Below are 72,089 nucleotides of genomic sequence, written 5' to 3'. Positions count from 1 at the left end.
ATTAGTTATTCTACCATTGTGATTGCCCAGTGGGAGAAAGAACATGTCTTCAATGAATCCAACCCATGGGCCACCCACCTGATTTATTATGGTTGGTTTGTGGATGATATTCTTTTCATCTGGGAAGGGGATGACATTCAACTGAAATTATTCATAGAATTGTTGAACAGCATGGCCACCTTCCTGTTCTTTGAAGCACAGTACTCTAAGACAGCCATTGAGTTTCTTGATATAAAGTTATTTTTACATCCGGATGTGGGACTAGAGACCAGTATTCACAGGAAGGGAACTTGGAAGAATCATTACCTGCATCTGAGACATGTCTTCCTCAATATATTTGAAAATCAAGCCACTAGAATCTCTAGTCTATGCACAGCTGATGATGAATTTGAAAAAGAGTTTCAGCAACTTAAAAATACATTTGCAAAGAAGAGGTTATTCCAATAGGGATATAAATCATAAGAATTGTGATGTAGAGAACATCAGAAAGAGGAAGGGTCAACCCTATTTTTCCAGTCAATTTGCTCATGATGAATAAGTTACTAAGCACAATAACCATTTTCCACCATTAAGGTGCATCTTAACCTACTCTACAGATGTTCGACAAGTATGTGACATCATCAGGAAATATTGGCCAGTGCTGACGGAAGATCAGAGTCTAAGGAAAATAGTGGGAGATGTACCCAGATTTACCTTCAAAAATAAAAAGAACATCAAGCGACTCTTGTGTCATAAAGATGGAACTACTAGGAGATCTCAACGCACTCAAGGTATAAAAGAGACTATTAAATGTGGAAAATGCAAGGCTTGTCAGTACATCAATGTTTTCAATTTGTTTCGCCATCCAGTTTCTGGGCAGACTTTTTCCCTAAAGGTGCGAGCCAACTGCAACAGCAAGCATTTAATATATGTGGCCGACTGACAGGATTGCACTGCCTTCTATATAGGACAGATCGCCAAATTAAAGAAAGAATTCTTCGCCATGTACATGACATTGCCCATTCTGACAAGACCAATGCTTTAGCACAAGATGTTAAAATGCATCCTGCACACGCCTTTAAGTTTATGGTGTTACAGTTGATTCCTGAAAACATAAGGGGAGACGATGTTCAGAATCACACTGAAGTTGCTGAAAGTGATTGGATCATCAACTTATGAGCTGATCGTTGTTTCATTATAATTCATGCACTGTGAATAAAAGTCTTTTATGTGACAAGATTCATCTCATTGAAACAGAGTGTCAATTTACCACATCATGTTTTATTTTTAACTAAGGTGTTGCATTATTTTTTGAATCCATCTGAAGAAAGAGGACTGGTATCTGCTCTAGCAGAGCAGTGTTTAATTTGAAAACAAATGCACACCTAATGGAGTGATGTTTTAACTTACACTTGAAGTTTTTCCACTGACCGGATTCTAGGGAGGGTGTAACTTTACCATCATGTTCTGATAGGATGTTTTACCTCTAGCTTACACTGGAAATGTCAGTTTGTGTGAACTTCCTGATTGGTTAAACCTTTCTTAAATGTAACATTTTTTTCAGTTGCAACAGGATCTGAGGAAGGGAAATCTCGAAAGCTCTTATCCATCCTGAATGGTGCACCTTTTTGTGTTTTTATATATTTTTCTACAAGGAAAAGGATTTTTATTGAGGGTTCATTTTAATAAAGGATTTCAAGAGTTTTTGGATGTCCATGGTGGTTCGTTCATGATTTATTCACAGCATAAATATCAATTTTGGTGGAGATATACAAAAATTTTCCTGTCAAGTAACTTGGAGATATATTGAGTCACTGAATATGAACAACTCAAGGAATTCTCATGCAGATGCTGCTTTGAAAAAAAACTGCAATTGATGACATCTACCTTACAGGAACTATCTTTGAAGATGGATGGGTTTAAAGATGACTTAGAAAACCTCAAATTAAATTCTCAAAAACAGATTGATACTCTTAAGGAACTATTACAGCAACACCATACAAAAATGATATAGAGACTTCTCTAAATGACATTGAAGGAAGACTCAAAGAGGAAGAATTCCAAAATGAATTTCTGCTTAAACAGCATACATGGCTGCTTAACAAAATAGGTGACTCTTCTTTCTCCTTATATTATAACTAAATTCCTAGGCTTTTTACTACGTGTGACTGATGATACTTTCTCTATATTTATTATTTTTTTTCTTTCATCAATTTTTGATACTGGTGCAATAATACTGATTAATTTATCTCCGTTTTTACCACTCTGAATTCATCTGGCAACTAACTAAATTCCTGCTTTTATGTATATATTCTCTATATGTTACTGTATTCCAACCAACTAAATTCCTGACTTATGTATATATTCTCTATATATTACTGTAACCACTATGTGTAACACTGTTTCTACTTCTGTACCAATTAATGTTTAATTTTTTTCTGCATCTATGTTCTTGTCGGAGATTTTTTCTCCCAGGGCCTCCACCGAAAATGGGCTCTTTTAGGCCCAGTGGACTTTCCCAGTAAACAAATTCAATAAATAAATAAACATAAAGATCTTTGGTCTAACTGAAAACACTGAAGGAGAAGACATTATTTCATTCTTAACAATCTGGATTCCTGAATTTTTAGACTTGAAAGAGGGACTTTCATTTGGAATTGAAAGGGCGCATAGAGCACTGAGGAAACCTGCTTCTAACTCAACAAATAATCCACCTAGATCCATAGTTATAAAATTTCTTTCATTTCTGGACAAGGAACTAATATTAAAATCTGCTTGGATAAAATCGCCATTAAAATACAATCAAACCCTGATAAGGTTTGGCAATGATTATTCTTCCAGAATACTAGAACAAAGGAAAAAAGTCTGGCCAATAATAAAACTGTTGAAACAAAACAACATTAAAGCACAGCTGGCCTTTCCAGCCAAGATAAAAATACTTTTTGCCAATGAGATGAGAACCTTTAATGACTTAGAAGAAGCTATTATATTAATCAAAAACAACAACATAGTGTCTATCCCAGAAGAAATGGAATGGATAGCCCCTACTCTTAAAAGAATAAAAGAAACAAATCCTTGGTCTGATGCTAGAAAGAACAAACAAAAAACTGATTCGAAGAAAGCTGTCCCAAAAAAATAACTCTTAAAACTACATCTCTCAAAGTATCAACTGATATGGTACATCACTTGTCATTTGTTTTTATTTAAAAAAAGGAAGGTTTCTTTAACAACTGAGAAACAGTAATTTATTCAGAATGTTCAAAGAGTCCAATAATTCTTCACAAACAAAGGTAGGTCAAGATGGGTTACTATTTACATTATATATAAGCAAAACAAAGCAACATATAATACAAACATAGAAGTTTCTATTCTCCTGCTTGAACTCAATGAATACTTATCTTGTTCATTTTTCATTGATTTTTACTTATAATAATTTAAGTAATTAATTAACTAATTCAACAAGGTGCCATTCATCAGAGTTCAGACTCAAAGTAACACATTAACATCATAAATAATAGCAGTAACAGTAGAGTGTTTTGAAAAAAAATGCTGTCATGGAGACTAATGCCTTCTTCAGTTAAAGTACGATTTAGAAATGTCATGTATATCCTGGTTAAATAATAGTAGCAAGCTCTTAGTACAAATGTCATTATTATTCTGTCTAAATATAGTTAATATCAATTATGGCAGGTATCACAGCTACGAGTGCTGTTTGATCAATCCTGATATGGTTTGCGTGGATGCAGCTGTGTCTGACAGCTAGTACAAATGTCATTATTATTCTATTTATAGTTAATATCAATTATGGCAGGTATCATAGCTTCGAGTGCTGTTTGATCAATCCTGATATGTTGAGCATGGATGCAGCCGTGTCTGGCAGCTAGTACAAATGTCATTATTATTCTGCCTAAACATAATTAATATCAATTATGGCAGGTATCATAGCTTTGAGTGGTGTTTGATTAAGCCTGACATGATGTATGTGGATGCAGCTGTGTCTGGTAGCTGTTGTATATTGTCATTTTTGCCTCCGGGAAGTTGTGGGTTGTGGCTTATGATTGAGGTTTACTCATGCTTGTGTATTAGGAAGAGACATTTGGTGTTTTGGCCTGGATCCAGGGGAAGGGGGCAGATAAAACTGTGATTTGGGATATTTTGGCAGAGAATAGTTTGTTTATACATCTGCTGAGTGAGAGGTGGGAAGGCTGGAAGAATGTATTATTTCTTGTTGTGGCAGCTTGTTGGGAGGGTTTTTTTTTTATCTGTTTGCTCTCCGTTCTTTTCCTGGCTGCTGCCTCACTGAAAGGGAGGGAATTTGGGCTTGAAGTTGCAGTGAAGTGAAGCTTTTCTTCAGGTGCATTGAGAGCCTCTGGTATGCAGTACACAGACACACTAACAGAAACAGACACTCCCAGGTTGCTATGGTAATGGAGACAGAGTGATGATAATGCTTAACAGCTCTGAGGAGCCTCTGAGATGATTCTCGACAATGAAGATTTTGGTTTTAAAAAAATATATAATAAAAGGGCTGTTTTAAACCACAAGTACACATATTGATGGTCTCCCAACACTTTGTTTAGCTCATTAAGTTGATTCTTGATAAAAAAAAAAAAAAAAATAAGCGCAATTTTATATTTAAAATGTATTTTGGTCCAAACACATTAAGGACTTACATAAGAGTGGAAGTCTGAGTTATTGTGAAAGACTAAGAGCACTTGGTCTTGTGGAGTACCCTTTGCAGTGGTCTGGGAGGTGAGCTTGCTCGGACGTGTTGGGCATATGGGGATAGCTGATTCTAGGGGTGTTTGGGGTTGCTGCAAAGTGCTAGAGAGTCAACAGATTTCCTTTGTGGAAATATCTGTGGGAATGGAAGGTGTGTTGAGTGGTTCACCGGTAGAGTGGCCACTGCATGGAACAGGCTGGTAAAATGGAACAGGACAAATATTGGTTTGGATATTTTAAGAACAGCCTGGAATCACACCACATGAACTAGTGAATGGCATTCTGACAAAACTGGATGGGCATTATTGCCCGTGCTTGAAGTACTGATATGTGTGTATGAAAGGATGGAAATATAACAAATAAGAAACTAGATGGGTCTCCTAATTTAAAGTCTATGGACTGTATAAACATAATAAGAAGGAGCTAATAATAAGAATAAGCATTACAGCGTGTGGTCTCTCAAATAACTAAGAAACAGCCAAAAAAAAAAACAAAAAAAAAAAAAAAACACACACACAATAGTTATGTAATGTATGATTTTAGTAAATTTAGACATAAAATATATAATCGTCATATAAGATGAAGCAGTCTGCTGAATTTAGATATTAAAGACAGGATTTAATAACATGGGCTTGTGCATAATAACTCTACTGTCGTAACTTGTCATAAATGACATACACTATATTGAACATCAAGGGGAAGCATGATGATTTTCTTATATAAGTAAATATGCATAACAAGTCATGTAATTGCTTTAACTTGAATTGCAGTTTTTGTAACCCATCTTGACCATATCTAATACTTAAGTGGTTACGAAGGTAGCTAATGTTTTATACATGACATCAAACTGACAAAGTTGTTCAAGAGAAACAATAGAAACCTGAACTTGAAATGTCACAGAATGTAGCAATCATATTCTGAACAAATAGTATTAAATTGACAATAGACACTCAGTTTAATAGCATGGGCTTGTGTATAATAACACTAATGTCTTAACTTGTCATAAATGACATACACTACATTGAACATCAAGGGGAAGCATGATGATTTTCGTATATAAGTAAATATGCATAACAAGTCATGTAATTGTTTTAACTTGAATTGTAGTTTTTGTAACCCATCTTGACCTTATATAATACTTAAGTGGTTACCAAGGTAATTAATGTTTTATACATGACATCAAACTGACAAAGTTGTTCAAGGGAAACAATAAAAGCCTGAACTAGGAATGTCACAGAATGTAACAATCACATTTTGAACAAATAGTATTAAATTAACAATAATCACTCAGTTTAACCTTTGCTGATTATACAAAATATAATTTTGCCATTTAAATCTAAAAACTTTCAGTATATGCCATAAAATAGCAATTTATGAATATGGAAAGGGAACTTGTAATCATTAATCACAATAAGTGAATTTGTTGTTTTAACCTATAATTTCACTCATTTTATAATAAGAACTGAGAGATATATGAAAATCCTTATGTGTAGGCAATGGGGGGAAGAGGGATGCACTGATAATTAAAATGTACTAACTTTCATCAATGTTCACATAAAACAAAACTTGATGCTTTAAGTAAGTTAGCAACAAACAAAGTGATTACTTGGTGGCAAACAATGAAATATAACTTCTGATCTATCCAGTAAAATACATTGTATTATAAACATTAGGTATAAATATTATTACCATCTATTTATATTAAATAATAAGTTTTGAAAGACTTCATCAATAAGGATGAATATGTTAAATAACTGTGTACTATAATATTTTACTGAAGTTTTATATATATGATACATCCTACTTTACTATGATTGAATTGCTTGTCATCTATCTTTCATGTAAATATTAATTGCTTATGCAATAAGTAGACATTTATATTGTATTAGAATTCTGTCTAATCTACAATAGTACTATATCTGTTCAAAATAATATAAATATTGCTTATTCCTATTACAAATATTTTCCATATGATAATTCAATTTATGGAGCTCAGATGTTCTGAATTGTCAAGGTATGAGTGATAATCTGATGGACTTGGGTTTATCCATCAGATTAGGAATGATTTTCATTCCATGGCATGCAGGTTTCTTAGTTTTAACATTTATTAATTTAAATGTGTTATTTCACAAAGACATTTTTAGTATGCCTGACCAAAACATTACCACTCAAAGCATAAAACTGATAATTTCCTTTAAAAGCTATAATATATACTTTATAGTTATCAGGAAAATGTTTAATAGTCACAATAAAACAAAAAATTCATAGTCTTAATAACCTAAGATGGATTTAACTTTCTTATCTTTAAATACCAGTGGCTTAAACAATCCTAGCAAGAGATCAAATCTACTGAAATATTTAAAACTGAACAAAGCACAAATTGTCTTCCTTCAAGAAACTCATTTCAAAACACATGACAATTACAAATGGAATCCTAAGGAATATATGATATTGGCGCAATCCACTTATAAGACAAAGACAAAAGGGGTAACAATTTTATGGAAAACAAATGTGATTAACTCAGAAATCATTTATAAGTATGAAGATAAAGAAGGCTTTATGGCATTAGTAATAGTTAAATATAATAACAGAATATGGACTCTAGCCAATCTATACTGGTTCCCAGGCATTGGAACAGGATCTGTTAAAAAAACACTTGGATTTAATTTCCAATAATTATAAAGGCAACTTAATATTAGGAGGATATTTTAACTGTATATTTTATATTTCTGAAACTGCAAAAAAAAAAAAAAAAAAAAAAAGACTGCTGCATACATCTGATGTATCAAAAGCTTTAAATAAGTGAGTAGAATCGTTTCATCTTGTAGATACTTTCAAATTTAAAGAAGATAAATCTTTGTTGTTTTCCCATCAAGATCACAGATTTGGTACCCAAAGTAGAATAGATAAAATATTTGCTGTCCATGACTTACACTGTAAAATAATTAATTTCTCAATCACTCCCTGTCCCTTTTCAGACCATAATTCATTTATACTAAAACTTCAAAATGGGTACAAACCATTAATCTTTAACTCCAGAATTCCAGCATATATAACTAAAACTAAATAGTTCAAACTTTGTTTATTATCTGAATTACAGTTCTTCTTAGATATTAATTACACCACGGAGATAAATAAAATAATGATGTGGGACTCACTAAAAGCTTACATATATAGTAAAACCCTAACTTGGTATAAAAAAATCAGAGAATGGGATTCTGAATTATTAGATCTACAATCCAAACTTTTGTCAGTAAAAGATGAAAAAATCAAAATCATCTGGAGATGAAAAAGAAAGTAGAAGTATTAAACAATAAATACAATGAAATTCTAACACATAAAACTAGTTTAGCTTTAGAAAAACTAAAAATTAATACCTTGGCAACTTCTCCCAAATATCCACATAATTTATCCACAAGAATCAAAATACAATCAAAAGCTAATAACATTAAAAGTATCTTCCATTAAAAGAAAGGGAAAAATGTCTCAGATATAGGTGACATTCTTGATGCCTATAGAAATCACTATATGGAATATTTCCCAAAAGAAAAAATACATATTGATCAATAAAATCTAGATGAAAATGTTCTAATATAAAAAAATACCAGAAAAATTAAAACTAGATCTGCAAGTACCCATATCCTACAAAGAAATCACAGATACAATAAAAGAGGGTAAAAATAACAAATTTCCAGGTATATATATATGGCATAATTATGGAAATATATAAACTTCTTCCTTCAGAGATACTATCCCTCTTCCATAAAACTCTATTAGAAATTCAATCACAAGCTTTAATACCACCCTCTTGTGTAGATATTCCTTAATCACACCAATCCTAAAGGAAAACAAATCTCCAAACCTCTGTACCTCATTATAGACCTATATCATTATTTAATAATGGATCTATATCATATGCTTGAAGTTTTATAACTTCAAACATTAAAATATCGAATTTAAATGTTTGAAGTTATAAAACTACAAACATATGTAAAAAAAACCCAAACCTAAAATTAATGGCTGTAGGCAGTGGGGCAAGCCCCCTGCACCCCCCACACCCACAGTGTGATCTTGGAGTTGGTATATTTAAACAGCAGGGATATGGAGGAGCAGCCCCCCATGTTGGGGGTGCAGGATGGCTTGCCCCCTGCCTACACTAGTCAGGCAACTTCTGTTTTTTTTTTTATTATATGTTCAATGTTTGAAACTTTGAACATTTAAATTTGATGGGTCTATATCAGAACATTGAAGTATTAAAACTTCGAATGTTCTGATATCAACCACTATTCAGCAAATGCTAAGAATAGCAAAGCTGCAGAACAGCAAATTCTTTCCTCGGGAAAGAAATCGGTTGGCCATTTCTGTGGCTTCGCTATTCTTAGCACTGTGGTGGAAAGTTACGGGTTGGGTTCAGGTAAGTGTGCGATTGTTTGTATGTTAGGGTTAGGGGTGGGTTAAGTGAGTTAGGGTTAGGGCGTGGGTTAGGCATGTGTGAGATAGTGACAGACTTTAGGGTAGGGGCGGTTTAAGTGAGTTAGGGTTAGGGCGCGGGTTAGGTGAGGGTGCGATAGTGATGGACCTTAGGGTTATGGTTTGGGTTAAGGTAAGTGGGTAGATAGTAGTGTGTGTTTAGTTTAGTGTAGCGTTAGATGTAGGAATTTAAGTGTATGTGTGTGGTTGCTGTTTGTTTGATGTGCTTGTGTTGTGTGTATGTGTTTCGGAGCAGCAAATTTTTTCCATGGGAAAAAATTCTCTGTTCTGAATGTTCGATATTTTCATGTTTAGATGTTTTGGGGCCGATGAAGTAGCATTCACTATTTTCATCTTTCGATAACGTGATATAAACACAATTCGATTATTTAACGTTTGAAGTTTTCAAACTTCGAAAATATAATATAAACCCTTAAATAATGACTATAAGATATTTATGACAATATTAATTAACAGAATGAAAATACCACTATCCAAAACAATAAATAATGATCAAACTGGATTTATATATCATAGATACACACATGACAATATTAAAAGAATAATTTCTCTTATAGATTATATAATAAAGAAAATAAAGAAACACTCATAATTGGCTTAGATATAGAGAAAGGCTTTGATTCTCTAAATCGGGACTATTTTATTCAAAATCCTAAAGCTATTTGAATTTCCTACATCCTTTGTTCATCTCCTAAAGAATATATGTACAAATAATTTAGCGTGTGTCAAGTTAGGTCCTTTTACCTCTGAATCTATACATGTAACAAAAGGCACTAAACAAGGATGCCCCATGTCACCGATTGTATTTGCTCTGGCTATTGAAATATTGGCAGATTCAGTTTGTAACAATATAAAAATCAAAGGAACAGATGTTTATGAACAATACAATTCTAAAGTAATGCTATTTGCTGATGACATATTACTAACATTATCTAATACAAAAGAGACATTAGAAGAATTAAATATATTAATTGACAAATTTCACATGACTTCAGAACTCCATTTCAATAAATCAAAATCATATTTTTTATTTTTAAATAATAAAAAAAAGAACTGCAGACTAAGGGGGATCACATTATAGTGAAACAAGAATCTACTTTAAAATATCTAGGAATTGAGTTATGCAAGGATAATAATGCATTAGTCTCAAAAAACTACAATAATATCATCAATACAATTAAAATCTCTGTGGAAAAATGGAACAAAATAATACTAACATTTGAAGATAGATTACAGTTAATAAAAATGGTTTTACTGCTCAAGATCCTATATATACCCTTGGCAATACAACTGTTACCAGAAAGGAATATACTTAAAGAAATAAATGCATGCCTAATAAAATTTTTATGGTTTCCCAAAAGAAACAGAATGGCTTTAATATATCATAACAGACCATGGAAACAGGGAGGATTAAACTTTTCTGATATAGAAAAATATATAAACGCATCAATATCTAAAACAATCTCAGATTGGATAAGTCTAAGTTGCTCTGCAAATTGGAAAGAATTACTAACTGTAATATCAATAAATGAATTTGATTTACAAAATAAATTTCAAATAACAGATAAAACAATTTGCCATGGCACATATGTATTAGTATGCAATATAACATAACTAAACCCACGAAAACTCGTATGATTATTACATTCACTCATTTAGGAAAATTATTAATGCAAATATAGATTTAAAAATCTGGTTTAATCTTTTAACACCATTTATAGTCACAAATAACTTTCCACATAAAATATAGAGAGAAATTATTAATTCCTGGGAACAGAAATGATTTGTTTGTTGGCTCCAATGTATCAAAGAACTAAAAGTTTTAGATATGCAAGTAATAAAAACAACATACAAAATTCTACAACAGGACTGGCTAACTTTACAGAGTATTCTGTCATATTTACAAGATTTAAGTAGAATAATTAACAATTTTATGCCTAAATTTACAAAATGCATATATGAAATCATATATAATGACTTTGACTTTGACATGGGAAACAGTATTTCAAAATTTTACAAAATATTGATAAACTATAAAACAACACCCAAAACCTCATATTGGAAATATATAACAAAAGGACACTCAATACAGTTAACTGGTGATATTAAAACAAATATCTTATTATCAATAAAATATACATCCTTTACACAATACTGGAAAGTTTTTAATTGGAAAAGCTTGTACAGAGCATTTTTAACCCCAGATAGAATTAGTAAATTTAGTTCTTCCATAAAAGGGATATGTTGGAGATGCGAGCAAGTACATATTGCATATTGGAGCCACATTTTCTTTGTGTTACTATTAAGCCATTTTGGAATAGTATTAATAACTTTCTACAAGCTTTATTTAATGAATCAATTTATTTAACTAAAGCTCTTGTATTATTAAATGTGAACAAAGGTCCCCATTTGAATAGGTTAAACATGTATCTAGTATGGGCTATACTTGCAATTTCATGGAAGTATATAACAAGAAGATGGAATACAAACACAATACCCACTTTGGAAGTCTTCTACAGCCTACTGAAGACCACAGCATTATTGGAAATTAAAAGTAAAGAAATAAGAATTTATCCAAATCCATTTATTAACAACTCTTGGGGAAAAGTCTTATTGTTTATTGAACCTATACAATAATTAATCAGACACCCTGATAATGGATTGGACATACTTATAAAGTAACTGTATACATTAAGATCTGTTATAGTGTCAGGCTAATGTAAATAGTGTACATAGTTATTTAAGATGTTATGTATAAATACTACGGAATTCATTCAAATGCATTTGAAAAGTAAAAAAAATGAGAAAAAAAGATACTGAGTCAAGAAACATTCAGAAACTTTTTAGAGAAGAAAAACTACTTTTATGAAAAAGAAAGGGAAATATAAAATGAATCAAATTAAAATTAACAACTTGTTATATAAACAAAAATATTGTTTACAATGAAAGAAAAAAGAGATAGCACCATATTTGAGTAAGATAATAAAAGAAGGAAAAATAATAAGATAATAAAAATAAGGAACGTAAGCAAATAAAACAGCAAGAAGGAATACATGAAATAATTAAATAATATGTAGTGGAATTATTTGTAAAATAAAAGAAAATGTAGAATAAATTTATAAAGGTGAAAAATTAAATAACTAAGATAATGAGTATTTAGAACAAAAAAAAACTATGAAAGAATTGAATGAAGTTCTAAAAGATATTAACATGAATTCTGCAACAACAGGACTGGACGGACTTAAATATGGTATGTATAAAGAAATGAAGGACTGGCAATAAATAATTTTTATAGAAGTTATGAATGAATGCTTAGAAACTAGAATTAAAACGAGCGATGTATGCACAGGAGTAATAGAGGAAATAAAAAAGGGTTAATGAACCAAAGATAAATTGTATGCAGAGACAGTTAGGAGTATGCAGGATCAGAATGAAAAAAAGAGATGATGGTCCAAGAAGAAAGTGAGAATACAAAGCAAAAAGAACATAGAGCTAAACAGAATGATGCATAGGACACCATAGCTTTACCTCTGGGTGTCAGTATAAGAAAGGTAAGAGCTTTTATTTTGATAAATAAATACATTTTCTGTTACATTATTGTGAGACTGTTCTGGGAATGTAGAACCTTTTATGTGAATATGAAAAGAAACAAAATGCTAACCCATGGAATTCAAATTGAAAATTATTTGATAAAAGTTTTTTTCATGAAACAAACAAAAAAAAAGAATATGTACACATTTTTGATACAGAAATAGAAAAGTAGACTTTAAAAATACATTTTTGGAAAGAATTGATGGACATTTCAAAAGTCTATGACAATAGAGGTTTATGGACTGAGGATGGGATTGTAATGTTATTTTGAGAATGGAAATTAAAAAGATTGTGCACATTCCAAGTGTTATAAATGTTGATGGTAACAGAGGAAAAGTAAACATTTGGGGACAATCAAAGACATGTTTTTTTGTGGAAAAGAAGGACAGTTTGTGAACAATTGTGAGAAAAATGTTATATATGTTGGAAAATGGTACATAATATAAAAAATGCAATTTAGAATGTTATAAATGCCAGCAAACTGGGCATTTATGGATGGACTATAAAAGAGATTAATGATAGCAAAAACAGGGTAGGATATAGAAAAACAGAAAAGGATTAGGAATTCAAATTGAAGATAAAATAGACGAAGAAGAAGAAAAATATTGAAGCAATGAACAAGGAGACAGAGAGGAGGTACAGAAAGAGTCAGAAATTAATGGTGAAGAATATATAAACTGGAAAAGAGTGAAAGGAAAAAGAGCTCTATCAGAAGAAGTTTAAAAGACATGAAAAGAAAGTTTAAAGGAATGAATTTAAAATAAAAAGAAAGGAATGAGTAATGAAAATTAAATAGATAAATGATTTCTCATAAATTAAGGAATAGGGAGAGTAACAATTTAAGAATTCTTTCAGTAAATGTAAATAATATAAAAATATAGTTAGAAGAATAGGAATTTTTCAATGGTGTAATAAATGTGACATAGGGCACTTAAATAATTATATAATTAAACTAGTAAGATCCTTGTGAAAGAACATTTTCCCTGTTTTAGAAAGGGTGCAAATTTGTACCCTCAAAATGTTTTGATTTTAATGACTTCTTATTGGAATTTAAGTTGTTCACTAGGAAATTAAACCTAGTGGTGTTTTTTCATGATAAAATAGGACAGAGTGTTCCTAGTGGTACATCGAGAAATGTTAGATGCATTGCTATAGGATCAGCATGTGCCCCAGTGTATGCTAATATGGTTTATTAACATGGGAAAACCAGTTTGTGTTTAACAGCAATTTTTCCAAAAACATACATTTGTATTTAAGGTTTTTAGATGACATTTTTGTTCTTTGGGAAAGAGATGCTTCAAGTATTCCAGATTTCATTGAATATTTGAATAACTTGACTACCTTTCCTGTGTTTTACATATTCTTACCATGGAAAGACTATTAATTATTTGGATACCACCATTACACACATGACAAGTGGATTTAAATCCAATATATATTGTAAGCCAACTTTTTGCAACTCTTGCTTACATTTTAATAGTTGTCATCCTCTATTGCATAAGATTAGCTTAGTGAGAGGACAATGTATTAGGGTTGCCAGAATGCCTTCACAAAAAGCAGATGTAGTGGACAAAATAAAGAAGCTAAAAGCCATGTTTTTAGCTAAAGGTTATCCAAAGAATTTAGTGCAGTCCATATATTTTGTATTTGGAATGGGGGGCCAGATATGTATTCCTGTTAGGTTTTGGTTTAACTACTAGTAATGAAACATGGGGGAAATTTGAGAGAGCACTTACTATACAGTATAATAGTTGTTCTAAAGGAATTAAAGAGATAATTAAGAAGAACTGTAATATTTTTAAAGTCAACTCACTCTTTTTAGAAATATTTGGGGGGTGAACTTACTTTTATTTACAAAACTGCCCCAGTTTTAAAAGCTTGTTTGAGAGGAATACATTTTTTGATCAAAATAAAAAGAATTCTGGTACAACTTGATGTGGATGTTGCAAACAATGCATTTATATTATAAAAGAACAGAGCATATTTTTAGATAATATAAGAAACTTGGAGGTGGTTTTTCAGAAGGGAAATTGTAATATCCAAGGAGTCATTCACCTGGCTAAATGTTCTGTATGTCTGGCTTTTTATGTCAGAAAAACAGAACAAGCTCTTAAAACTTGGGGTTCTGAGCATTTATATGATATTGTTAATAAAAATGAGAGGAACACCTTGTATAAACATACACTTGTGCGCAATTATTTAAAATTTTTTTTTGTTTTGGTATTTTAAAGCTTGTTGTGCAGAACCCTGGGGGAGGGGGCATAGGGGGTTGGGTGGGGGACATTTGAATTTTTTTTAAGTGTTAGAGAATTAATGTGGCAACTTAGATCAGGAGTGAATTTCCTACCCAGTCTAAATGAAAGTGCATCTATTTTACCAATGTTACAGTTTATATATATATATATATATATATATATATATATATATATATATATATATATATATATATATATATATATATATATATATATATATATTAACAAATGTGAAGAATACAACTTTAAGTCTAGTCTATGTTTTAATTATTTAAATTAATATATCTATATCTATCCATGTGTGTGTGTGTGTGTGTGTGTGTGTGTGTGTATTTTAAGTTGTGGTATTTATTCTGATGAAGTCTCTGTGGTGAGATGAAAGTGCTTAATAAAATTTATATATTTTTTATACTGTTGGTGGACCTCCATTTTTGGCATTTGGTTGGTTGTTTACTGTTTTTTTGTTCAAACACCACACCTGTTCATACCTCTCAACTTCTTAGCACAGTAAATCTGGACAAAGCCTAACAAATGGGGGGACAAAGGCACCAAAATATGGACAGATTCTAAATATTGCTCTTATAAACTTAAAACATTACTAGAATATCAGGATTTTTGTTGGCATGCATTTTCTGCAGGATATGAAGACTGAAACTCAAACTGTGTATCATTATTTATTGACTTCTGTCCTCAGCGATTTGCTAGAAATCCACAAATTTTATGAGGAACAAACCAAAATATGAGGAAAAAATCTGCACATTCTGCAAAAATCTGTACAGATGAGAGTTGTGCAACTTTGATTGCTGTTCTAACATATGAAAACAGGAAAATTAATAAAAAGAATAAATGAGAAAAAAAATGAATGAAAAGGGAAACAAAGAAATCATACAATAATGAAGAGATCATGTTGCAATGAAAACATTTTATATCAATCAGGTCAGAATGGTGGATCACATTTAAAAATAAATATGAGAAGTTTCTTAAATTGCAAACAGGAAGTAGAAAAATAGAAAAAGAAAGATATAAAACATATAGACATGCTTTTGAAAGGCTAGAGAGAAATGAAAAAGAAAGAGAGCTATGCAAAAGCAATTATGATAAGATCAAGAATTTGTTATATAAGATATTTAGTACAAGGAAGGAAGAAGTGTCAGCATATTTGGGTAAGATTGTAAATGAAGACAGCAGTATGATGAGACAGATAAAAAATAAAAAGGACAGATAGCACGAAATTAAAAACATATGATGTAAACTTTAGTGCATTATGTGGAAGAATTTTTTTTAAAGAAAGATTGTAATAAAATATAGAAAATTAAAAGTTTTTCAGATCAAGTAAGTAAGGAAATCAAGAAAGAGATTACTATGTATGAATAAAATAAAGTTCTTATAAAAATTAATATAGATTCTGTAACAGGTACAGATAGAATAGGGGATATAATTTATACAAATTTAATGGGATGGCAGAAAAACTATTTATTATAGTATTTGCAAGTGTGTATATGACTCCAAAAAGACATGAATAGCAAGCGTTAGAAATTATATTCACTTTTATATGGGGAGCTAGATTAAATTCAGTCAAGGCAGGAATGATACACATGGACAAAGATGAAGGGAGATTAGGATTACTAAATCAAATATTATTTGCAGTCACTAAATTTATATAAAGTGTTGAGATGGAAAATTGAAGAAAATGAGAAACTAGTATTAAGACTACTCAAATTTTTGGGAGACAATAAGAAAAAATAAGAGAGACAATGAATGTATCAATGAATAAATAAAACAAAAATAAGAAAAAATAAAATGTGGATGATAAAGATTGATCAGATAGAAGAAGATCAAAAATATGGTATAGGAATATAATGATAAACAATGTTATTAGAAGCATTTACCAGATGAAAAGATTATGGCTATGAAGGAAAGAAACAAGTAATGTAGTAATAAAGTAGAATGCAGGGATTCTCTATGGAGATTGAGAACAAAGAAGGTTTCCTTGTAGCATGGTGAAAAAGAAATACAGAATGTGTTTTTCTAAAATTTAAGAGTACAGAAATTATGGAAAAATTATATGAAGATTTTTTTTTCAGATTAAAAAAAACAGTAATGACATAAACATGGACATGATTGAATATGGATATTATACAATAGAAATAAAGAATATAAGATAAGACTAGACAAAAGGTTATTCTGTGTAATATGTTTTATTTGAATGAGAGATTAAATGACATTATGTTCAATAGAAAATGGATCTTATCAGTGAAATTAAGGAAAATCAGATTGTGGTTATGGAAGAAAGAGTGGGGGTGAAGTTTAAAGAAAAATACATCAAGATAAAAATCAGAATATATAAAGAAGAAATTGCACGAATGTTTGTGAGTAAAGTAAAGAATTATGTAAAATGTATCTGTGAAAATGTAAATATGTAAATATTATGTCATGTAAATAAAGAGCCCCTACTCTTTTCAATAGATGGCATGGGAGGTTTTACATCCACCAGATCTACCACCAACTCAATGGGACATCTGTTTAACATCTCATCCAAGGGATGACATACTCAGGTGTTCACTACTCCCCTTATACTGCACTGCAGTGTCAGCAATCGATCTGACTGGTGTGGGAATAGAACCTACAGTCTACTGCACCAAAGGAGAGTGTGTAGCTTGTGCCACTGATGCTGATTATCTTCCACATTCAGTAATTTTAACATGATCTGGCAAAGAGATTATCCTTCTCCCAATCTTTAATGAGCTGCAAGGGTGGAATTTTTAAGGCAGCTACCAAGTTTTCTTCTAAAACCTTGCACAAATTCCCTTTTTCTATACTTTCTACATTTTTCTGGCCTATTGCTATGCTAAAGGAAATATCTACCCATAAAACTACTAACATCTTAAACTCTGCTATCTTTTCACTAAGGTTGTCATATTTCTACTTTCCCTTTCACCTTAACATCCCCTTCCAAAACAAAATCTGCATTAACTAATTGTTATATAAATGTATCTCATATCAATGTATAATAAAGCTGTGCTTATTTTAAACTGTATGATAAGGCATACATTTCAATATGTTATTTTTACTCTTTTTCTTTTTTTTTTGTATTGTCTTTATGTTATACCTTGCGTTTATATGTGGAGCTTTTCTACTCAGTATCTGCCAAATAGGAGCAAATAGCTCAGAAAGATTATGTTGATAAACAAATGAAAATTAAAAAAACAAACAAACTAGATTTCAGGTTTAGAGTCAATAAAAGAACACCTAACTTCTGAAGTTGTGTATGGTGAGTCTAAGACTTTTAATACAATATCAAGTATGAGTTTTATTCACAAATGGAGTTCAAAATTGCCAGTGGGAGCTACAGTATGTCTAGAGTCTGTCACTATCATGTATGCAAATTAAACCTGCTCTGCAGTCATGACAATGGAGGGCTAACATTTCTGAATCTCTTTGTGATTAGGGAATTGAGACAATGGACTACAAATTGATGCCCTGTTGTCCCTACCCTTAATGACTAAATCAGCCAGCTGCACTGGCACAGAGGGATTAAGGCCTGCTTTTAAGTTAGAGAACTCAAGTTCAGTTAGTGGCTTAGATATGGGGTGGGTTAGGGGAGGAATGAGGAGACTTAAGCCTGCTTGCCTGACTTTGGGTGGCAGTGATGGTAAACATCTGCTTGGGGACACTTTCTGTGGTGGAATTCTCAGTGAAGACTTGAAATCACACAAAGATGCTATCATCAGTAGGGAGGGATTGGACAACATTGCATCACATGTGTTAGTAACTCACAAAATCCATTGCATGTAAGTCCCTGCATACCACATGCATGCACAAGGAAACCAAGGGGCACAACCAGTCAAAGCCATCACCTATGAAGAGCAACAATGGCTATCAAGCTTATTCTCCTTCTGAGGCACTCATTGTTGCCATTTTTGGCAGGTGCTATGGTGTCCAAACAACAGTTATATATATTTATTCTGTGAAAAATAATTTGCCCAATCTTTAATAAGATAATTAGAATTACTTGTTACTATTGAATTATTGTTAAACTTTAAAGCATGCAGAATTCCTTCATATTCAGTTATTAATAGCCAGAGGGTAGAGAAGGGCAGAATACATGTCAACATTTCAAGGAAATGCTTTTTATTAAAGAGGTGCTGCAAAGTTATCTGACTTCACTCAGATCTATTTTCTTCATATATAATTTCTTTAGAGACTTCAGCAACCCCTTAGGTAAAAACTATTAATGTTGCATTCAAACGCTTTGTAGCACACCACTACCATCCACTGCAGCAAATATCTATCAGCTAACCCATCCTTGTGTTATTGGAGATTACTTTCATGTCAGTTATTATACTAAAGAGTTCTAACAACTCACAGGCTAGCAGTGATGATCGTAAGTCCTCCAGCACTTGAGAGAGAAAAAACACATCTGCAGAAGGCACATGGGAGAACAGGATTACATATGTCTCTCACTGCATATCCTCTAAGAACAAACAGAATAAACCTGCGAGTAAACATGAGATGCTTTTTTGACTTAACAAGTATTTTCATGCAATGAACATTCCATTGATTAGGAAAGCTGCTACAATAAAATAGCCAAATTTGCTACTCACCTCAACTTTAGAGAACACCATTGCTCACCACTCAGACACTTGAATTGGCTCGAACTACCCAACCTACGTACTTATAATCAACTTGTTACCCTGCACACTCTAATACACCAACCTGAAAAAGTCCCTACTCTACAGACTCTAGTGCAGCTCTGTAGTAGCACTCGCCCTCTTTGCTCATCTAATAAAGCTCTGTTAACAGTTTCCAAAATGAATAACATAGCTGGCCAGTCTCTTTGTTCAGCAAGTGCAACTAGGTATTGGAACTCCCTTCCCCCCCGACATACAATTGATTACTTATAAACACCACTTTAAAAAAGAACTGAAGTCTCTCTTGCTTAAATCTAAACTGTGTAACTATCCATTTCCCCCTTAGCAATTTACACCACACCTCCCTCCCTCACTACAGCTCTACATCTACTCAGAGTTACTCAGTCTACTCTTGCTGTAAATGCCTTAGCATTTCTTTTCAACACCTCAGAGATAACATGTAGAAATCTATGTATTCTCAATGTACTCAACTGTTATGGTATAGCCTTCAATGATGTACAGTAATTTTAATTTTTATTGTTTATGACTGATGTGATACAATCTTTAAGTCTAGTAATTTTCTCTATTACTGTTTATGACTGATATGATGTAATCTGATGTAATAATATTATATACTCTGAATGTATTATGTAATGCTTGCTTAGTAAATGTTTATCATTCTTGTGCAGCTTTTCTCCCCGGGCTTCCACTGAAAAAGGACTTGTGTCCAGCCGAACTTTCCCGGTAAACAAATGTTAAATAAAATAAATTAAAATAAATAAATTTATGGGATAACTGTGAACTTTACTGATGTAACTCAAGTTTATTTGGGACTCTTTTATTCTGGTGATAAAGACAAGAACAACTTGTATTTTAATGTAAATATGTGTACTTTCTAATTGTTTGCAAATTGTTCAGTATCTGGCATAGTTCATTGAAGTGCATCTCTCTTTAACAGCATTGTGGCTTTCCCATTACCCATTCTAATTCCTCCATTCTCCTCTCCTTTTTTACCTTTTTGTGTATTGTCCGTCATTATAATATGTGTGTATGTGCTTTTGTTTTTGTATTTTGTAAAACATTAAATAAACATATTTTATTTAAAAATGCTAAAGGTAATTCATGAAAATTTCAAGTGCAAACACATCATATGGTTGGTGGTCACATGTTTGTACCATCCTTTAAGAAGAGCTGCAGACTTTTAGTGAATGAGAGGGCAGTTATCAAAGGCAATTATGTTTGCCCCCTCTAAAAATGTTATAGGTAATACTGCAAAACACAGCCTGGGTCTGTTATGCCATGATGAATCCTAACACTATCTAGTACAGCATAAACTCTGACATAGTATAAAAAGCTATTCCCGCTGTTTTAAATACAGCAGAATATGGTCAGTGACTGTCAGTTGTTATTTTTATAGTCCATGATTCTTAATTTGTCTTCTTCAATATCTAAGTCCCTTGTTCCACAGTGAGATTAAGTGCTGCATTGTACAACAGGAACCCTCTTAAATTTTTAATCAGTCTGTGCTGCACACTGTAGCACAAAGTGTTGCAAAAACCTCTGTGAGTCAGCTGTGTCAATGTTTGCGTCACTTACTCCACAAGTTGGCTGAGTAGAGTCTAAGATAAGTGGACCTGGCTGCCACACACAGGACAGTAAAATTCTACAAGCCTGCAAGTTGCTGCTTTCATAATTTGTGTTTTGCTTCCCATGTCACAATCAAGCAGTGGGTAGTGTGACAGGAGCTCTGAGTATGACATGATCCTACTAGAACTTATGCTTATTTTTATTCTGATAAACAAACAAAACCATCCTTAACATATTTATAATTCAACAGGTGACAAGGTGTGCTGCCAACTCAATTGATTTGCATAGTGTTCTACAGTATATAAATGGAAGTTGTGGAACCACTCTATCAGATGAAGAATTCATTATCTTTATTACTTTGCTATACCGCCTACACCTAGCTATTAAACGATTTATATTTTTCTCCATCTCATATGTAAAGTAAAGGCAAAACTTAATTTGCTTAATAGTTTACATGTTCTCTAACTTAGTTTAGTTAGCAGTCTCTCCACAAATGGTCCCAAAAATTCTGGTAAACATCTTCCCATTCAATTCACTTATTTACTCCATTACCTACCAATTATGAGTAAAAGGTTTTGCCGAGATGAACATATATGGAGAATCCATCTAGCTATGTAGTTTAATGGAATGAGATGATGAGATGTAATCAGGTGATACTACACTAATCAAGGATTCATTACTACAATCGCCAATTGTATAGCTTCTGACTATACTATATAATTTGACCAGCTGAACTTGACTGCTTTATTTCATCATTCCCACTTACTTCCTATTGCTTTGATAGTAAAAGCTAACTTAAAAATAAATCCTAATATGCACACTGAGTGTGACATGTTGTCCTCATCTAACATTATGATTTATTACTGGGTCTATATTATAACCTCAAAGGTTTAATACTTCGAATGCATAAAGATCGAACTTTATGCATCGAAGTATTAAACCGTCGAACCCTAATAAAAAAATTATTAAAACAAAAAAAATAAAACTAAAGCATTTACGCAGTGGGGCAAGCCCCCCTGTACCCCCACACCCCCGCTACTTAAATATAACAACTCCGAGGTCTCACAACATTGAAGTAAATGGATATTACTAACTCATACAGTGTCCAAGCTTAACAGCTGCAACAACTACAAAAACAGTAGGAGTGTACACAAAGGGTTGTGTACAGTTGAGACTTGATCAGTGATAAATGTACTCAGCAATACCTGAGGGTGTTGTGCATGGACTGGGAAGAGGCTGACAAGATTGTGAGTTGTGGGTATTCCAATCCTTTTGTGTATGACTATAAGTCAGGACACACTAATGAGTTAGCAAATCCGGGGTGATACTAATGTTATTGTCTGCTGTGCAACATATGAAACTGGAAAAAAAAAAGAGCAGAAAAGCTGACTGATATATGCAAGACTATCATTAATAAAAATAATCAGAAGTAGTAAGCAGTAAAAAAACAAACTGAGCAGTGTTTCGTCTACCCTTTTTCTTTTCTTGTAGAGCCACTAACAGTATGAGCTGGTAAAACCGTTATATGAAATATACTTGCTTCAGAAATACAGTACTTATTTTTTTCCATATGGCTCGACATGCTTCAGTTTATCAAGGACTGCAGATGGTTTACCATGTCAAGCTTTCTGTGTAATGCTGTACTGTTCATTTGACAGTATGTTGCTGCCATCTTGTGTTGATAGCAGTACACTTATGTATTTGTTTAAGAACAAACGTATACTGCAACACATCCCTGAAATGAAAGCCGAACACAGCTTAAATATATAAACAACAAAACATATTGTTAATTTAGACAGCTTGGAAAGTTCACTGAAGGGCATTGTATGTTAAATTATGCAGGTATTGTGGTTCATTCCTTTGAAAGATAACTAAGCAGACAGGTGTGTTACAGATACTAGGCAGGATTTTTTTAAGTTTTTAAAAGGGACTGCACTGATAAAACTTACAGTGTGACACAGCTGACTCTCATGCTCAGATTAGAGAGGCATCTTAAATCTGGTTGCTCTATCTGATACAAAATGTAACAAAGACACTTTTTATCTAAAATTACTACTGCGTAAGCATGCACCAGAAAACACAATGGAACTTTATCACCACACTACAAGCAGAGCAATAAACCAGTTTGTAGTGCAGAAATATACCAATGCCATCCATATGTCTTGTACCTGGCAATGTTGGTGTAGGTTTTATAAATAGGCAAGACATTAAATATTGTACATAGTAGTGTGAACAAGATTTGTGTAATGCCGCAAGCAGTGTTGTACTGTCCAGCAATTTCTGGTAATGAAGACATATCTGGAAGAGGAGGAAGAGCTGCCAAGCTCATCCAGATGGTATGGATACACTGCACATGTGGACTTGTCTCCTCACCTGTCAAGTAAGAGCACCTTATTCCTCCTCTCAGTTACAATGTTCTTCATACTCCACCTTTACATGTTCTCACCATTTTGCATGTAATTCAAACTTCTATGACTACTGAGAGTTACAGATGTATTTTCACTTCAATACTATTAGCACATTTTATTACCCTGGTTATACCAAGTGCAAGTAACCTGACATTGGTACAGTCTGCATGGTTTAAATGTTTAACATATTTCATTTGATAAAAGCACCTCACTTTCAGCATGGCATGTGTTAAAAGGTTGTCTGCTAAGTACAACTCTCCAGCTCAACTGACTGTCATTTCTCTACCTGTCGGATAAGGAAGCCTCTTGTCTTTCAATTGCACTTAATATGGTTACTCAAAATCATAACAAAATTCGGCTAATTTAAATACCTAGCAGTCACCTGAAGTATCCAGCATTTACCTTTAACTCCCTTCTCTTTAGACTTTAATCCACCTAGATTCAGGTCATCATTTTATTTGTGTTAATCTTCCTTTTGTAAGTAGTGACTGCTTATAATGTTGAAAAATGCTCTTTTTTACATCTGTTTATTTTCTCTAGTTAGTATTTATTACACTGAACTGAACTTTAACTTTATACTGAAATATTTATTTTTCTCTAGGCAGGAGAATGTAACTGATCACACCACAAAGCAAGTCATGTTTAACCTTGTTCTGTACAGCTAGGAATAGCTTTAATGGGTCCTTTGTGGACTGGTATATTACTGCTGTCAGCAAAGCATAAAGAGAAATAACCATATGAGTAAAAAATAAATTATCAACAGCCTTTTCCTTGTCTACCATCCTTGCACTGCCTTATGTCTGTGCATGCAGTGGTGGACCCCTTGAAACACACATAGACATACATACGTGCTCATACAGGCACTCTCTATTTCTCTCACACTTGCATGCACATTGGGGTACTCTCCATTTATCACACTCATACATGTTCAAAGGGATGCCTTCCATTTGTAACACACTGACATGTGCATATGAGTTCTCTACGTCTCAAACATGCACATGTGGGTCTTTCTATATCTCACACACTTAAGCACACATAGGTACACCCATTCCTGGCACACATTTATGCACATTAGGTACACTCCATTTCTTGTTCCTCTTCTCCATCTTCTTGAAAACCCTACTTCCTCTAATGATAACTTATGTATCTGATTCTTTATTGTGAAGCATTTGTTGTAGGTTCATAGGTTTACAGGTAAGTACTAGGCTAGCTGCCCTTGGGGCCATTTTAAGCGTAGCCAGTTTTCTTTCTAAAAGTGAGACTCAAACTTTGTACCTTGTGTCTGTGAAGTAAACACCCTAATCATTATAGCAACCCTCATCTCCATTATACTAACCCCCAACCTCATATTGTTCCCAAACACCACTTTTTCATTGCTTCCATTCTTTTCCTATTTTTTTGCCATCTCTTTTCATTTTCTACATTTTTCATGATCTTAATACCAGTTGCTACAGCCAGCTATAGCTATCATCAGCTTATGTCTGGGATTCCTTAACGTCCACATAAATCTGAAGATGATTTCATATTACAAGCTACAGAATGATTGTGAATTATCGTGTGTGGCCAGTTCTAAGTCATGTTGCCTGGACTTTACCAGTTACTGAAGTGTGTGATTATTGTTTGATTATTCATATGCTGTGACTGTTGTTTCATGTTTCTATATGTTTAATTTATAAAGTGTTCTACCAGAGAAGAACCTGTTATCAAACTGCACCATGTAGGTATCCTATTAAAAGAAACCAGGAGAACAGATGGAAATCATTGGTGGCACTATGAATAGTGCAGAGACTTCAGGCAATGCAAGCATATATTTGTAACATCAGAAGTAGGCAGGCAACTTCCATTCTTCAACTGTTCAGTTGTCTGGAGAAGGGGTCTTTCTAGTTTATGAATATTACAGTTATAACACTGTTTCTTTATTGTGTAGTTTTCAAGCTGATTTATATTAGTTTCTGCATCCATTGTATTTGCTTCATATTTTAATAGTATTTTTAAAACGGTAACTCTGTTTTTTAAAACAGTAACTTTTACTGTACAAGACAGTAAAAGTATTAATATCTGAGCAATACTCTGCTTTGCAGTTTGCATGCTATGCTATAATTCTATAAATTGTTAACTGAAATTAATTTGATCAAAGAAAGAAAAAAACAGTGCTACTGTGCAATATAGTTAGCCATTCTATATTAAAATTACTTGAGCAATTGATTAAATGTGGACATAGATTGAGATCAATTATTAATAAATAAATAAAATGAGAAAATGTGAATGATATATGTTGGATGCAATAGTAATTACTCATTAAGTTAAATGACCTGATTATATCAGAAGAAAGAGCTATTTTATCTGTTTCTGTATTAAACTAGAAGATTAGTTTAAATGCCATTACTGTGTTTTACAGCTGGAAATATTGTTTTTGTATACTGTTTTTGAAGACAGCAATGATAAGACTATCATGACAGACTGATAACAGCTAAGAGAATGAGGGTGAGAGATCTCTGCCCCACTCGAGAATAGTAGAAAAGATAAACTGGGATTAAATCCCTGTATCACCCACTGGATTGCCAGTTGGCTTACAAATAAGATGCAGGAGATCAAAATAGGGGAAGCTATCACCACAAAAAGACCAGTCATCAGTGGAGTTCCCAAGAATTTGGTGCTGGGATCTCTCCTGTTTGCCATCTACATTCCTGAAGTAAAAGCTAATGCCAAAGGGGTTTGGCTGTTTAAGTTTACAAATGACTGCCTAAATGAGTCGGCCAGCTTGCAGGCAGGTTTGTCCCAAACAAATAACTGTTACTAAAACCGTGGACTGAAAGTAAATGTAAAAAAAAATCATTATTGTATCCTTTGAGAAGTTGTCTACATCTGTGAACTATGCCACTGACAATACCCCCATGAGAGTTGAGCAGCTTATAAACAAAGTTATTGTGACTAGATGCAGAGATATCATTGCCCCCTTTTACTCAGCCTTCATTAGGCCATTCACTGAGTATGATGTCCCTTTTGGCATGCATCCCTCCAGATATGTGCAAAATAGGAACACCCACAGAAATACCATACTAAAAGGATACAAGGCCTAAACAATATGTCCTACAATGACTGTCTCAAAGCCCTGCCACTGTAATTGGTATCCTACAGACTGCTAGGAGGTGATTTGTGTCTGGCATGCAAGTCATCCTCTGATCCAATACTGATGGATCTGCTGCACATCAGCAAGTCATATAGCATCAGTAATAGTCATTCCAAGGATCTAAACCTTTTCTCCAACAACAACAGAATGGTTTGGAGGGACTGGCATATATCACAGAGGATATGACTGCTCTGGAACAGATTCCTCATCCATGTAAAACAAGGCTCATCCTTGTCCCTATTCATGTGCATCTTAGATCTATGGATGGGTAATAGAAAATTTACCCCAGGACTGCTTCCTGTACTACTAATGGACAGAGGGATCTCCTCAATGCTTTATTCCTATGCATGTGTCCCCTCAATTTAACTGTGGTATGATCCTAGTTAATATCATTAGGGGTAATATATACTAATTTATCACAGGATGGGAAAGGCCAGTCTAACACCAAATGGGATAGGCTAATCGAAGTACTAAAAGGGAAACTGGCTAGGCTTAAAATGGCTCACAAGGGCATATAGCCTATTACTTACCTATTCAGCATTACAGGGGTGGGGGGGTGGGAGTGTGTGCGTGTATGTGTGTATGCATATATGTAGGTGTTTGCAGATTACGTTAGTGTAAGAATTATGGAAGGGGATATATTTAGTGTACTGTGTACTAGATGGTGTTTGTGATAGGTTGGAAATGTGTGTGTGTGTGTGTGTGTGTGTGTGTGTGTGTGTGTGTGTGTGTGTGTGTGTGTGTGTGTGTGTGTGTGTGTGCCTGTAAGTGTTTGCAGGTTACATTAGTGTAATTGTTAGGGAAAGGGATAGATTTAGTGTACTGTGTGTCTGAAGGTGTTTGTGATAGGTTGGGTTTGTGTGTGTGTGTGTGTGCTTTTGAGTTAAGACTAGCGTAATGGCTATGGAAGGGGATGTCCTTACTGTCATGAATGTGTTGTGATGTATGTCCCATGTGTCTGAGTGTCTGGTATAGTGTCTGTGCCATGGAAAGGGTTTTCTAAGGGAAGGTGTAGGGTTGGGGTTGGGGACATGGGCAGGGTTAGAGTTATGGTTAGCAGGTATTAGTATGGTGATGAAGGGGGGTGACTCCCCCACCCATACTTACTAATGTCTGCTAACTGCTCATATTTGTATCACAGTTTAGTCTCTTGACAGAATGTTAAACTTCCACCATTTTTCCTGACTTAAACTATCTTTTGCCTGTGTACTTCAATGCATTCCTACTGCATCTTTGTCTACGAAGTACACAACTGATTTATTTTTACTAGATGTTACTACATCTCTCCTTAGTTCTTGATTTTTCTAGATATGTGGCCCTTTCCTTTATCCCTACTACTTACTTTTATGGGCCTTACTGTATTTCTTTTTAGTCAGTCTTGTACACTTATTCATAATGCTATTATCTTTGCATACTTCTATAAATTTAATCTTCAAGGCAGGTGACAATTTTCATATTATATTCTTTTTGTTTATTTCTCTACTTATGAACAAAATTTACTTCATTTTGCAACATGCATTCTTAATTCACTCACATTCTAAACACATTTTTAAACAACTTTATTAAATCATTTAAGACATATGCAAACATACATTAAAAAACATATTTTAACATTTTCCCACTTACATACAATGTGCATACCATATATTTTCTTTCCACTATTATCAGTCCAACATTATAAACGATTGATGAATTCCTGCCTTCCTTTAAACCTCACCAATCTACTTCATTCTCCTGAACATTAAGTGTACATTGTTCACACAATTTCCATTTACTTCTATATAATTTGATTCTTCCCTTTTCTAAAGATTCCCTCGTTCAGTTCTATTGTCTCTTTTATAATGTTGAATACCTCAAATACAGTTGATGTATATTTTGATTTTCACTTTCTAGTAATTGTTTTTTTTTTGGCAGCCAACAAAATTAAATTTAATAAAGTGTTACTATATCTAGACAATTCAGATCCTGTATTTAGACTCAAAAGAATAATTTCCTTACTTACAGCAATTTGCTCACCCAATATTTCTGATAGAGTACTCTGTAGGGAATTTTTTAAATCTGCCAAATCATTACACTCCCAAAGCATATGTTCACAGTTACCTCTTCTTCTCCATCATACATCCAAGATTTACTGCCTACCTGAGTAAAACTTATTTTAAGTCTGCTTGGGGTAGAAAAGCATTTTATAAGAAAACAATGAGGAGACATATTTATGGCTCCCAAGCAAAGATCCTAAACCTTCTGGACTTGGTTGTATACTTGGTAACCATAAATATGTCTTCTCATTGTTTTCTTATAAATTGCTTTTCTAGTCTCTCTCCCCAACCTTTTCTAACCTCCTCTGATTGATTCTTATAGTTATCTTGCAATATTTTATATGCCCTAGTTATTATCCTTTTTTCACAACTGCTTCTGTTCTAGATTCTACTAAAAACTCTACTGGAGCAGATCTTTCACTTAAAATCACCCCATCCTTTTCTTTTTGCCTGTACTCTGAGATCAAGCCCTGGTAGAGAAGGCATTCTCTAGCCTGCAGAACAATTGTCTTCTTGGCCTCATCTCACTCTGTTACCTTTACTGCTTGAGTTTGCTCGCAATATCTTGGGTCCTTTGCCAGGTTTCTTCAGACGGATTTTGCCTGTTTTCTGTATGACTACTTTCAGTCATCCCAAATGGCAAAATCTCCTTTCTCCATTCTTGTATTGGTTTAGATCTTAGAATACTTTCAAATACTTTATGAATATAATATTCTGCATTTTTTTATTCTTGTTAAGGATCCACATCCACAATCCTACTCTCTTGTCTATTTCTTGAACTTCCCCCTTGCTTCATCATCATCCATTTCCACTTTGAATTATAACCTTCTGCTTATATTATGTATATGAGCTTTAAATGTGTAGTACTAAAATATCCATTCAAATCAGGCAAACCTAAACAATTTTTTCTGTTGGACTGAAAACATTTTCACTGTTTGTATCTAACTATCCATATCCATAAATAAGAGTTTCCAGTTTCTCAATTGTTGTGTTATCTTTTGTTTAGTCTCTTTCAACATATCCTTAGCTGCCATAACGGAAGCCTTTTTAATCAATCTTTAACCAATACTTCTAAATACTTCATCTTATCATACCCCCATAAATATGGGTATGGTTGAACCAATTTGTATTTAGGTACATAATTTATGGCTATAGCCTTTGTTTTATCTTCATTAATTTTATATCCAAGAAGACCTGAAATTGTCTCAAAATATTCCTTAACACTGAGATGTCCTTTTCTGAATTTATCAGGTACAAAATTATATTGTGTGCAAATAAAGACAGATTTCTTGATTACCATACCAATTATATCCTTGTATTTCTGAATCCCTTATTTTCTTTACCAATGGCTCTAAATATAAAGCAAATAAAAAAGGCGAAAGGGGGCACCGCTGCCTGGTTTGTGCCTGGTTTGTGTCTAACCCCAAAGCTGTGGTATCTTGGAGTATTCCCCTTTCTCTGAAGTACAGCAGCCTCAGGAGTTAATATATGTAAGCAGCTCAGGTATGATATGCATATCCTTCCATGCTGAGGGTGTAGTGGGGTAAAGCCCCTCTGTAAAAATGTGAAACAGATCTTTCACTTCCAGCAGGGAGTCGAATGAAGGATAGGAGGCCATACATTAAGAATTAAATTGTTGTGGTAACTTCAGGCTCATTAAGTTCACAAGTGAACTAATCTCAGATCTGAACAACTTCCTTTATGTTCACAAAACTGGGAACATAATGAAAACCCACACTAAAGATCTCAGCCCAGGCTGCAACATGAATGTAACCTGTTGGTGCATTAGATACCTCATCCAAAAATTACCACTTTAATGGAAGAGACTCCCATTGTACATTAAAGGAAGAACCTCTTGCTCTCTTCAAGCACAACCTGGATGAATGGATTGATTAACCATGAATACACTCCTAATCTTCCCACACATTCTCTTATGGATATGGGTAGCATGTAGTGGGAATTGCTGTGGCTAGACTACGTATATGTTTTACCAGTTCATACAGCTAGTGTTAACCTATGCACCTATGAACTGTGTTGTACCTTTCCAACCATCTGTCCAACAACAAAAGTAAGTACAAAACAGAAGATTTTTGAATTATTACTGCTGCAGTAATGACTCACTCCTTCCACCCCCTCCCTCCTATTTTTGTGTAGTCTTTATGCTAGGCTGTGTGCTTTTATTGCTCTCTCAGGGCTTAAGACTCCCTTTCTTTGTTGGCATGAAAGCTCTGATGGGCTTGGTGTCCAAATCTATCTTTTAGTCATCTCAGTTCAAGATGACTAACAGTTTTGGCAGATAGAAGGTGCCCTGAAAGCTTTGGAAGTTGATTGACTGTTGCATCCTTAGCAGCATATTACCCATACAGCTTAGGATACTGCAGCAGAGATCATTCTAACATCTGCAAGTTCACTTATACAACCATACTTTCTACTTTGTGTACCTAGTATGGTAAGGCAATGTTTTATACTCAAACACACATACTGCTTGCATATACATTTCTTTCCATATTGACATTGTGTACTTGTTTTACAGAAATATCAAATGTTATATAATAACTGATTTATTTGTTCTGTAATATCAGCCTTAATGTATATTGTGATTTGTGATTTGTGTTGGTGCTTTTTCCCTCAAACTTCCATAAAAAATCAAATCTGATCAGATGGATTAACCTGGTTAAAAAAAGCACATAAAATTAAAGGATATATAAACTGAAAAATTGTTTTTTTTTGATTCCGCGGTGGTGCAGCGGTAGTGTTGTTGCCTCACAGCATGAGGTTCTTCTGTTCGATTCTCAGCTGGAGTGCGGGGAGTGCCTTCTGTGTGGAGTCTGCATGTCCTCCCCGCGGTTGGGTGGGCATTTGAAAGACATGTGTAAATGGGCGTGCCTTCGTTGAAGGTTGAACGTTGAGCTGGCACCTTGGCGTTTGTGAAAATCTACTGCCAATCATTAGCGGACCAGAGTTCCGCTGTGGCGACCCCTAACCGGGAAAAGACAAACAACAACAACATAAAATGATTGCATACCATGTACCTTCTTCCATTCAGAGGGTCTATTTCCCACTATTAAGGGTATATGATATATAACTATTGGTAAAATCCTTATCCCACCTACCCCTATGTTCGTTATTAAGGAAAAGCCTTTATCCATCTGTATGGCCACCAGCTTTTCAACCTTTGAGACTTATTTTGTCTATATAACCTGTAATACCTCTTTAATAATAAAGAAACACATTCAGCCTCAAATATTTAGCTCTGTCCTCCAGTATTGGCAACCTTACAACATTTGAGCTGAAACTTGCTTTCTGTATAGGTGCAACAACTGATTTGTTGTTTGAGATCTCATTCTACAAGCTATCAGATATTGCTACTACCTTTGGAAGGATTTATCTAGCATTCTTAAGCAGTATCACACAGATTACTGAAAACAGTAAATTCATTCCTCATCCTGCCCTGCACCTTACACTCTGCAAGATGTTTCTGAATCCAACTGGCCAAAACCAATATCAGTACAGATTATATGAAGTGAAAACAAGAGCCAACAAACTACAGCAGAGAAGGAAAGGATAAACAATATTTGTGAAAATAAATTAAATCTTATTTTCATACAGTTAAACAAAAATATTTATAAAGTAGAATAAATACTGATTTCTAGTTCTGTACTGTTTTTTTCTCCAGGAAATCCAGCTGTTACTTGGATTATGCTACATGCATTAATTTACAAAACCATTCGTTTCATGCCTGCTGTGGCATGAATTACTAAGACAATTAATCTGTTAATGTTGAACTTTACAGTGCCTAGGTCCTGCAAAAATATGCTTTACGCTTTATGCTATGACGATAGAACTGAAAACAGTATTTACTACTGAAATGCAACCTTCATCCATAATAACAGAAGTAAGAAAACAGGTTACGTCAGTCCTGTTCAAGACTTAGCAGTGACTAAGAAAAACAATAATTATGAATGATTAATTTATGTGAAAAACACTTGCAAGAGATAACACCAGTATTACTTACAAATAACCACAGTTGTGTGCTTTTGTTTTAAAGCTCACCTCAAAGAGTTAGGTTTAGCATGTAGAATGCTTAGGTGCATACCAGAAAACATGTGGCTGCATGATTGACGTAATTCATTCCATCAATAAGATTATTGCATTCCCCAAGGAAGCATAACATGTCATCGGGGCTGTAAAGAAAAGTCCACTGATTCATTCACCACCTCACAAAATGTTATAGGACTGTTGTCTTACTCAAACCCACGTTTCCAGAATTACATTTCAGTACCTATTTAAAATACTCAAGAAATTACAATAAATTTTAAATTTAATGATTTGCTCCTTTGGGCTGTAGCTTTAAGCAGATGTGGCTTTAATGCATGCTGCAATAAAGTTCTTCTACTTTTTGTCTTAGGTGTTAACACAGTTTTTTAAAATGACAAGAAAATGTCAGTTGTTACAAAAGGCTTTTCTGACCATTCATTAAAAGTAGTTAATTCATATTTTACTATAGTTTATTTGTAGGTTTAGCTGAATTTCCAAAGAAAATTGCAATTGCTTTAAGGGGGCAGAATGAGACAAATAATCTTATACGCAACAGGAAACCAACTGTGAACATTAATATACCTAATTCAGTTAGGGACTTATTAACAGAGAAGAAAAAATTGCTGTAAAGCACAAATTGGTACTTATGAAAATAGAAAAAGATGCACATGTGATGTTAACCAGGTATATCTCTCAGGGCACAGTCCATTTACAGTGGAGATTCAGGGAATAACACATTCAGTAAAATGCATTTAACAAAAGGCATACTTATGTGTTGGAATAAATGGGAACCTGTATTTACAGATGTCCTTCACATTACATACCAGGTATAGAATAAAATATCCCAGCTGCAGTATTGACAGAGTTGGAAATATCCCAGGCAAAGCAGTGATAGAATGGAAGGTATCACCATTGTAGTACTGATAGGACGGAAAGTATCCCAGCCACAGAACTGATAAAATGGAAAGCATCCCAGTGGGAATGCTCACAGAATGGATAGTAAACCAGTTGCAGTACTGACAGAATGAAACAGCAGTGATCGAATGGAAGGTACATTGCAAATGCGGTCTTGATAGAATGGAAAGCATCCCAGCCACAGAACTGATAAAATGGAAAGCATCCCAGTCACAATACTGATAGAATGGATAGTATCTTCTCTACAGTACTGACAGAAGAGAAATCATCCCAGCTGTAGTACTGACAAATTGGAAAGTGTCCCAGCCATAGTACTGACAGAATGAAAAATATTCCAGCTGCTTTATTGATATAATGGAAGGTATGCCAGACATAGTACTGATAGAATGGAAAGTATCCCAGCCACAGTACTGATAAAAAGGAAAGTATCCCAGACACAGAACTGATAAAATGGAAAGTATCCCACCACAGTACTGACAGATGTAAGAGTCTGAAACAAATGAACACCTGTCAATACACGTTCAATGAAATATAAAGTGCAGTGTAAGGCTATAATGGCTTCCACACATTTAGACCAGCTACTACTCAGACAGGGACTAAATGTGGTGGTGTCTCAATTTACATAAAAAATAAATGTACCTCAAAACTGATCAAACATGCAAAGCACTTGAGCTTTTCTATGTTCAAATCACTACAGGCAAAATCAGTACCAATTCCTTGCAAGCTATAGGTCTCCCTTGTATGACCTAGGAAACCCAGAACATGTTTTTAAACTTATTGGAAACACTCACCATCCAGCACAATACCATATTCATAGGCAACTTTAATTACCCCACTATTAACTGGGAATCATATGCAACACCGAAAGTACAGGTACAGAGATTTCTGGATTTTGCAAACACAAACTCCCTGGACCAGATTGTCAATATACTGACTAGGGGAGCAATCATACTGGATCTGGTCCTCACTAATATGGGAGTGTGTTGCACACCCTCTAGTGTAATGTCTTCTTCGGTAAGGTCAGACCACAAAATGGTTTCCTTTGAAATAAAAATAAAACCTGGAGCCCTAGCTAACCCTGGAATATTCAGGAACTACTGTAAGGCTAACTTCCTATTATTAAGTGATAACCTGGCAAAATTTCAAGTCCCCATAAATCCTGAAAATATTGCCATCTGTATGGAACTGTTCAGAGAAATCCTATACAAGCAACTTAATATAGCTGCATAGAGGCAGCTGTACCTGCCAGGAAGAAGTACAGGACTAACTCAAAATACAAGCCATACCAGTGGAATCCCATCAATAGGCTGTATAACAGAAGGAAGAAAATCATGGCAAATATTAGGAGGTGTAACACCCAACAGGGTGGAAGCACTCTCATCAAACTAAACAAACAACTCAAATGACACATAAAGTCTACCAAAGCCAAATTTGAGGTAAAGTTGGCCTCCCAGGTCAAGAACAACCACAAGGCATCATTTAGCTATATCCTCAACCTTAAAGTCAATACACTATTGTACACAGAGCTCAATACTAATGGAGCCATCTCTACCCAGCCAGAAAATATAACAACCCTACCAGCCAAAAAATTCAGCTCCAATTTTATCCCTCTCTCCCTCTTAAACTTCCTTCAGGAAATACCATCAAATACAACTTCTCCTACTATCATAAGGGAGCAGGTCCTTAATGCTCTTTCTAAGGCCAAGAACACTGCATCAATAGACCTAGACAATATCCCAGGATGCCTTCTAAATAGTATGAAACATGACCTATTAGGCCCTTTGGAATTGTTATTTAACTGTAGCCTCCAAACAGGCTTCGTGCCTCATGAATGGAGAAGAGTAACAGTAATTCTCTCAGAACAACGGTGGGCCATCTACAGACTGTGGAAACGACAGACCCATAAGTCTCATTAGTCTCATATGCAAAGCCATGGAAAGAATTATTACAGAAATGATGAGTAATAACATAGGAAACCTCCAGACACTGGACCTACCACAATTTGCTTTTGTCAAGGACAGGTCATGCTTACTCAGCCTAGTGGACTTCTTTGAGAAGGTGACCAAAGCAGTGGACGGTAGCAAAACAGTTCACACTGCCTACCTTGACATGGTCAAGGCATTTGACACAATATCCCTCTGGGGCATCATTGACAAACTCATCAGGTTAGGTAAAGACCCTTATGTCATCCAGTGGATAACGAGCTGGCTCACAGACAAGATCCATGAAATTAGAATTGGGGAGTTCACCTCTACAAAGAGGCCAGTCACAAGCAGAATCCATTAGGAATTCATCCTGGGACCACTTATTCTTGGCATTTACATCTCTGAAAAAAAGCCCAATGTTAATCGCCTCTATCTGACTAAATCTGCAGTTGATTGCAGATTAGGAGCAGTCACAGAATCCCCCACCAGCACAAATGTTCTCCAGGAAGGTCTGACACAGATAAATAACTGGTGTTAGAGCTATGGACTAAAACTAAATACCAAGAAATGCATAATAGTATCCTTTGGGAAGTCATCCACCCCTGGTGACTATCATACTGACAACACACCCCTAGAGTTGACCTAGTAGTCAGGGACTTGGAGACACACATAGACAGCAATCTAGCTTTTGACCATCACGAGTCTACAGTAGTGAGAAAATCATTCAATGTTGTGCAATTTATAAACAAAGGCATGGCATATAGGTCCAAGGAATTCATTGTTGCACTGTATTTGGCATTCATTAGATGTATCGTTCAGTAAAATGCCCCTTTTGGTGTGTACCTAACCAGGCACATCCAACAATTGGAACATCCATAGAACTTCCTCACAAAAAGAATACAGAGCATAAGTAAGTAACATGTCCTATGTGGACTGCCTCAAGGCCCTGTCCCTGTTTTCTGTCTCTTACAGGCTGTTGAGGGAAGATCTATGCTTGGCATACAAAGCATTTTCAGATCCCACTCTGATGGACCTCCTGCATATCTGCAAAACAAACACCAGAATTCTCCATTCTAAAGACTTAAACCTTGTCTGGAATATAAATAGAACCTGCTGGAGAGACAAGTATGTATCCCAGAGACTATCCATTCTCTGGAACAGGCTCACATTCATGTGAAGCAGAGTTCCTCCCTAACCCAGTTCATGTGCAACTTGGACAATTGGATGTGGGACAGTTAAATTCATCCCAGGTTTGTCACCTATGTCTCTAATGTACACAGGCAGCCTGTATATTGTTCATCTCCCAGACCACTGCTTGTAAATTCTTTATCTCCTGGGGCCCTGCTTACACTTATCAAGGGTAGAAGAACTTGTTAGAAATTTGGGATGCATAGCTAGGCTTAAAAAAGCCCTTGTGGTCGTTGGCCTACTAAACACCTATGAACTTATAAGAATAGAATAGCAATCACCAAACTGCAGAGATGGCACAGGAGAATATGTGGCATGAATGAAGACGCTACTAGAAGGCAGGTTGCATAACATAGCAGTATATGAAGTCTGAAAATTCCAGCACAATGGGTGGCAGGAAAAAGGAACATAAGAAGATAAGAACACATAGCATTGGAGGCTGTACGTATTGTAAACTTACAGCATGGATGGCATTATGAGGGGATACATAATATGATAAGATTGCACAGTGTATCACACTTTGTGTCATTATTTGGAGGCACACAGCAGTTGAGGAGGATGCTTTGCATGTCAGAACCACAATGTGCAGCACACTGCATGCCGTATATGTATATAGCAGTATAACAGAGTAACTGCCTGTCATGAGTGAGGAAGGAAAAGGGACAAATAGTGCATATGTTGTGTTCATTACACACACACACACACACACACACACACACACACACACACACACACACACATACACACACACACACACACACACACACACACTGTCATGCTCATAAATAGCTACACGAGATGCTGTCATGGCTGACATGACATGTAAGCACTGTGACATCTGTTAATTTAAGATGATAGCTTTGGTACAAGGTATAACTGCCTGTGAATTATGTTTACCCTGTTATCCATGACTTGTAGCTCATCTGCATATACACTGAACACCAGCTGTTTGCTTGGATGTGATGCATTGCTTCTGTTGTTCTATTGTCTCTAAATAATATTTGGTCATCTTTGTATTGCATGGAGCAGTATATACTACCAATACTGATACATGGAGCTTTACCTGCTCTACATACCACTGGTTAGAGAGACAGAGAGAGACAGAGAGCGAGAGAGAGAGAGACTGTAGAAACCTTGATTCAAGGATTCAGAAGTACTTATTGCATTTTGGAAGTCTTACTTAAGAAGGTTTCTGCAACACAGAAATCTTGTCTGATTCAGAGACCACTCTTCCGTTACAGTTTTCCACTAGGGGTAGCCATAGTATGGTCAGCAGTCTCACTAGTGAAGCTGTGTGTAAATGCAATAGACGGGAGAGGTCTAGTATTAATTACCCATGTGCAGTCCCCTAGAAATGGTTGTGGCTCTGGATTAACTCAAAAGAATGATTCAGACAATGTGTGAATGTCTGGGTGATCAGACTACTGGAGGTAAGTGCTGGAAAGCTGGCACTGTGTGTGTGTGTGTGTGTGTGTGTGTGTGTGTGTGTGTGTGTGTGTGTGTGTGTGTGTGTGTGTGTGTGTGTGTGTGTGTGTGTGTGTGTGTGTGTGTGTGTGCGCATGCGTGTGTGTATGCAGATATGTGAGTGCATGTGTGTGTGATGTGTGACTGAGTGATGCCGTGACTGTGTTAGTTGATGCTTGTTTGTGGAGACATGGATGTGTGTATCTATGTGCATGCACATACACGTGCGTGTGTGTGTATGTGTCATTGTCTGTGAGTATGTGTATGCATGCATTGGTGTGTGTGTATGTATCTATGTTTGTGTATCTGTTGCACTTGTATATGCAACTTTGATGTATGGGCTGGTAGAGAGGATGTTAGTAGGTCAGGTCTGATGATGCAGTGTTCAATTCAGAGACATGGTAATAAGCTACTAATGAGGTGCTTCTCAATGTGTCTTTACCAAGGCTTTGACTTGGAGATTCTCTCCATTGACATAATAAGCACACTGGACTGGGACATAGTCACTAACTCTCATGTGAAATACATTTTTTAAACAGTACAAGCTAACTTGTCTGTAGAACCCCAGTATAAAGAAAACTCTAGTAAGTCATAAATACCCTCTAACAAACACAGAATACTAGTGAACTTTCATAGTAGCATCCCCCTCTGTATTTTAACAAGGACCTTACCACTACATTTCCACTGTGGGCATTTGTTTTGAAAAACAGTGGTCTTAGAGAACATTGCATCTATGGTATTAGACAAATAATCAGCAACCAGGACTGCAATAGTCCACTTGAGCAGTGATAATCCACTACTGAATATCTTACAAATGAATAGTCACTAAATTGTAACTGATAGAGCTACATAAACTGCATAACATCAGTGCAAATATAGTAGGATACTTTTGCTTTCTTTTAGCTCAAGTATTGCCTGCCCCAGTAAACATTTCATTTACAGAGAAATAGATGACCCCACAGATTGTTTTTTGTCCTCAGTGACTTTTCTTGTCCTGGTGCAACACAATCCATTTGCCCTCACTATGCTCAGACTCACTCAGTCTCCTTCCTGACCCCAATTCTCACCCAACCCCACCATACCTAGAATTATATACTGATAACCCCTCCCACTGTTCCTCTTGAACAATAATACATTAGAGCTCACACTCCAATCATTCTCATGTCCACTCACTTCCACTCCCACTACCACCCCTCTCCTGTCACCCTTCCTATCTAACCTGAGTATCAGATTTCACTACAACTCCTGAAACTCACCCATACACCTCTCTAATACTTTCTAAGCTATATACTAACTTTCAAGAACCCAGTTTATATACCCTTCATCTGCCAAAATGCAACCTACATTTGTAAGTCTTATTAAGTTCACCAACGTACTCTTTACCTCCTCTATAATTATGCCTCACTTCCTCATTGCCTAACCAGTTTCAATTTACATATTCTCCCTCAAAACACTGATCATCCATCTAGCACTGCTATTATCTCTAATTGCACTAGCACACATTACATTCTACCATAAGTACATTCTCTCCACACCAAGGCCACCCCTCTTCCAAATTCACACCTTCTTACACCCACTACCTATTTTCTTACCATATCAACAGAACTATACCCTTCCACTTTTACAAATGTATTCACTTTCAGATACATAATAAATTGTACTACAATGCATAAATCTGCCCTAAAACAGGAACTAATACTCTACTGTCTCCAAACCTTAAAACACACAAAAACAAATTACAACGCAAACAACTCAATCTTAAACTTAGTAGTGACTGTGATGATTGGGGAGAGATGAGTGAAGGCTGCCAGCCTAGTCAAATAGAATTTGATATATAATTCTGGCATTTGTAAATAAATGTAAAATACAGGCATGTTTCTTGAGTGTAAAAGAATACTGTGAAATGTGGAACTGCAAAATATGTGACAACATTGCACTCTACTTGCCCAGTGAAGCATGTTGTGACCCTTTCATGTTAGAGTTCGGCTCCAGTGAGTCTGGATGAAGGTTTCTTGCCCATTGTTTTAAGGCTAAAGTTTATGACCAGAATTAACATGTGGATGATGCTTTACTGCTCTGGTTTCTGTTAGAGTATACATGTGAAGTGTCTTGTATTGTAAGTTTCTGAGCAGGTGTTAGATTGCTAAATAATGCAGTTTGTTTGCCTGGGAAAACCTAAGTGTCAACATGATGTAATTTGGGAGGGACCCAGCAGACATGCTTGTTAGTAATGTTTAAATACTGTTTTCTCACAAAAGACTGGAAGCATTTTGATCTTGGATATCTAACCCAGCACTGCTTGCTCTTTATGTATGTAAGTAAGATAATAGCACTGTGATTTCTTGTAGGAATAGTTAAAACTAGTAAAGATTAATTAGGTATTGTTCTTTGAAATCAGACCTGTCCTACTGTATTATTTTAAGTTTCTGCATGATCTCTGAACTATTAGATATTTCTGTGGTGTAGTAGTTTTGTCTTGTGTTTTAATTATTTATTATTAAATATTTTTAAAACCTTCTACCTGTGGCTGGTTTATGTAGAGATAAATTATGCTTTAGAGTACATTATATATTTATAGAGTTTACTGTCTAAGCCCTTCCAATAAGCCTAGACTGAATAGTCACATTACCATTGGATAATAATATTACACAGTAATAATTGGACACCCTTTTAAGGGCCTTTTAGTAGCTGATATTATTAGCTGGGTGGTGGCAGGGATTACTACCGTATGGTCTGGGTAAAGGGGCACAGATGGAGAATCTGTGTCAGCCTTTCCCAGGAGTGTCTGTGAAGTTGTATAAATACTTATCTCAAAGTGTGTGTGTTGTGTCAGCTACTTAGGCAGGGACATGAAGCACTAGTTGGACAGAGACGGTACTGGAGGTTTTAGCTTGCCCAACTAGGCTGAGACCTGGACCCTATAGCTGTGCCAGTGGGGAGTCTTATTGGGGACCTGGTGAGCAAGGGAGCAACCAGCCCCAGACTGACTGTGATCTCTGTGAGCACTTAAGGGAAATTGTATTTTACTGTGTGTATTAGTTATCCTTTCCTCTTCTATGAGATGACCTCCCTGGTGTTAGTGGTGAGGATTGAGGCTCCTTGATTGCTGGGCCAGGGCACGGTCGTCACAGTGACATACATCCTAATCCCGGTCCCACCACCAATGAACATACACCGACCACCCCCATATTTGATGCCACTGCTAATTTCCCACACCTGTCCATTAGAGGATCAAATTTGCTCCTAATTAATATGAACCTCAGGAGTATAATCAACAAGACTTGAGAATTCCATGCATGCCTGTCCCATTACTCCCCAGATATCACTATAATCACTGAAAAATGGCTCAAGCCAGAAATAAAATGCAGTGAGAGCCTACCTTCAGGTTAAAATATCCACAGAAATGGCAGAACAAAAAATGAGGGGTGGTATAGTAATACATTATAAAAATAATAATGAAATAACACTCCACACTAGGAATATTCCTACATTTAATAATTATGAAACCATCCATGCTCAATTTTTACTCAACCCCCCCCCAAATAAAACATAACCTGTATTGGTATATACATTCCTCCTGGAAAAAATATTCCAACAGCAAAAGATATCTTACATTTGATATCGCAAAATGTGCATCAAGAAACTATAATAATGGCTATAGCATCCTGATGCCATTGTCAATAAGGCACACCAAAAATTAGCTATTTTGTTCCTTTATTATTATCTCTGGAACTTCATCAGAAAATCCTGTATTCCATATAAATACTGAATTTGGTGCCAAACAACAGTCAAGGACCAATCACTGTACACATCTTAAACCAGTTAATTGATATATGATTACATATTTATCTTGATTTAAAAATTCTAATTCCAAGCAGATCAATAAATAGGTTCATAGGTTCATAGGTTGGTACTAGGCTATCAGCCCTAGGGCCTATACAAGCCTAGCCATAACAATTCCCTGACTATTCCCTGGCTATTTCTTCCCACACTATTTACTTCCCTGGACCCCTGTCTATCAGGGCAACTGAGGTGATCCCCGGGGTAAATTTCCTTTCTCCCATCCAACCATCAAGGTTCCTTTTGAAGAGGGCCAAAGAGACGCTCTGCTTCACATATATGGGCAGTCTGTTCCAGAGTCTGAGGAGTCTCTGAGTCAGGAACCTATCCCTCCAGCATGTTTTGTTTATTGTGATGACCAAATTTAGATCCCTGGAGCATGTGGCTCTGAGGGATTGGGATTTCTTTAAGTGTAGTATGTCCAACAGCTCTGGGTTTGACATGGCCTTGTATGTTAAGCAGAGATCGCCACGGAGTAGACGATATGCTACAGAGTATAGCTGGAATTTTTTAAGGTGGTCAGCATAGGGCATCTGCTTTAGGCCTGTGATTCTTTTAGTGAGGTATTTCTGCGGCCTTTCCAGTTGTTGCAGATGTCATAAGAGGTACATACCAAATGGGGCATTGTATTCTATAATGGGTCTAATGAGGGATGAGTACAGTGGGACAATGACCTTCTTTTTTCTGGATGAAAAGCCCTTAGTGATAAGGTGTGCCACATAGAAGGATTTCCTGACTGTTGTGGCGATGTGTTTATTGAAGGTGAGACCACTGTCCACTTGTGTCCCTAAGTCTCTTATCACACTTTTGGTGTTTAGTGCACTGCCACCTATGTGGTAATTTACGGGTACATGCTTTTTCCCAAAAGGATAACTATACATTTCTTGGCATTGAGCTTGAGCGCATGGTTCTGGCACCAAGCATCTGTTTCTGTAAGGCCCTTTTGTAGAGTATCCACATCATTTGGGGATTCAATAATGTCTCCCAGTTTGCAGTCATCTGCGAAGTTTGTTAGCCAGGGTCCCTTAGTGTTGGCCTGTACTTCAGAGAAGTAGATGCCAAACAAGAAAGGTCCCAGGACTGAACCTTGAGGTACTCCACTTGTCACTTGTCTGGAGCTGGGTTTGGAGTCAGCTACTTTTACAGTGTGGGTTCTGTCAGTAAGCCAGTTGGCAACCCATCGAGTGATGTAAGGATTAATGCCCAGCTTAGTAAGTTTATCTATGATTCCAGAGTGGGGGATGGTGTCAAAGGCCTTGGTGAGGTTGAGATAGGCTGTGTGGACTGCCTTACCCTCGTTCACAGCTCTGGAGACTGATTCAAAGAAGTCAATCAGGTTCAGGAGACAAGATCAGCCCTTCATGAACCCAAACTGGGTGGGGTCCAGTGTTTTAAGGTTGCCAATCTTTTTGTTTAAAAGTTCCATGATAATACATTCCATGGCCTTGCAGATCAGGCTCGTCAGACTGATGGGGCAGTAGTTCCCGGGATCCAAGGTGGATTACCCCTTGTGGAGTGGAATAACTGTAGCTGTGCGCCACTCAGTGGGCACGAAGCCTGAGATGAGGGTATGATTAAACATGACACTTAGGTAATGTGACAGTTCATTTTGTAGGTCATGTAGTACACAGCCCGGGATGTCATCTGGTCCCATGGATGCTGTATTCTTAACTTCAGAGAGTGCGTTTTTTTACCTGTGTGGCCATTATTACTGGAATTTGGCAATCTTCCAGTATTGAGATGGGCCATTTAGGGGGTGAGAGGGGGGTGAAGTCGGCACTGAATCGATCTGCCAGGATATTGGCAATATCCTTGGGATCAGTATATTTAATGCCATTCTGTTGTAGCTCAGAGCAGATCTGAGCATTGCCATTTAGATTCTTCACATAGTTATAGAATGCCTTGTGGTTGTCTTTGGAATCTTTGGCAATTTTATTTTCGTAACTAGCTTTGGAGGATTTTATGAGGGATCTCAGCTTCTTACTGAGGCTGGTAAGGGAGTTTTTTGCATCCTGGGATTTTCCTCTTTTCTGCAACAGTTTCTTCCTTTTGTTGTAAAGTTTGTTTATGGCAGAGGACCACCAGATTGGCTTCCTTTTTTTGGAGGGAAGCATCTTGGTTCTATTTGGGATGGCACAATTCATGCATGAGTGGATGTGCTCGTACAGTGCCTTAGTGTAGGACTCAGCAGTCGAACTTTCAGTTCCTGTCTGCATGGGTGTCATGAAGTTTGTAACTTCTGACTTTAGTAGCATGAAGTTGGCTTTGGAGAAGTTTTTATGGAGGTTTCCTTACTGGGGTGTGGGGTGGGATGTGGATGTTAAGGGTGATTAGCTTATGGTCTGACCTGACCAACGAGGGGGTGACCATAGGTGTGGAGCATCGATTTCCCGTGTTGGTAATGACCAGGTCTAGGATATTGCAGCCCCTGGTGGGACTATGGATTAGTTGATCCAGGGCATTGGAATTTATGAATTCCAAGAACCGTTGGGCAAAGGTGTTGGTACGTGAGTAGTTTTCCAGTTAATGACAGGGTAGTTGAAATCACCCAGTATTAGGGTGTTTGATTGTATATTAATATTTTCCAGTATGTTTAGAAAGGTGTAGTGAGAATCTTGGGGCATGGTGGGGGATCTGTAGCAAGCTGCAATTTGGATTGCAGTCTTACCTAGTGTATGTTGCACCTGGAGAATTTCAGATGCATTGTGTTGGGCAACTAACCTGGTGGTGTGAATATTCTAGGTGAATATGGACACTCCTCCACCTTTAGTGTTTCGATCCTGGTTTGGTGGCCGAAAAGTATGGTAAGAGTTGTAGCCTGGTATTGCAGGAGTGCTCTCTGGAGCCTTGAACCAGGTCTCAGTTAAAGCACAGATATTGATGTTCTCCATTTTTAGGAGTGCCTCGAGAGAGTGCATTTTGAGGTTTAGACTTCTAGCATTGAGTAGCATTACCTTCAGATTTTGCATGCTTGTACCTGTTACGGTGGTGGTTTTGTCCTTCAAACTTTGCCTAAAAAGGCACTATAGGGCTGGCAAGAGCCTTAGCCAGTAACCTGAATCCCAGGGACAACAGGTGCAGACCATCTCTGGCAAAGCATTGTGGTCTGTTGATCATGTCGTCCCAGGCAGACAGACACCGGATGCCCTTTGAATGACACCAGAAGCTTAGCTAATTGTTGAAGTCAATCATTTTGTCCTTATATTGTGGTATCATTCTGGGCGAAGGCAGGATGCTACTCAGGGCTAGGGTCACACCTGCCTGGGCCACATAATCCGAGAGCTCTTCCATGTCTCTTTTCATGTAGCCCAGAGAGGTATGTCTCAAGTCATTCACTCCAACATGGACAATGACAGAGTCATATTTGTACTTGTTGTGGTGTGACTTGAGTACATGACTTATGTGGCGGATTCTGGCACCCGACAGGCAGCTCACTGTAATTTTTTCCTTGTTCGGCCTGGTCAGTGGGACATCAGTGTGCCTGATTATAGAGTCACCTATAACTAAAGTGTTAGGTACGTTGTCTTGCCTTAGCAGCTGTTGCTGGGTGGCACACTGGTGTTGTGAGTTATGTGATAATTTGGTTGTGATTGTTGTTTGTTTGCGTTTCAGCTTCAGAGGTCCTTGTTGTTTGGGCAGGTTACAGTTAAGGGCCTCCGCATATGTGGATTTAGTGTTGCTATGTGTGGGTGTTGGTGGCGTGAGTTTAGAAGGGCTATGTGCTGCTTGAGGTGTAGTGTGGGTATTAACCTTCTTCTCTTGACTGTCTAGCACAGTCTTGGGTGGAGAGAGCTTTGCTTCCAGTTTGGCTATGTAAGTGCATCTCTCACAGGTTGTAGTGTTGGGTGGTAGGAGGAGAGGGTTGTCTGTGTACATGAGGCAATTGCTGCATTGCTCCAGTATGCCCAGGTTCACCAGGTGGACAGGAGAAATCAATGGAAGCTGACCCTTGGACATGCCTGGTTTGGTGCTTTTTTTTTAAAGTACAGGAGCTGTTTTCCCTTACCTTAGCAAGGTACTTTGCAGTTATAGGCTGTTTAGTGCCTATGATTAATTTCTCCTTATTAATAAGGAGAGTTGAGCGCTTGTATCAGTTTAAGGTTTCCTAGTGCTTTCTAGCAGGTATTAGAGCAAGTACTAGTCACAGGGATGCTTAAAGGTAAGATGAAAAAAAAATGGTTTGCCCTAAACACTGCAGTGTGCACTAGAGAAGTTAGATGTGAAAGTAGGTAACTTAAGTTTTACCTGTCTAAAAAGTTAAGTTTTAGTGGAGAGTCACTATTTTTAAAACAGCAAGATAGATTGAAAGGGGGTAATCACTTTTGTATTCCGGTACTATGGAATACAGTAGAATGGCCAATAAATTTAAATAGTTGAAGGCGAGTGATTTCACAAAATGATAATTCTGTGCTTACTCATACAAGCCAATGAAAACAGAGAGGAAATGGGGTATATGGTCAAACTAACATAAGAGCCAGGCAACTAGAAAGACAGTGGTATTTAAAAACACAACAGTGACAGGGTGGGGAAAATTTCTGCCTGACTCACAAGAGACAGAGCTGTGGTGTTTTTTGAAGTTTTAATATGCAGTTAAAAGCAGAACACAAGCAAAACACAAGGTAAATAAAACAAATCACAGCACTCAAAATATAAAAAAGGCAATAAACTAATAAAAAATACAACAAATAAAAAGGAAACCAACCTTTCCCTCACAGCAAAGTGCAGCAGAGTCTGGGTGAGCCTTTCCAATGATAATTAAATAAATATAAATAAATAAATATTATAAATATTACACATTTCACAAAATAAGTCACAAAATAATCAATAATTATTAACTTAAACATCTAATCCTTAATCTCTCTTCTTTTTCAGCTGTTCCCGTTAGGGGTCACCACATATTAGTAGACTCATTTAAACCAGGTAGTTGGGTCTGCCCTCAAAAATATCTGCCAGTCCAACTCTCTAACATCTAACATATTGTTACACCCATTAACAAACCTGCTATCATTTATTTGTTCTAATATTGTGAAATGGAATTTTTTAAAAGCACAGCATTTAGAAACATGTTTAAGCAGGGCATTATTTTCATCTTTATTTTTATAGCCCAAACGTGTTCTTGAATTCTGAATCTAAGTTTTCTTACGGTCTTCCCTACATAATACCTCCTTGGACTACATGAAAAGAGACATTGAGGAGCTCTCTGATTATGTAGCCCAGGCAGGTATGACCCTGACCTTGAGCAGTATCCTACCTTCACCAAGAATGATGCCACAATACAGAGATAAGATGATCAGCTTTAACAATTGGCTTAAACACTGGTGTCATTCAAAGGGGATCCAGTATCTGTCTGCCTGGGATGACATGCTGGACAAGCCACGCTGCTTCGCAAGGGACGGCTTGCACCTGTCACCCCTGGGATTCCGGATATTGGCAAAGGCTCTTGCCACCCCATAGTGCCTTTTAGGCAAGGCTCAAATTCTAAACCTACCACCCTAGAACACAAAAAGGAAAAACTAAGGGTAATGCTGCTCAATGCCAGAAGTCTAAATCTCAAAATGCACGCACTCGAGGCCCTTCTCAGTATGGAGAACATCGATGTCTGTGCTGTGACAGAAACCTGGTTCAAGGCTCCTGAGAGCACCCCAGCGCTATCAGGTTTTACCTCATATCATGCGTTCCGGCCCCAAAATCCGGACAATACCAAGAAAGGAGGGGTATCCATATTCATCAAAGACACCCACACCTCAAGACTGGTGGCAACGCACGATGCATCGGAGACCATCCAGGTGCAATTAACCATAGGCAAGACTGCTCTGCAAATTGTAGCATGTTACAGGCCACCCTCACAAACTCAGGAAACTCACATGGCCTTCCTGAAAACACTAGAGGGATAAATGTATCACCAAACACCATCATACTAGGTGACTTCAATTACCCTAATATAGACTGGGAACACTACTCAAGCCCAAACACCCTAGCCCAAAAGTTCCTGGAATTCATAAACTCAAATGCCATGGAACAACTAGTCACCATCCCCACAAGAGGAGATAACATACTTGATCTCATTATCACGAACATGGGAGCACAATGTTCAACACCGAAGTATACCCCTCACTGGTGAGATCAGATCACAAACTAATCTCGCTGGAGGTCCTCATCCCACCCCACCTGAAATAAAAAGACCACAGTAAAGAACTTCTCAAAAGCCGACTTCACACTTCTAAAGACTAGTGTGGTCTCCTTTCAGGCCCCGAGCCGGGAAAACAATACTCAAGCCGCTGAATCACTTACAAACGCCTTCTACCAGCACCTGCAGGACTGCATGGATAAGGCAATCCCAAGCAAAACAAAGACTCTTTGTACCAAAGGCAAGCGTCCAGTCTGGTGGACCCCAGCCATAAACAAACTCTACAACAAAAGGAGGAAGCTACTACAAGATAGAGCAAAATCCTTAAAAGGTAAGACACCCTTGATCACTATAAGTAAAAACTAAGAGCTCTCATAAAATCATCCAAAGCAAATTTCGAGAGAAAAATAGCTAAAGACTCAAAAGACAATCATAAGGCCTTCTTTAGCTATGTTAGAAACCTAGGAGGAAACTCCCAGATATGCTCAGAACTAGTTCAAAATGATGTGAAGATTACTGATCCTACAGACATTGCCAACATACTGGCTGACAGGTTCAGTGCAAACTTCTCCCCTCCCCAAAAGGAGAGATATCTATACCAAATGCGTACAGGCCACCAGACATCGCCAGCGCCCACGTAAGAACTGCTCTCTCCAAAGCAAAAACACAGCATCCATGGGACCCGATGGTGTCCCGGCTGTGTGCTCCACGAACTCAATGAGGAATTAAACCCACAGCTAGGACAGCTGTTTAATCAAAGTCTTACCTCTGGATACGCACTCCAGGAGTGGCGCACTGCAACTGTGGTCCCACTTCACAAAGGCGGTGCCTCCACAGACCCTGGAAATTACCGCCCATTAGCTTGACAAGCCTTATCTGCAAAGCCATGGAGAGGATCATAATGGACCTCATAAATAAAGACATAGGGAATTTGCAGACTTTGGATCTAACCCAGTTTGGCTTTGTCAAAGGCAGATCATGCCTTTTAAACTTGGTTGACTTTTTCGAAACAGTCACCAAAGCCATTGATGAGGGAAAGGCAGTCCATACAGCCTACCTCGATCTGGCTAAGGCCTTCGATACAATACCCCACTCGGGTATCATTGAAAAACTAATCAGCTTAAATGTTAACCCATACATCACAAGATGGGTTGCAAACTGGCTGAGTGACAGAACCCACAGGGTCAGAGTTGCTGGCGCCATGTCAGACTCAAAGCCTGTCACAAGTGGTGTCCCACAGGGCTCAGTCCTGGGCCCACTCTTGTTTGGCATCTACTTTTCCAGTACAAGCAAACACAGGAGGGTTATGGCTGACAAAGTTTGCAGATGACTGCAAACTGGGCGCCATAGTAGAAAACACATCTGACACAGATATCCTTCAGAAGGGTCTCACAGAAACGGATAACTGGTGCCAGAGCCACGGCCTAAAGTTAAATGCCAAAAATGCATAGTCATACCCTTCGGGAAAAACAAGGTTACCCCTAGCTACCAAATAGGTGGCAATCCACTGAGCACAGAAGAAGTTATCAGGGACCTGGGGACCCAGGTTGATAGTAGTCTGTCATTCGACACCCATGTAGCTAAAGTAGTTAGGAAGTCCTTCTACATTGCCCACCTTATCATGAAGGGATTCTCATCTAGATCAAGGGAGGTCATAGTCTCCTTTACTCATCACTCATCAGACCAATGATTGAGTACAATGCCCCATTCGGAATGTATCTGACCCGACACTTGCAGCAGCTGGAGAGGCCACAAAGTTCCTCACCAAAAGGATAAAGGGTCTCAAAATCTGTCCTATGCTGCCCGACTGAAAGAACTCCAGCTCTATTCAGTCGCCACCGCTTGCTCAGAGGTGACCTTTGCCTAACATACAAGGCCATGTCAAACCCAGATTTGATGAATATGCTTCACCTCAAAAATCTAGATCCATCAGAGCCACAAGGGCGGAGACTTAAACCTCGACACGGCTATTAATAGGATGTGCTGGAGAGATAGATTCATCACCCAAAGACTCCCTATGCTGTGGAACAAAATCCCGGTACATGTGAGGCAGAGCACCTCGCTGGCCTTGTTCAAGAGAAATCTTGACCTATGGATGGGAGATCGCAGATATACCCCAGGAATTACCTCAGTGTCACTGCTCGACAGAGGCACAGCAAAATAATGGGTATAGTTCCCCATACTAAAGGGGTGGCGTAAGTCACAAAACAATGGGCTAGGCTTATAAATGCCCTTGGGCAGATAGCCTAGTATGAACCTATGAACCTATGAACCTATAATGGGAGCATGATGCACACATAGCTAAATATACTACATTAGAACTATTGCAGCTATATCTTTGCGTACTAACAATAACAATATTTAAATATGGAATGGTTATACAACTAAGCCCACTAATGAACCTACACTGCTTACATTTTTTTCAGCTAAAGTACCTGATTTTTCATAGTATATATGGTTTCTTATAATTTTTCTTTCTAATAATATTTTAAGATTTTTATTTATCTTATGAACAAATTGTGGATAATCCCCCAGTATGTTACTCAATTCAACATTTCCTTCAAAAATGCACCAGTTATTTCTTATTATTCTTTTAACATTCTCACTTTCTATTGACATAACTATAGGAAATGCTCACATCTTTTCTGAAGAAGTACTGAAATATTTTAATTTAAAACCACCCTGAATAATTGTCAAAAACTTAGAATGTCTTTCTTCAATAACCTTCTGACTTATTTTCTGTAAGTCTTTCCTTGGATAGCCTTGATCAATGAACAGACTTGTTACAAATTCAATGTCATTCAAAAATTCAAAATCATTACTCAGAATTCTACTAACTCTAATAACTTGCCCCATAAAATATTTAATTTCATATATCGGGGATGATAACTAGAGTAGTGTAAATAATTATTCCTGAAAGTATTCTTTCAATGTAATCTACTACTAAGTGTTAATTCTTTGATATTTATGTCAATTTTAACATCTAAAATAAACATTTGATCAAGGATAAAAGTGAGCCAAGACACAATTTCATTAATTTCTTTCAAAAGATCATGAACTCTCCTTTCATCCCCTCTTAAGATGAAAAAAGATCATCAATGTATCTCTTGTAAAACAGTACATATTTGAAAGATTTCATATTACCCAAATATATGTTTTCCCATCAGCAGAGAACAAGGTTGGCAAATGCAGGGGCTACTTTTGCACCTATTGCCACACCCATTCTCTGCTGGTAGATATTAGTATTAAACTCAAAAAAATATTTTTCAAAACTATATCCAACAAAAAATAATTTTATTAATTTCTATTTGATCAAAATTTTTTACCCATTCTAAATACATTCTTACAAATTCCAGTCCTTCAGCCTCATCTATGGAAGTAAACAGGGACTTAATATCAACTGTAATCATAATCTTTTCTGAACTTGTGAACTTATATTCCCAAAGCAAGTTTAAAAAATCCCATGAATCTCTAATTAAGAAAAACTACTTTTCTGCACAAAATGATTCAAAGAGGAATCTAAATAACTAGAAATGTTTAATGTTTTATTTATGGGGGCTGAAACAATGGGTCTAAACTTGACATCATCAAAACCTTGATGAATTTTTGGTATCCCAAAAAGCCTTCCTATTTTGGGTTGTTCAACACTAAAAAAATCAAGCAACTCGACATTCAAGTAACTCCTACTGAATAAGTCAAACAACATGTTGTCAATCCTCAAATAACATTTTTTAACAAATTCTTTACTAACTTTACAGAAATTCTCAGTATTCAGCATATTTGTTATTCTATCTATGTAAGCAGTCTGTTCCATCACCTTAACACTGCACCCTTTGTCTGCCTTCATATAGCGGAGATGATGCATGTTAAATGATGTTTGGAAAAGACTAATTTGTCACAGGACGTCTTTAAGGGGAAGGAAGGGGTAGTTGAGCAGGTAAGGGATAGTGGGGTTAAGAAGGATGGGTAGGAAAGGCAGGCTTTACAGGGACAGTGGGTGAGAAAGGGTTAACTAGTAGAAGGAAAAGGGAGGAAGTGAGGTATGAAAAGGGGAGGGTTGTTAGGGCTTTTGAAGTGGGTCGTTGCTTGCTGGGATTCACATTTTGGCATGATTTTTTGTGTGCAGGATCACATCCGAGATGACCTGAAGTATCTGGCAGTAAGGTAGGCTTTAGGTGGTTGTCAAGCAAGGAGAGGTAAGAAGAGCCTTTCTAACTATTGGGGTTACTGAGTTTACTGTTTTTTTTCTCCCGCTTGCATGCAAGTGTAGTTGAGGGGGGTTGCAGTTGATCCGGCTCGGTAACTAGATCTAGGTGAATAGATACTTTTGATTATAATGTGTGTTTTACAGTGAAATCAACTTTGGTTGCTACTATGGCATTGTAATCAGCCCTGGGGAGAAGTAGGGGGCAGGCAGGTTAACGTAGATTTTATTCAAGGGTGGACAGTTTAAATGTATGGGCTTTCAGCTCTATTATATATATGCCGATACTGTGGAGAATGATTGAAATGGGGAGCTTCCCTAGCCATAAATTGCCTGACAATTGCTTGTGAGACAATAATAGGAGAACAGGGTTTGGTAGCATGGTGAGTGCCAAAAGCAGAGAACCAAGGTACATCGGATTACTGTTACAGCAAGTTTACTTACATGATTTCTTGTTCTGTAGTCAGTGCATGTAGTTTTAGATAGAGAAGGGAAGGGCTGGAGTCTCTGGTACCGAGCTAGCAGCCTTTCAGGCTTCCTCTGGGGCCCTGTATTTCTGCTTGATTCTGGCTGAGTGGGGCCATCCCAGTTCTCAGCTCGGTGGTGGTGTCGACTGTTTCACGCATATACACTAGCGGTTGCACGTTAAAAAAAACGTTGATGAACTAATATGGGAAGAGGAGCTTGGACTGACTATTCAGTGGGTAAGTAGGAAATGGAGGTGCCCCTCTGGTTCAGTTGCTGGGCTGCAGAGGGTGGACAGTGGTAGGAAAACCATGGTGGGTTTCTTTTTGTGGGCTTGGGGACCTGCATGTAATGGCTGCTTCCGTGCATGCACGGTTAGCAATTTTTTCGTGTTACAGGTAGAAAAGAAAGAAAGGAAAAAACAAACAAAAAAAAAAACAAAATCAAGTTCCTCGTATGCTTTTTGACTTGTGGGCGCAGTCTGGCTCACTAGCTTTACAGAGCAGAGCTCTGATTTAAGGGGCACAGCAGTCAAAGATTATATAAAAAAAAACACATTCATGGCTTGCTGAGGGGGATCAGATGCATTGCAAAACAAGGCAGCAGCAGTGCTGTTTTGCAGGCAGGTGGAACTGTGTGTAAAGGCATGATAGACTCACGATCATGTCTAAAGCTGGAAACAACCTCGTGTGTCAAAAAAAAAAAAAAAAAACAAGAAGGGACTTTAGCAGGTAGTGTGGTAGCTTAAGGGTCTTGCTTTAAGTCCCTAAGGTACAGGGCTTGATTCCAACTCTCTTTTACCAGATAGCATTCTTAACTGGAACAATAATAAAAAAAAATGCTCAATTTAGTGATGATACTTCATGGAGAAGCCTAAGGCAGTTAATGGTACTAACTGAAGTTACAGGCATGCTTAGTTCTTTCATTAAGTTTTGCACTTAAAATACTGTATAACTCAGGCATCTCAGATTTAAGTTTTAGTCAGTGGTTCTTCTTGATGAAAGTACTGAGCTTTTCTGTTTTTTCTGGTGTTAGCTTGAAGGAGAGCTGAGTTGGCCTAGTGGGCTAATGCACTATGCTGTAGTGGACAAGGTCCTGGGTTCAATATGGACCAGGAGTGCAAATTTTTAGTGGTGAATACTGTAGTTAGTAGAATGCTCAATAGTTTTAAACTGAGTGATTCTCTTCAGACAGGGGCCCACTTTTTATGGAGATATGCTAATGAAGGACAGCAATTGTATTTTATTGCTGTATTCTTTATTTTTTTCTCGACTCATTTTACTTACAATGTTCTTATCTCATTTCAGGTAAAACAGAGAGCGGTGCATTATTTGGATGATTTTTTACTAGTGGGTGAAGGGAAAGAGAGAGCGGCATTGGCTATGGAGGAGTTTTTGAGGATGTGCAAGGAGTTGGGGTTTCCATTGGCTACTCACAAGTTAGAGGGCCCAGCAAGGGTATTATATTTTTTGGGGATTGACTGTGGATGTGGGGCTAGGACTATTTTGTTTACCAAGAAAGAAGGTAGCTAAGTTAAAGGAAAAGATGGTTTGGATGTGGGCTAGGGATAAGGTGCAGGTGAGGGATGTCATGGAACTTTTGGGGTTATGAATTTCACCTGTCAGGTGGTTCATCTGGGGCAGGCATTTTGTAGGTTGGTGGCATTTGATTTGAAAGGGGGCAAGAGTAAGCACCACTGGGTGAGAGTTAGCAAATTAGCATGTGAGGATTTGACTTTGTGGCTGAGGTTTTTGCAGCACTTTAATGGTGTCACCTTTTGGCAGTCAGACTGGGTGGTTCAAGGGGATATAGAGCTGTTCACTGATGTGGTGGGGGGGTCTGGGCATGTGAGCATTTTTTGTGAGGCAGTGGTTTGTAGACTGGAAGCGGGATGTCGCCTTTTTGGATCTGATGCCAATTTGGGTGGCATCTGTGGTATGGCAGGAGCGTTTAAAGGGCAGGAGGGTTGTTTTTAATTCTGATAATATTGCAGTTATGTGAGTTATACAGGCTGAGACAGCTAAGTCTGAATGTTTATTGTTGGTTTTGTGTAAATTGGTTCTCCAAAGTTTGTTGATTAACTTTTCTTTCCCAGGGGTACATGTGCCAGGGGTGAAGAATGAGATTGCTGACAGCTTGTCTCATTTTCAGTTTTCCAGGTTTCAGCAAGTAGCCCCAGTGGCAGCAGTGGACCCCATGGTGGTGCCAGATGAGATATGGCAGATTCGGCAGCAATGATCGACAAGTTGGTTCAGCAGTCCTGGGCAGTGTCCACCAAGAAGGTTTACAGTAGGGCATTGCATGCTTTTGATAGGTTTGTAAGACAGCTACCAGAGGAGCATGTGTGTGGTCAGAAGAGTTGCTGTTGCGATATTTAGCTGGGGCTAAAGCACAGGGTAGGGCAGTGAAATCAGTGAGAGTGGATTTGGTGGCAATTAGCATGTTTGCTTGGATGGCAAGACTGAAGGATTTTACTAAATCCTGGACAGTCAGGCGAGTGTTGAAAAGATGGGGCAGGGAGGAAGGTTTGAATAGGGATAGGAGTTGGCCAGTGACAAAGGGGATTTTAAAGGTGTTGCTATGAGGTTTGGATAAGATACTTGGGGACTCAGGGGATTATGTATTGTGAGGAACACTAAGTATATGGATGTATTTTGGTGCATTTAGGGTGTCAGAGTTCTGGGGGTCATTGGTGTGGAATGATGTTATGTTGTTGCCTGGTGCAGTTCATATTAGATCTGGTGGGAAAGGGGGCACCGATAGTTTTGTGGGAAGACAGGTTGGAGCAGATGTGTCCAGTAACTTGGGCAATGAGATTGTTTGCAGTTCATAAAGGTAGACCACAGGAGTTAGTTTTTCAGTGAGTAGGTGGTAGGGCGTTAATGGAGGGACAGTTGAATTGCATCATGAGAAGGGCTTTGCATAGTATGAGCCTAGAGGGATAGAAATTTTCCACCCATTCTTTTAGGATGAGCAGGGCATCAGATTTGACAAGAGGTGGTAGCTCTATTGACGTTATTAAAAGGTGGGGCAATGGTCTTCCAATGCCTTTTTGGCTTATATTAGATAAGTGAAGGTGTTTTGTTATTCTGCTAGCAAAAGTCTTTTCCCCCCTCTCTCTCTCTCTCTCTCTCTCTCTTTTTTTTTTTTGGTAAGATGATTTTCATCTCATTTCATTCATTCCTACGTGTACTGGGCAACAAGGAGGGCTGCAGTCAGGAGTAACGGTTTGGATTTGGGGTTACACCATTTCAGCTGGACAGTCACATGGCATAGAATTAGAGGGCTTAAGTGGAGTTGGCTGTTTCAGATATTTACAAGGATTCAGACTCAAGTGGGGCTTCCTCGCATTTTGTTGGTGCATCTAGCAGGTAATGATTTGGGTGTGATGCCAAATTGTCAGTTGGTGTATCAGACACAGGAGGATGTTTTAGCATTAAAAAGTTGTATCTAACATTATGTTTGGTGTGGTCAGAGATTATTCTTTGTTTGACTTGGAGAGATGCTAGGAAGCATTCTGCAGTTGAGAGGGCAAAGAAGTTTGCAAACTTTAGTTTGTAAAAGCAGTTGGGGTGAATGTCATATGGCATGATGAGTTTGTTGATAGGGATCCTATGTGGTTCAGGGAAGATGGAGTCCATCTTAGTGATTTTGGTTTGGACTTATTTAATCTGAATTTGGGATTGTTTTTGGAAGGGTTGGTCAGTGATTGGAGGGAGTGAGGGGGAACAGCCTGAGTTAGGCTAGTGGGTGGAGAAGAGGGACAGGCTTGCCCCTCTTCTGTTCCCCCTCTGGTGTATAATTGGAGGAAGGAAGTTTGGAGTGGTGGAAGTGAGAGTGTGGATGCTGCTTGCACCAGGTGGTCTGGATGGAAAATGAAGATGAGCAGTTGAACGCTGCCTGAAGGATGAGAATAAGTGAGCAGATGCAGTACGCTGCTTACTCATCAATGGAGAGTGGTGTTACGCTGCCATTATGAATGGTCATTTAATGTTTGTCAATGTGCAATGAAAGGAAGTTATGTTTAATAAAGTGTAACAATTTACTTCTTATGTTTAAGCAATAAAGGTCATCAAATGTCTTTGGTGTTTTGGTCTCTTTATTAAAGTGGAACATGAAAATTAGTTTGAACAAAGCATCTTTTTCACATATAGTCAAATTAAAGTTATTTTGTTTGATCTTATTTCTACTTAAATTATCAAATTCCATCTCACATATTCTCAAAAATACCCCTAAAGTGGGGCATAATGGTGGATTAAATAAACTAGTTTTTTTCCACATTATTAAATGATCTGTTTGATTAAGCATGCTAAAATCACTGAAAACATACTTTGAATTAAGTTTTCTAACAAACATTTTAAACTCTTTAATAATTAATTAATTCTGTATAATTAACATGTCTTCCAGGAATAAAACTTAAACCATAGGACAAAACTTTCAGTTCATGCTAATAAAACACATGTTGACTTAAATTAAGAACAGTATTTAATGGCTCCATCCCTTTCCTGAGCCTTTTTTGTGTCTCCTGGTCTCTCTGTGGTTCTTGCCAGACTTTGGGGTTAAAGTCTGTTTCCCCTTTTGAAAAAAAGTTGAAATATTCAATTTCATGCTGGTACCCTCATTATTTGTTTGTTCACTTGAACTGTAACATCTCTATTAGCAGCTTCCTCAACAATATTAAACTCATCTAACTGATTTACATTGTTTCCAACAGTAGCATCTGCAACATTTACATTTGTTACAACTACAGCTTCCACTTCACCATTCAATAAATAAGCTCTATTTTTAGCATATGCTTCAGAGTCTCTTTTTAATTTTTTAATTTTGCAATTAACAATGGTTTGGAAATATCTTTCTTCTTTTTTAGCAATATTATCATATTGCTACCTAAACAGTACAAAGTCAGGATGCTTAACCATGCCCTCGTTGATCTTAAATATTTCTTCTCTAAGTAAAGGAAGCTGTTTACCGTAATGTCCGATAGCAATCTAAGTAATTCCAAACTGGCATCATTGTAAGGCTTAACAATATCTTGCTATAAAGAATCATTGTACTGCATTCCATTTGGGAAATGACACTCTTAAACCCCTTGGTACCTGCTTAAGCTCAACACATCTATTTAAAGTACATCATATTCCAAAGATTTGAGTATAAACAGTTTTTTCTCCAAGTCAAAAACAAGTGCTTTGCAACTCACCACCTGTCCTGAACTAGCATCCAAAGCTTTTCCTTGTTCAGTAACATTTTCTAGAAAAAACAGATTGATTTCCACTTCCCTAATTAATTGACCAATGTTAGAGCTAGACATCATTGTTTCTTTAAAAAAAAAACAGTTTCACCACTTGTCCCTGAACATGTACTGTAACTGGAAGAAGACCTGGCTTGCTTAGTTAAAAAAAAAACAGCAGGTTCATTGAAAGTCATTTTGGCATTAAACTTCTGTAATGCTCCTTTATGGATTTTATTGACTTGGTGCACAGTTTGCGTCAATGCCCTCAATTCATCAGGAATGGGATAGGTAGAAAAATCCAAATCCACGGACGATACAATTTCTTGGCTTCCAAAAATGTTTTCACCATCCATGATTTCACCTGCCAGCTCCTATTCACAGTCTGCACCAGAAAAAACAAATATTCACATGACAAAAACCAAACAAAAACTTGTGTTCAACAAAGTCAAAAATATACTAATTAAAAAAAATGGATATAGCATCATGATGCAGTTGGCAATAAGGCAGAAATTAGAAGTTTCATTCCTTTATTATTCTCTCTGGAACTTCATCAGAAAATAAACTTGTAAACTTTCTGTATTCTGTATAAATACTGAATTTGGCACCAAACAACAGTCAAGTACCAATCACTGTGCACATCTTAAACCAGTTAATTGATATATGGATAAATATTTATCTTGATTTAAAAATTTTAATTCCAAATAGATCAATAAATAATTAATAAATACTATAACTATTATAAATATTGCAAAATAATATGTCACAAACTAATAAATATTAACTTAAACATCTAATCTTTAATAAGCATTTAATATTAGTAGACTCATTTAAACCAGGTGGTTGGACTGCCCTCAAAAAAATCTGCCAGTGCATGAGTTCAAAACGGCCACTGTTCTGCGAGCACTGCTATCACCTAGGTCTCTGATATACCCTGGATTAAAACAAACCCAGAAGGCAACGCAGAATTAATAATACAGAAATAACTGTAGATATTTACTGCTAATATCATCCAGCAAACAAAAGAGAAAGAAAAAGTGACAGATTCAGCTCAGAAACAGCAGGATTAACTAAGATTTCTGAATAACAGCTTAAGCCATGTCCTACTAAGGCCCTGCATTTGACTGCCAGATTGGTAAACACTATACAGCAAGATGTCAAAAGAGGAAAATAATATGGAAACAACAATAACTAAGACCAAATTCTCAGTACTAGCCTTACCTGAGAAAGACACAACTTCAAAAAGACAAAAGACAACTAAACAAACTGACAACTCTAAAACTACAAACAAATCCAAGACAGACCAGCCAGCTAATCTGGAAGACATAAAATCTGCCTTATTACCTATCCAGCAAGCAATAAAGGACTTATCATTACAATTTCAAACCTTTGGTGACTCATTCAGCTAAATAATATCCAGAATAGAAAAATCTGAGTCCAAAATAATAGAAAATGAAATAAAAATAGACTCTATTTCTCAAAGAACTGATGCCCATGACAAAGAAATACAAAACTTACAAGCAAAAATAACAGACCTGGAAGCAAGATCTTGAAGGAACAATATCATCATTAGAGGAATACCTGAAAATATACTTTATAACAATCTAATACCAACAGTCAAGCAAATAATACATTCCCCGCTAGAGGAACCTGAAGAAATGCAGCAAATAACAATAGAGAGAGCCCGCAGAGCCCTGAGGGAAATGCAAACACCACTGAAACCAAGACCTGTCTATATTAAAATATTAAGCTACCAAGATGTAAATAAAATCATACTGGCAGCAAAGAAAAAAGGCACACTCACCTGGAATAATAATAAAATCTCCTTTGCTCAAGACCTCCCAATACAAATAAGACAAGCAAGACAACTACTATCTCCATACTGCAGGTTCCTAATAGAAAAAAAATCAAATTCCAGATGAAATATCCAAATCAGTTAATGTTCTACATCAAAGAGGTTAAATACATGGTCACTAACCCCAAAGAGGCAAAAGAGACATTCCTGGCCGTTTTCAAGCAAATTCCACCTTCAGAAGTTAAATAAATCCACAAAAAATGATAAAGGACCCTTGGGTGAAAAAACAACCCCATTCACGAGCACTCTAGCAGGGATCCAACTCTGAAAGCTTCCCCTTGCTGTCTAGGCCCTTAAATCCATGATGTGAGCCATGAGGAACACAGGAAAAGGAAGTACAGCCTGGGTAGGAACCAAAAATCAACTGCTGTTTCCAATGCGCGAATATAGGAAGGAGCCTCCTTCTGGGACATTGGTCTGCAAATTCAGTCCCCCTACGATTTTGAGGGCTCCATTAAGAACAGTCAGACAAAATGGATTTCAGCAAGCTCCAAAAGATTTTACTGCATGAAAAATGAAAATTGATCTGCACCAGCTAAAAGAAGAAAGCTGCACCATAGATGTCAACCAACCTGCAAGCAAAACCTTGAAGAAATAAGGTACTGTTTAACTGAACCATTCACTAAAACAGTACACCCAGTACTGTGTAGGTGAATGAAAATCCAGCTTTAAATAATAGGCAAGAAATAAACTGTCAGAAACAGGCTAGCTCATAGATTAATATTGGGGAAAAAAGGAAAAAAATTGTTAAATGTTTTATGTAAATACTAGAAATGTGTTAAAAGATCCTGGAGAGAAGTAATCTCAGGAAAATAGTAAAATAACCTAACAATCTTGGGGTAATGTAAATATAGCCTTAATATGTTAACTATAGCAGAAGGACTGTTTGGCTAAGCTGTTTTTTTTTTCTGTCTCTCTATACTTCCTACCTCTGATAAATAGGTGCCAAGTATATATTTTATAACCCACACAGATTGATGTGGAAAAACATTACAGGCACCAAAGAAGGCTGAAATCTGAATAAATAAAGGGGAGGAAAAAGAAGTCAAATGAAAGAAAAATGTAAAAATTACAAGACTGATTGTTTAACAATATTACTATGGCACATATATTGCTATAGTTTACTGAGGAATGTATATTAATATGCTGTTTTAAAAATACTATTAGAAAGAATTAGTCACAAGACAAAAACAATACATGCTGTACCTTAAATGCAATACCATAATTGTATAAATAATATGTTGGAAGAGGCTAGGGATATTAAGTAGCAGTGTTTGTTGAGGGAACAAGTTTGCTCAGCTTTGTCCACATTGTTTATAGTAACACAGAGGGGATACTATGGGTTAAATCTATATCTAAAAAGAAAACACATTCCAAGATTAGACGTAAAGGTAACCCATATAACAAACTTTCATCCACCCCCTGATTATTCCTGGTTCAGGGATATAGTGGTTAGGCACAGAGTAGGGATGGGGATAAATAGATGCTTTCCTAAACCATCACACAGTAACACATACAAAGATAACAAAACAAACTAATATACATGGCATATCTAAGGAATACACCTAATAAATAAATGTGGGAAATAGAATCATGGAATGTTAAAGGGCTCCAAACCAAGAAGAAAAGAAAACTATTCTTACACCTTACATTAAAAACCACAGCCAACCTCATACTAATATAAGAAACGCACTTGACTGCAGATCAATGGGCAGAAATTAGCAGAAAGAAATGGATAAGTCAAATCATAGCTTCAGAGGGGAAAACAAACAGTGCTGGGGCTGCCATAATAATTAAAAACCAATTTAAGGAAAAAATACTTAAAACCAAAGCTGACAAGGAGGGAAGATGGTGCTATATAACATTTAATAGTTCTACAATACCAAAACCTATAATGGTACTTAATGTTTACGCACCCTGTAATAACCAACAACACTTTTTTATGTCATTATACCCAACCTTAAACCAATTTAAAGATCACTACCTAGTGATTGGAGGTGACTGGAACACATATCAAAACCCAGAAAAGGATAAAGCTAATCTGACCAAATCACATAATAAACAAGCCACATTAACCCTTAATGAACTCAAACAAGATTTCAAACTATATGGCCCTTTTAAATATGGGAACAGTGCAGATAAAACAGGGAAATTCACATTCTATTCCCAATGCCACAAAATGTGGTCAAGGATAGACTTCTTCTTAATCTCTGACATATTCATTAACATGGACCCAACAATAACTATACATACCAGGTTCTTTTCAGATCACTCCAAAATCACACTGAACATTAACTGGGACAAAAAGATATATTTAGAGAATAGGGGTCATAATTGGTCATTAAACCCTAATTTACTTTCCAAAATGGATGTAATAAAAGAAACAGAAGCAATACTAAAAATAGCTCTTACAAATATTACTAACTCCCAAGTACCAACTGACATAGAACGGGCTGCAACCAAAGCACAAATTAGAGGATTGTTTATCAAAAAAGCAGCATACTATAAAAAAATACAACTGAAAGAGGAGCATACACTGAAAGGGAAAATAGAGCATTTTGAAAAAGAACTAATAAATAACCCTAAGAACCAAACAGAAGCAGAACTTTTAAAACTGCAAAGGGATCTATATATGTTAGAAACCAGGAACCTATATTTTTACGAAGCCAGAATGTTAGCCACTTACGCAGAAGAAGCTCAAATACCATCTAGAGCTCTGGCCAGAATTATCTCCCAACACAAAAATGCCTCCAATATATCAGAAATAAACTACAGAGACAAAAACTACACAAAAAATGATATTATTAAAACATTTGAACAAATATACTCTCAAATATATGGAGCACAAATACTACAAACCTCAAAGGAAGATAGAACTCTTTTCCTTCAAAAACTGAAATTCCGAAGGGGCGTGGCTAGGATGCTGAACTGATAGCTGCACTTCATTTCAGCTCTCTTACCTCAATACAATTCCTGACAGGAATTTTACAAAATAATATTTAATTTGAAGAAATTTTTATTACTAACTTATTTCTAATAACTCTGAGCATCTATAAGAAAAATTTTATTGTCAGAACTTGAATAATTCCTGTCAAATTAATTACTGGAAAATCAGCACCAATATCAGCTTTACAGCATGAGTCATCTAAGGAATACAGCACAAGACTCTTCTCTCAAAAAAGACCTGCAGTCTCTCATTACAAATATACAGGAACTTACAATAAAAATCGACAAGATGGACAATAAAATAGATACTTTTAAAGAAAAGTGCTCACAACAACTGGAACAGCTTCAAGAAATGTTTACACAGCAGAAAGGACAGATATCACTTATTGAACAGTCATTAAGTGACATTGACACTAGAGTCCAAATAGAAGAACAACAAATTGAATTCTTACTTCAACAGAATACATATTTACTAGAAAAGCTTGATGATATGGAAAACCGAACAAGAAGAAATAATATTAGAATATATGGTCTACCAGAAAAATCTGAAGGGGACAATATGATAAACTTTCTTACCACCTGGATACCAGATGTAACAAAAATACCTGAAGCTCTTTCATATGGTATAGAACGGGCATAGATCACTAGCAGCTTTTGGAAATGCTTCTTCTCCGGTAAGAACAAGCCGAGATCTATAATTGTGAGACTTTTTTCTACACAAGATAAAGATCTTATATTAAGAAATGCTTGGGCAAATTCTCCCATCAAATACAATGATTCATTAATAAGATTTGACAATGATTATTCTACAAAGGTGGTTTCAAAAAGAAAAGAATTTCTACCAATAAAAAAAACCTTGAAGAAAAAGCAACTGAAAGTCCATCTTTTATTTCCAGCAAGACTGAAAGTTTTTCTACCAAATGGAATAAAAATCTTTGAAACAGTAGATTCAGCAATAAAATACCTTACCAACAACAACATCCTAACACATGAAGAATCTATGGACTGGACAATAAGTACACAAGAGAAATGCTGAAGTAAATAATTGGAAAACTGTTGAGCAAAGGAAAAAAACTAAAGGACAAATAATCTTACATATGTTATATTCTGTAAAAATCTAAATAATAATACTAACAACAAAAGAAAAGTTCTTACTGTCTTCAAGTTACACCAAAACAGGTACTGTTTTCAATTATATTTTAAATGTCAAAATTAGCATAAATGTAAATACATTTATCTCAAATCACATCAATATACTAAGCATAATTTAAACATTACTCTATTTTTCATTATTAGCCATCTATTATTTTCATATTCTTAATCAGAGCAATCAATGCATAATAATGTTCCCAAATAGTTTATTTATTTATTTATTTATTTATTTTCTCTCTTTGTGTTTTGTTGTTTTTATTTTTCTCTTCTTTTTATTAAATCTTCATTAACTTATAATACTTTAATCAGTATATGGTTATATTGCTTAATAGGTATAGTAATGGCTGCTATATAACTTATTATCAGTTACATCCCTGATAGTATTACTTTTATAAGTTAAAAGTGTCCCTGTTTGGATAAACGCTAATGCTGGGCAGAAATGTGTTGCTTTTGAAATGAAGTATTTCAGTTAGGATGTATCATAAGACTACTTTAAATAATCTTAAAAGATGTTCTGCCTTTGACCCATATGCACATACTGATATAGTCCAGTGAAAAATATGTTTTAAGTGATATTTTGAGGCTATAAGTCATGTGTGTTGTGGCTCCAGACATCCGGAGTTGAAAGATGCTTGTGACTAGCTTAGATATCCTGTTGTCTTTTCTTTTGTAGAGAAATAAGGCATAGCATGTTTAAAATGCAAAGTTTGACAGTTGTGAACACTACTCCGTAAACTAGAGTGCTTGTGTGCCACTACATGAGTTTGTCACCAAATAAGAGGAGGGAAAAGAAAAAACACATACCTTTTCCTGCTTGGTTCTCGAGACAATTTAACAGCCACAAACATCACTAGAAACTTGACTTACTTATTGCTTGTCGCATTTACTTGTGTACGCCATCCCCTGACTCTTTCTAATTGACGTCTAGTCAGAAAATAAGCTAGGTTCACATTTAAAGATACAGAAACCTAAATTCCTTCTAAGGAAACATAAATAATATAAAAGGTTCATATAAATATACACAGATATTTAATTTTGAAGCACTTTCAGTTTATGGCTACTGATGTCTTCTAGCACCTTGATAGATAAGGACATATATCTGCTTGTCTTTCTATCAGTTTAGATTTCCAGACATTTTAGCTATCCCTTACTATGTTTTATACAGCAGAGTTTAAAAGCAGAAATTAATCATCAGCAAATAAAATCACTGCTGTTTTACAAATTCTCTAAAGAAACTAGTAAATGTCAAGCAACTGACAGGTTTGTTTTGGGGAGGGTTGCCATTTCACGCTGGTGCTCCTGCAGAATACTACTGATGTCCTGCTGCCAAGGTATGCCCTCGGGTGGGCAGGTGGGATGCAACAAGAAGGTTGGATGTGCATTTGGCAAATCAAACATTTAGATGGCGGTATGGTATACTAGATGGAGAAAGTGGAAGCAATGATTGTATAGGCAACTATAATGAGTAACATAACAACAGTGGATTTGACCCGTGTGTCAATTATACAATGTTTATATCCCATGTGGCTTTGGGCTTTGTCGAAGCATCTGTGTTCTACACACATATTGTGTTGGATCTGATTTGAGTGGAAGGGGAGAGGCTTAGCCCACACCCTAATTTGTTACTGGGTTGCCATGCATTATGGGCATGCATTGTGGCAGGTACTCAACGGGCTATCCATCCTTAGATGGCTCATGCTGTTCCCGTTTGCTCATCTGAATGGTGACTGCGGCTGTGCTCTTCTTGTTATGTTGCCTGGCTGTGGCTTCACCCTTCTTATAATATTGCCTGGCTTTTTACATTATCAAAAATGACACAATACTAGTGTATGCGGGTATATCATGTTACTGTTAGTGTGGACAAGGATGCTTGACAATGCAACTATGATTCTTGGACCTTTCTGCAGACGGGTGTGTTGTCTGGCAGTTGAGAGCCTGGTTGTTCCTGATCAGCGGACCTGTATTTTTGTGTTTCAATGTGACTGCATGAAAGGATGCTAGTATTGGTCTGCAAGTTTGGTGGGCAGTAGATTCGTTGGGGATTGATTTGAGGAGACACTTGTATTATGGCTGGGGCACTTGACATTTGATAAATGTATCCTCTCAATGATGCGTTCTGTCTGGTCATTGGCTGTAAAACAGCTTTTCTGAGAAATATTGTTGTGGTGCCAGTTAATGATTTGGATTAAATGTTTCTATATACAGTCGTGAAGCAATTGCCAGGATAAAATGGTACTCTTGCAGTGCATGGATCATCGTGGCTGTCCTCCGATGTTGGAGGAAAAACAAGCTTCTTGGACACCTTTTGATGTGGTAAAGGTGTTACCCCATGGTTTGAATATGTTTTGTCTCTTTGCTGCAAAATGGGTTGGGAATTTTGGCCTGTAATATTTTCAGACATGGTGGTTTGAATCTTGGCAGCTTCCATTGTTTTGATGTGTTCTCCAGTATACTTTTGTTCAGTCATAGGATTGAATTACTGGTGTTGAGTAGGTCAGGATTGTATCTCCAGCACTTGTTGTCAGCAGATAGACTCACTGGTTGGGTGTCAGTCTAAGCTGTGGGAGTTGATGTGTGATATACATAGATGTTTGCTTTGAGGGTGTGGTCAAGTGCTGCAGTTTTACCTCTGTACTGTGTCAGTTTTCATTGTGCAGGGTCCCTCTGAGGGTTGATGGAAGTGTTGGCAACAAGACACTCAATCAGGTAACAACATTATGAGTGGTCTCTTGGATAAGGGAGCTGTCTAAATTGTGATCTTGTTGTCTCTAGCCATGGGAATTGTCATTGAAAAGCTGAAAAATGCAATCAGAGGAACATATTTAATGTCTACTAAAGAAATATTAATATACTTATACATTGTATCGCATTTCAGTTTATGTTAAACATGAAATATGATGTGGTTTCAGAACTATTCATGTTTTTATTCCAATATGACTTTGCAAATATTAATTTAAACACTGGTTTCGGACTTGAGTAGTCTAAAACAATTGCACAACAATGGTACTGTATTATACAGTAATGTCAGTAAATAGTTTTCAACAGATGTATGAAATATACAGTTATAGATTTTAACATGATGTTTATTAATACCCTAAATTATTTTGAAATGATACTACCTTAATCTAAATATTTGTACCTTTTGAAACCTGCTTAGAAGTAAGTATTATTGAATTACAATAAGATGAGTAAAGAATATATGTATATATTTTAGCTGATTAGATTATCTTAATATATTATTCAATTATCTTTATTTAAAAATAAGAGGATAAGAGAAACTGATCCAAATATTATTTGTGAGGGTAGAAAGTTTGTTTGGTTAGATTCACTAACCAAACGAAGAGGTATATTACCTCATAGCAATAGGGAATGTTTTTTAAGGTTAAGAATTATAAGTTTGGAAGTTCTTTGTTTTTTTTTTTATTCTATCACTTTGGTGTCACTCAGAAACATGCAAAAATCATACAAGAAAAACTTTTGAATTCTGTATCCAAGATGGAACTAAGAATAAACAATATTTACATAAACTCACACATAAAACAAACTCAAAACTAGGAAATGAAATGTTTATCCATAAATGTTAATGGTCTAAATAATAGTAATAAAAGGAGAAGCCTATTCAAGTACATAAACTTACATAAACCACAAATAGTCTTTTTACAAGAAACACACTTATTAGATAGAGATATAAACAACTTAAATATTAATAATTACACAGTACTAATAAACTCTCAATACAAAACAAAAAAAGAGGAGTAGCTATACTACTGCAACTCAACTATAACACCTAAAATAATTACTACTCATCAAGATACATCAGGTATGTTTTGTCTAGTTTCAATAGAGTTAAATAAGAGAATCTATACGTTAGTAAATCTATATTGGATCCCAGGACTAGGATTAAAAACAGTTAAACAGCATTTTGAAGAGATAATTCATTTAACTAAGGGTAGCCTGATATTGGCAGGAGACTTCAACTGTATAATGAATGAAAAGATACAGATTCTAAATCCAAAAGAAGAAAACAACCCATCTCTAAAGCACTATCAAAATTTATAGATACATTGTATTTAAAAGATATAAATGAATTTGCAGAACCAGACTCACTAATCTTCACATTTTATTCTCATAGATATAAAACTAACTCTAGAATTGATAGAATATATGTTGCCAATGACCTAATAACAAAAATTGACAAAGTCAAAATCATAAATTGTCCTTTATCTGATCATAATGCCATAGTCTTTGAGATAGAGCTTGCACCATTTTATTCAAATCCCATTACTAGGATACCTTCCTACATCACAAAATTGAGAGATTTCAAAGAATTTTATGAAGAAACAATCAAAAACTTTCTAGAAATAAGTTACACAGAAGATATTTCAGAAATATATGTCTGGGATTCATTAAAAGCAGTTACATATGGGAAGATATTATCCTGGTACATAAATAAAAGGAAGTTATGGAATAAAGATATGCTAGACTTACAAAACAAAGCAGATAAATTGAAACTGGAAATACAAAAGGGTAATGCTACTCAAGTTCAAGAACTTACACAAATCAATAAGAAGTATACAGAATTGCTACACCATAAGATTATGATTAACTTAGAAAAGATAAAAATAAACTCATACTCTACTAATTCAGCACACCTGAGATACTTAACTAATAGAACAAAAAAATAATTAAATCTAAGCAAATAAAAGAAATATTTATTCCCAATACTAACAAAAGAGTTATGGAACTAAATGATATTTTAGAAGCATTCAGACTCCAATTTAACATTGATAATTCCATAAATACTCAAGATACACCTACTAAGGATATAAAAAATACTTAGAAAACAATATTCATATTAAATTAACACAAGAACAAATAGACATTATAAACAAACCAATCAATATGACAGAATTAAAATCACAAATTAAAAAGCTCAAGACAAATAAAGCACCTGGCCCAGACAATATGCTACCAGAAATGTATAAATTAATACCCAATCAAGCCATATCTTTATTATTAAAAGTATATGATATAGCCAATAAAGATTTGAATATACCACCCTCTTGGAAATATTCATTGATATCCCCAATTATCAAACCAGATAAAGATGAGAAACAGTGTTCCTCATATAGGCCAATATCATTACTCAATATAGACTACAAGATGTTTATGGCTATATACGCAGATAGGATCAAACACTTTCTTCCTTTCTTAATTCACAAAGATCAAACAGGTTTTATTAAAGGAAGAAATACTTCAGATAATATTAAAAGAATACTAACATTAATAGATTATAGCAAACATAAAGTCCTAAATTTAAATGTAATCTCATTAGATATTAATAAAGCTTTTGATTCGGTTAACTGGAACTTTCTTTCACTAGTTTTAAAAGAATATAACTTTCCTTCTAATTTTAATAATCTTATCCAAATACTATATGAAAAATCTACTGCATATGTTAAACTGGGATCATATAGATCAGGCCCTATAACAATAAAAAGGGAACTAAACAAGGTTGCCCTTTATCACCATTGTTATTTGCATTACTCATAGAACCCTTTGCAAATCAAATCAGATCAAACAATAACATAAAGGGCATTTGTATTAATAAAATGTTAAACCTTAAAATCCAACTCTTTGCTGATGACATACTATTAACTCTCTCAGATGCAAATGAGTCTTTGAATGCTCTATTTAACTCCATGAATAAATTTCAAAATATTTCAGGCTTAAAATTTAATGAAAACAAAACTAAAATTATGCCCTGTAATTGTAAAAAAAATAATATAAACAAAAGATTTTCCAAATATATAGTAACAGAAAGTAAATTATTATATCTGGAAATAAATCTACTCAATGAATTAACAGATTCTCTAATATTTAACTATAATAAAATACTAGACAAAATAGAACAAACAATTGGTTACTGGAATAAATATATCTTTTCAACAGCAGACAGATTATATCTTATTAAAATAATCATATTTCCCAAAATATTATACTTAATACAAAATTTTTCATTGCCACCTCCCAAATATATTATTCAAAGATACAATAAACTAATTTTAAATTTTCTATGGTTTCCAAATAAACCCGTATAGCCTTAAATAAACATTTGCCAGATTGGGAAGATGGTGGAATTAATTTACGGATATTGATTTATATATTACCTCATCTGTTATTAAAAACATAACACTATGGTTAAATAATTCATACACACCTATATGGAAACAAGCCCATGAGCAGATTTACATAGAAATCAATTATAATCACATACAAGACAACTTAACAGTAATACCATCACCCCTTATATGGATGTTAAAAGATTATTTTTAGGGAAAAGGAATAATATTAATAAATTGCCATCAAACTATGTAAGTTCTACACTTTCAGTGTTCAGAACATATATAAACAAAATACCAAATATTAATTCTTGGATTTTTCTTATTTTCCTATAGCTTTTACACCAAATATTCTAGATACATTCCAAATATCTAAAATAAATATACTTAAAGAAGAAACATTACTCTTTTGGCATCAACTTATAGAGAAAGGGAAAATTCTAACAAAGGAACAGATAATTTATAATTATAATATAAATAAAGACAATTGGCTGTTTTACAAAATCTAAGGCATTTTCTTATAAATAAAATAGAACAAATGCAACCTTCAGTTAGACATGAAACTCCAAAACTCATTGAATACCTTATTCTTATCACAAAACAGCCTTATCAGGGTACAGGTTATTTGTCTAATATCTATAAAATTGTTAAAAACAAAAACTATCATGAAAAATCATACTGGGATTATTATACTTTAATAAACAACCATCCTCCAGTTGAAGAAGAAAAAAGTAATATTCTAAAATCTTCCAAATTTTCTACATTATCAAAATACTGGCAATTATTCACTTGGAGATATCTACACAGAAGTTTCTATACACCACATAGGTTAGCCAAAATGTATTCTATTGAAGATCAATGTTGGAGATGCCATACCAAGATAAAAGCAGATTGGCAGCATGTTTTTATGAATGTATATGTCTCAATATGTACTGGAAATCCATTAATTATTTTTTTCAGACTGTTTATAATGATCATTTTCAATTAACAAAGTCTTTAATTTTATTCAACTCTCCTATTCCAAACTGTGTACCAAAAAAGACACTAAAATCCTATGGTCACTATTGGCAATTTCACGTAAAATCATAACTATACACTGGAAAAATGAGGCTTCGCCTACGTTCAAGGAATTTGAGACTTTAACAACAACAGTTGCTCACATGGACATATTAACAGTGAAGAACAGAACTAAAAGATCTACTTCTTACTATTACTCTTGGATGAAAGTACTGGAAATACTTGAAAATATCGAAGAAGATATATCATCTTATGTTTCTAACTTTATATAATATAGAATTTCAATGTTATTTGCATAGACACCAATGTAAATAGTTATATAATGGTTTGAAGTTAGTAATGTTTTAGAATTATAAATATGTTATTTATCTTTATTTCATGTAATGTTTAAGACATCTTATTTGAAATAATAAAAAAAAATATTTAGTGAAAAAAAAAAAAACTGAAATTCCCTAAACTCAATTTAGACCAACAAAAAAAAACTAACTGAACCGATATCCATCAGTGAAATTATTACAACAATCAAACACTTAAAAGCGCATAAGGCTCCGGGTCCGGATGGACTCACATCAGAATTTTACAAAGCATTTTCCCCCTTGATAGCCAAACTACTATACTATACACTGAATTACATAATAAACTATAAAATAAATGATATCCACTTTAATGCCTCTAAAACCATCTTTATATTAAAAGAACACACAGACCCCAAAAACCCCAACAACTACAGACCCATCTCCCTCTTAAATATAGATACTAAAATATTTACCTCTA

This window comes from Protopterus annectens, chromosome 3.part1, assembly GCF_019279795.1.
Source record: "Protopterus annectens isolate FY-2018-M chromosome 3.part1, PAN1.0, whole genome shotgun sequence".
Classification (NCBI taxonomy): Eukaryota; Metazoa; Chordata; order Ceratodontiformes; family Protopteridae; genus Protopterus; species Protopterus annectens.
This window is presented reverse-complemented; position numbering follows the sequence as displayed.